The sequence below is a fragment of the Lactuca saligna genome, chromosome 4, assembly GCF_052625555.1.
Source record: "Lactuca saligna cultivar CGN05327 chromosome 4, ASM5262555v1, whole genome shotgun sequence".
NCBI lineage: Eukaryota > Viridiplantae > Streptophyta > Magnoliopsida > Asterales > Asteraceae > Lactuca > Lactuca saligna.
In genome coordinates this window covers 74,202,590-74,274,678 of record NC_136420.1, presented here as the reverse complement: position 1 = coordinate 74,274,678, position 72,089 = coordinate 74,202,590, and the positions used below count along the sequence as shown (strand labels likewise).

General features: G+C 35.1%; 2 protein-coding genes across 2 annotated transcripts; one reads left to right on the top strand and one right to left on the bottom strand.

The window, feature by feature from the left end:
• Window positions 1-9,214: 9,214 nt before the first annotated feature.
• Window positions 9,215-12,634, top strand: LOC145042141 (uncharacterized). Its single transcript, XM_078990521.1, has 8 exons — window positions 9,215-9,429; window positions 9,498-9,592; window positions 10,411-10,499; window positions 10,579-10,702; window positions 10,789-11,244; window positions 11,328-11,467; window positions 11,557-11,781; window positions 12,306-12,634. The coding sequence occupies exons 4-6, from the start codon at window positions 10,685-10,687 to the stop codon at window positions 11,442-11,444; spliced, it is 591 nt and encodes a 196-aa protein (XP_078846647.1). The 5' UTR covers window positions 9,215-9,429; window positions 9,498-9,592; window positions 10,411-10,499; window positions 10,579-10,684; the 3' UTR covers window positions 11,445-11,467; window positions 11,557-11,781; window positions 12,306-12,634.
• Window positions 12,635-45,880: 33,246 nt separating this feature from the next.
• On the bottom strand, window positions 45,881-58,191 carry LOC145038619 (beta-glucosidase 46-like). The gene is made up of 12 exons (XM_078986922.1): window positions 57,893-58,191; window positions 57,744-57,810; window positions 57,576-57,634; window positions 55,990-56,065; window positions 48,349-48,423; window positions 48,166-48,253; window positions 47,791-48,043; window positions 47,586-47,701; window positions 47,200-47,455; window positions 46,847-46,949; window positions 46,457-46,565; window positions 45,881-46,247 (listed from the first exon to the last, which is right to left on the bottom strand). Exons 1-12 carry the CDS (start codon window positions 58,052-58,054, stop codon window positions 46,034-46,036), a joined length of 1,578 nt encoding a protein of 525 aa, XP_078843048.1. The 5' UTR covers window positions 58,055-58,191; the 3' UTR covers window positions 45,881-46,033.
• Between the last annotated feature and the right edge of the window lie 13,898 nt (window positions 58,192-72,089).

Sequence of the window (72,089 nt, the reverse complement as noted above, 5' to 3'; positions counted from 1 at the left end):
GATTACATGAAAAATACTGATTTATGCAGAACTAAAATCTAGCGTTTAGCCAAACATGGCTAAATACGAGTCTAGAATAGTAAAAAGAGACATTAAACAACTAAAACTTACTAAACTAGATGAATAAGATGATCCACAACCTTCAGATCTTCAGAATCGATGTAAAAGTTTATAAATCACCCTAAAAATCATCTAAAAAGGGTTTTCTTCTTGTAGGAATGTCTAGGCCTTAAACTGATTAGATATGTCATATTTATATACAAGCCAACAACTTCTGTAGCAAGAAAAAGAAAAACAGGATCGTGGTTTTAGAAACCAAAATCGTATTTTTGGTTCGCAATCTCTAAATGCCTCGATTAATGAAGTGCATTGCTATATTTGACAAAAATTGGAAACATGATCGTGTTTCTTGAAAATCACAATTATATTTATGCTTCGAGGTCCATAAAATCTAATTTGTGGCCTAGAAAAATTGTGTAGGTTAACCACGATCAAAAGCACGATCATATAGGGAAAAACACGATCGTGTTTTTCCTCAAACGCACATTTCGGTCATGAATTATTCAGTTTCATTAAATTCAATCCAGGTTCTAGCTTCCTTAGGTATTTTAGCTCCATTAAGCTCCAATTATGCATCCAAAACTGCTTCCAAAGTTCCGCTCCACTCAAAATATCTAAAAATCACGTAGAAACATGAGAAGTATGGGAAGTCTAACAATAAACTTAAGTTGGACATTATTTACACTAATACACATAAATGCATAAAATATGATGGAAAATGTAATAAAAACTAACATAAAAGATGCATAAAATGACATATATCAATAAATATTCAAAATTTAGATCAAGTTTAAATAATAATTAAACATTATTAATTAAATATTCTAATTTAAATTCCAATTAAATATTATATTAAGCTAAAAAATTTGAATATTTAGATTTAAAAAGTTAAAATAATATTTAAGAAAAGCATTCAAGTTTTAGTTCATGTTTAAATAATTTTCATATTTAATTAGTTTAATATTAAAATACAAATTCCAATTAAATAATATTTTAAATTAGTCTCTTTATTTGAATATTCATATTTAAAAATTTAAAATATATTTTAATCAAGAGGTTAATCCATATATATTTTCGAAAAATAAAAAATTTTGGAATCCTGTAAAACAGGTGGGGGCATCGCATCTAAGAGACTGCGATCCAGACCCTACGACTAAATATGTTTCTATCAATTTCTTCAATTTCACAAAGCAGTGCCCAAAACTAAAACCTAGTTCCTCTGATACCGCTATTGGGTTTTGTTAGCATCAATACACTCTTTATGAAGTAGCAAAAACAATCATAGATTTACCTAAGTGTACATGCAACCTATGATTTGGGTTTTACTAGTTTAAGAAACATACTCTAAAATAAACTAAAGATAAGGTTAAAACACTACCTCTTGATCCTTAGATCATATGATGGACATCAATTACAAAGGATTAAGAGCCCAATGTAGAACTCTAATAAAGTCAAATCTAATACTCCAAAATGAGAACAAGGAAAACCCTAATTAGGGTTAGGACAAAAATTCGATAACCCTTGAAAGAGTTTATAATTTTCATCTATGGAGATATATATATATATATATATATATATATATATATATATATATATATATATATATATATATATATATATATATATATATATATATATATATATATATGAAAGATAGGAAAGAGAAACTTGAAGGGAATAATAAATTATCATTTGATCCCTAACAAGCTTATTTATAGGCAATTGATTAATCCTAAACCAATTCAGATTCGTAAAAGATAATCCTTACCTTATTCAAAACTTGACTTATCTTTATCCTTATTAGGATAAATTGAAATTTTGCTACCTCCTTTCTTGGAGAGTTTTAGAATATTACAATTAATCCCAAAGATTTAATTAATATGCAACTCATTTAATTATCTAAATCTATTCAATTAATTACCAAAATAATTACTAATTAATTTATTAATCTTCATTAATAAATTAAAACTTATTTCCTCCATTTTATTAATGTTCTTTGTGTCATGAGGCAGATCCAAATGGACCATGTTATTATTTAGAAATATTACAAGTTAATTAATGATCATGGGCACCATTCTGAACAATATGATGGTATACTACAATTCTATTTGGTAAATAACATCTTTCTTTATAGAAATTATGCCAAGAACTTATTTTTCTAGGTTTTTTTTTTTTTTTTTTTTTTTTTTCACTTTTGTAGGTAATGAAGTTGGAGAGGGGACAAAAATCAACATCAAATTAACAATTGATTAATCAATTATATTAGTTGAAATTCTTATCTTGAAGTATCTAGTTTGATTTTTAATTTAGTTTTTACTAAAATGAATATTTGTTGGTGTATATGCTTGATTCACAAGAATTTTATCATCACATGTAATGTTTGCATGGATCAAAAAATTTAATGTAAGTTTTCTAACTTAGGGATACGTGCTTGGTAATCCTAGAACTGATACACATAAAGAATACAATTCAAGAATCCCATTTGGTCACCATAGTGCACTCTTATCAAATGCTATTTATAAGGTAAATAAAAAAATTGAATTTTATGAATATATGAATATCATTTTCTAATACCTTCGATGTCTTGTTGTTACATTGTATGATTTTAAATATATCTCGGCATTATGTTGCATATATTTGTAGTCAACTAAAGAAAATTGCTACGGAGAGTACATATATGTAGATCCCAACAACAATTTATGCTTACATGATCTTCAAGTGGTAGATAAGGTACATGAACTTGGCTTCCACTCAGATTATAAAAAATAATTTTTTCTTCAAAATTAATAGAGTATTTTGCTTAATTACTTCTTAATTTCAATTTGTAGTGCCTTGAAAGAATTTACACCCAACATATCTTAGAGCCTGCTTGTAACCCATCATTTAACATAAAATATGATCTCTTAAAGAAGGGATTAAGATCTCCTTAGAACACCTCTTTGCATATTGGGTCGTTACCTGAAGTTCAATTACAAGGGTGCCGTGTATCTCTCTCTCTCTCTCTCTCTCTCTCTCTCTCTCTCTCTCTCTCTTGTGTCCTTTTATATATATATATATATATATATATATATATATATATATATATATATATATATATATATATATATATATATATATGTGTGTGTGTGTGTGTGTGTTTGATTTATATGCTTCCAATTGATTACACCCTAATAAATTAAAGTATTTATGTTAAAAAAGAAATCATGCTTTATATATATATATATATATATATATATATATATATATATATATATATATATATATATATATATATATATATATATATATATATATATATATATATATATATATATATATATATATATATATATATATATATATATGAGTGATCGAATTTGAGAAATCATCACATTGTTAGTTTTAATTTATTTATGTTTTTGTTTTGGAGTAGGATATTAATCCATCTAGTATAAATAAGTTATTGTTTCTTATGTTTTATATTTAATTTTTAAGCTTTGGTTCAATAAGATACTTGGAAATCAAGTAAAATTTTCAGAATTCTTTTCTTCGCCTATTCTTTACTGCCCAGTTAAGTTGGTTTTATTCTTCGTGAATCAAATGAATTGATGCCTACATAGATCTCATTCTCAAATAATTAAGTTATTTGGTTCTAACATTTGGAATGATATCTTATCTGGTGTATGTAAGCAATCCCAAAGTGTTGTGATGTTAAATACAGAAAGGGTAACTCTCGTTTCAGTGTCCAATATTTTCACGATTTAACTATGTTCTGTGGGCCATGAAGATGAGCAAATACATGCAAGCTCAAGAGATGTAGGAGAAAATCAAGCCCATGGAGCCTCAAAATCCTATTGAATTTACGAACTATAAGTTGGTGGTGACTACTATCTACTAATTAAGGCATTCCCAAAGAAGTCCTGGTATCGATATCAGAGAAGAAAATGACAAAAAAGATTTTAATGACACTTAAAATAATGTATTTGGTTGTTGATCATGGGAATGCATGAAAGATTCCAATTCTAAAATTTTTCTAAAATAACGGCGGAGGAATTTACAACAATGATAGGTAATATTGTATCAAGGCTTAGGAAAATGCTTGGAAGAATCTTATATTATTAAGTAGATCTTATATGGAGTAGGATCTAGATTTGTACAAATTGCTTCAACAATCGAACAGATGGATGATCTAGAAACCATGGTTGTTGAAGAGGTAGGTTGAAGGCTAAAGGCATACAAGGAGAGAATTCCATTGCATGGAGAGATAGATGAAAACATGATGTTTCTTACTCATAAACATGGATAGAAAAAAAAAAAGAAGAAGTGAAGAACATGCTCCTTCCTCACTAGAAATTAACATTAACAACGTGCAAAACCAACATAGTCAGAGGAAAGGATCATGGAAGATATGGGAATTATTAATATCATGGAGGTCATAGAAGAGGTAAAAACCAACAGCCATGTGAACGCATTTGTGATAAAAAATAATAATTGAGATAAATATAAGATTTAGTGTTACAATTGCAAAGAATTTCATCACCATGTTGTAGAACATAAAATCTTTGACATGAAAGAACTCATTAAGAAAATCTAACACAAGATCATCTAGAAAATGAACCAGTCTTATTGCTATATGTATGTCACTATGGCAAGGTAACATATGAATTTTTTATTGAATGAAGAAAAGCTCAACCTAAGATTGGTAACAACAAGAGATAATGAAAATCAATGCACGTTTTGGTCCCTTGATAATGACATGAGTAACCATATGATCAAGACTATTTCGTGACATTAATCGAGTGTTCCAAGATTATCTAAATTTTAGAGATGGTTCGAATCGTTAGGATTATAAATATTGTTCCTTTGCAAGAGTGGTGAGGATAGTCTACTTCGAAACCTGTACTATATACCAAAGTCATGCAGTAACATTATTAGCTTATGCCAACTCGTATAAAATGGTGGTTGGATCATTATGAATGGATTATACATGAGGATACATGATATGTGAAATTAGCTAATAATGAAGGTAAAACAATTCAATAGTCATTCCTACAAAGTTTATTTGAATCAAATTAAACCACGGTGCTTATTAAGTGAGGCTGAAGAACCAATACGACGATGTCATGTATAAATGGGCCATGAAAATTAGATTGCACTCAAGAAAATATATGATAAATGTATATTTTGTGGGTTGCTGAAGATTGAAACCACGACACACTTTTGTGAAGGCTGGTTGGAGATAAAGCAAACACTACTAGAAAACAAAGGTATTTAGTAACGGAATCGCTACAAAATAACTACTGAATAGTTACAGACGAGAATCCGTAGGTATTCCGTTAGTAATTAGCTACACAATTGCTACGGAATAACGAAGGAACTAAATCCGTAAATATTTTGTAGGTGATTCGCTACAGATTAGCTACGGACTATCGACGGAAGAGATTGACTACCAAATACCTACAGATTACCTACAATCTTTTTTTATTTTTCTATTTTTCAAGGATCAAATGTCGTTTTTTTCGTTTTATTTTTTTCACAACTTAATTATACTTTGATTGCTTTGTTTTGACCGATTTGTACATAACATAAACTTACATACAAACGTATGCCTCGTTAGAAATCATTACTCATTTAGAAGTTTTTTTTTTTAAATCAAAGTTATTTCTAAACATAAATAGAAATAAATACACACATTTACATACACACCATATGTATGTATTATGTTTAGTATATCATGTATTTGTTTAATGATGTTAATTGTGGCTTAAAGACAAATATAAATAGTTTTTTGTTTATTTTGTATATAGTAATGGTTTCTAATGATGCATATGTTTGTTTGTAAGTTTATGTTATGTATAGATTGGTGAAAACAAAGCAATCAAAGTATAATTAAGTTGTGAAAAAACGAAATGAAAAAAACAATATTTGACTTTTAAAAATTGAAAAAAAAAAAAAAAAAAAAACCGTAGGTAATCTGTAGGTAAATACCTAAAGATTACCCTATTCTGTAGGCAATCCGTAGTTATTTATCTACAGATTACCTACAATCATTTTTTATTTTTCTATTTTTCAAGTATTAAATGTCGTTTTTTTCGTTTTATTTTTTTCACAACTTAATTATACTTTTATTGCTTTGTTTTGACCGATTTATACATAACATAAAGATACATACAAACGTATGCCTAGTTAGAAACCATTACTATATACAGAACAAACAAAAAGCTATCTAAATTCATATTTAGTTTTTCTAATGATGCATACGTTTGTTTCTAAGTTTATGTTATGTATAAATTGGTTCAAACAAAGCAATCAAAGTATAAATAAGTTGTGAAAAAAACGAAACGAAAAAAACGATATTTGACATTTGAAAATTGAAAAATAAAAAAATATCATAGGTAATCTGTAGGTAAATACCTACGGATTACCTACAAATTACCTTATTCTGTAGACAATCCGTAGATATTTACCTACAGATTACCTACGGTCATTTTTTATTTTTCTATTTTTCAAGTATCAAATGTCGTTTTTTTCGTTTTATTTTTTTCACAACTTAATTATACTTTGATTATTTTGTTTTAACCGATTTATACATAATATAAACCTACATACAAACGTATGCCTAGTTAGAAACCATTAATATATACAGAACAAACAAAAAGCTATATAAATTCATATTTAGTTTTTCTAATGATGCATACGTTTGTTTGTAAGTTTATGTTATGTATAGATTGGTGAAAAGAAAGCAATCGAAGTATAATTAAGTTGTGAAAAAAATGAAACTAAAAAAACGATATTTGACCATTGAAAATTGAAAAATAAAAAAATACCGTAGGTAATCTGTAGGTAATCCGTAGGTATTTACCTACACATTATCTTATTCTGTAGGCAATCCGTAGCTATTTACCTACAGATTACCTACGGTAATTTTTTATTTTTGTATTTTTCAAGTTTTAAATGTCGTTTTTTTCGTTTTATTCTTTTCACAACTTAATTATACTTTGATTGCTTTGTTTTGACCGATTTATACATAACATAAACATACATACAAACGTATGCCTAGTTAGAAACCATTACTATATACAGAACAAACAAAAAGCTATCTAAATTCATATTTAGTTTTTCTAATGATGCATACGTTTGTTTGTAAGTTTATGTTACGTATAAATTGGTTAAAACAAAGCAATCAAAGAATAAATAAGTTGTGAAAAAAACGAAACGAAAAAAAAAATATTTGACCTTTGAAAATTGAAAAATAAAAAAATACCGTAGGTAATCTGTAGGTAATACCTACGGATTACCTACAGATTACCTTATACTGTAGGCAATCCGTAGGTATTTACCTACAGATTACCTACGGTCATTTTTTATTTTTCTATTTTTCAAGTATCAAATGTCGTTTTTTTCGTTTTATTTTTTTCACAACTTAATTATACTTTGATTGCTTTATTTTGACCGATTTATAAATAACATAAACTTACATACAAACGTATGTCTAGTTAGAAACCATTACTATATACAGAAAAAACAAAAAGCTTTCTAAATTCATATTTAGTTTTTCTAATGATGCATACGTTTGTTTGTAAGTTTATGTTATGTATAAATTGGTTAAAACAAAGCAACCGAAGTATAATTAAGTTGTGAAAAAAACTAAACGAAAAAAAAAAAAACGATATTTGAGCTTTGAAAATTGAAAAATAAAAAAATACCGTAGGTAATCTGTAGGTAAATACCTACGGATTACCTACAAATTACCTTATACTGTAGGCAATCCGTAGGTATTTACCTACAGATTACCTACGATCATTTTTTATTTTTCTATTTTTCAAGTATCAAATGCTGTTTTTTCGTTTTATTTTTTTCACAACTTAATTATACTTTGATTGCTTTGTTTTGACCGATTTATACATAACATAAACATACATACAAATGTATGCCTAGTTAGAAACCATTACTATATACAGAACAAACAAAAAGTTATCTAAATTCATATTTAGTTTTTCTAATGATGCATATGTTTGTTTGTAAGTTTTTGTTATGCATAGATTGGTTAAAAGAAAGCAATCGAAGTATAATTAAGTTGTGAAAAAAACGATATTTGAGCTTTGAAAATTGAAAAATAAAAAAATACCGTAGGTAATCTGTAGGTAAATACCTACGGATTACCTACAAATTACCTTATTCTGTAGGCAATCCGTAGGTATTTACCTATAGATTACCTACGGTCATTTTTTATTTTTCTATTTTTGAAGTATCAAATGTTGTTTTTTTCGTTTTATTTTTTTCACAAATTAATTATAATTTGATTACTCTCTTTTGACCGATTTATACATAACATAAACATACATACAAACGTATGCCTAGTTAGAAACCATTACTATATACAGAACAAACAAAAAACTATCTAAATTTAAATTTAGTATTTCTAATGATGCATACGTTTGTTTGTAAGTTTATGTTATGTATAAATTGGTTAAAACAAAGCAATCAAAGTATAATTAAGTTGTGAAAAAAACGAAATGAAAAAAACGATATTTGACCATCGAAAATTGAGAAATAAAAAAATACCGTAGGTAATCTGTAGGTAAATACCTACGGATTACCTACAGATAGCCTTTATCCGTAGTTAATCTGTAGTTATTTACTTACAGATTACGTAAAGTTTTATTTTATTTTATATATTTTAAGGGAAAATATAATTTATTTAGTTTTATTTTTTTCACAATATAATTATACTTTGAATGTTTTGTTTTCACCAACTTATATTTAACATAAACATATATATACAAATGTATGCATCGTTAGAACTCATTACTCATTTAAAACTTTATTATTCTTTTCTTATATATATAATATAAATAAAAGTTATTATTGTTTTCTCGGTTTAATTTTTTTTTCACAATATTATTATATTTTGATGTTTTTTTTTCACCAACTTATATGTTTGTAAAGTAGAGTAAAATTCATTTTAAAAGAAAATTCAACTTTTATTTTGGGAGAAGTCAAAATGATTTTTAAAGTTTAATAAATTTAAATATTGTATCGATCACATTATATTCAATTACTTATTCAAGGAATTAATATTTGTTATATTAACTTGTTACGCATAAATTAGACACCAAAAAAAAAGACACCGATTTATTTTTGTTATTATCAAGTATTTGCAATTTACCTAAATAATTAGAGATGCCTACAGAATTCCTACGCATCCTTTTACCTACGCAATTCCTACGCTTCCCAAAATACAATTCCCCGCTACTCTAATCGTTAGTCGTGGAGTCATCCATTACTTACTCAAACAAAACCCTACGCCTAACACCGGCGATTTCCGACCTTGCTGCAACACTCCCGGTGACAATTCCCGACCAATACCTACATCGTTGACAATTTCAGGTAACCAATTTCACTTTTGCGATTTCCAGACAACCGATTGGCGACCCACATTGACAAAATAGTTGCAGGTTTCCCCTCCAGCTGTCGCTGTCGCACTCCACCACCGGCACTATCCCAAACCACCACCGTCGCTACCCCACACTCCCATCGTCGAGACCTGCAGGTATGTATTTCTATTTTAGTTTGTTCACACTTTTACAAGACTTTGATTTTTCAATTTGCTTACATTTCACAAATTTTGCCCCTGGAGAATCAATTTTAGTTTCTGTGATTTCAATTGTCTTTGTCAGCTATGCTTTCCATACTTGTAAGTTGTCCATTGTAGTATATTTCACAAATTTAGACCCAGAGAACTTGAATCATTAATCTGCAGCAATACCTGTAACTTGTCCATTTGCATATTATTGTAAGGGATTTTACCTTTAATCCCTGGAATAGGCACCATTGAAGACACTCTTCTACTAATTGAACTAAATTTGAATAAAAAAACATAATTGAAATCCTTACCTATGTAAATGTATTGTTACCATTTTCTAATATCAATAATTATCCCATAATTGGAATCCTTACCTATGTAAATGTATTGTTACAATTATCTAATATCAATAATTATCCCACCAGTGCAACATAATTAATAGAATAACTATTTAATTACAAGCGTTTTGTTATTTCAATTTCTGGAATCCATCATATAATTGCAGCAAAGAGGAAAAGTTTTAATATTTTATGCCCCATAAAAGTCATCCACATGAATGTCAAATATACCCAAACATCCATTTGTCAATAGTAAATATTTGATCCCCTTCAAACAATCAACAAAAATCCATTTATATTTTAATTTCCACAAACAACCATCGACATCCGTATCACCATAAACCACTTGATGTTCAGCAAATATTAGATGAAAAAAAAGCATAACATACTATGCTATAATTTTATATGTTTTTCCAAGTCATCAGTTATGTTTTAATCCCTTTTCAGACGCCCCATTATTCGGGTACACATGGTGGATCAAATGATGCAGATTCGAATGGCTCTCATAGGCCATTTATCACACGAAAGGGGTACAAGTAAGTCTTTTTTTAATTATTATAAATTTACTATTTTTGATGTTATAATTATCCTTATATGGTTATTTCAATATTATAGGTTTAGGAGACAAAGTATTCATCGGGCGATCGTAAAGATATTTTGGCAGTCTATAAATGAACCTTGGGTTACTTATAAAAAAACTTCGAAGGAAGTTGTCACTCAAATGTTTGAGCGTTTTAGGGTAATATATCAATTATTTATTTTTATTATCTATTTCTCATTCACTGTTATTTTGCATTTTAAACATTTACTTTTTATTTTTTACAGACACAATACCGGTGGGATCCAAATGAAGAAGGGTTAATTCATGAAGGTTTTGAGAATACACTGAAAGATCGCTACAGGGGTAGAATGAGGGATGCTAGGGAAGCATCGGCAAATTCTGCAAGAAAAGCTGGCCACGTTATCACAGAGATTAATGATAACTTTGAGATTGTTGCAAATTACAATCCTGCTGAAATACATATAGATGTTTGGCGACGTTTATGCAGGGATAGAAATCTAATACATTATTGCTTATTTTGTTGTTTTTTATTTTGTATAATATATATATATATATATATATATATATATATATATATATATATATATTACATAAATGGGACACGGATGAGTGGAAAAAGTTGTCCAAAAGCGGAAAAAACAACCGTAACACTGATTCTGGGGGGGGCAGCCAGACATACGGGTGGTAGCATTAGATTTGAGGAGCACCGTCTTAAATTGGTAAGTAATCCTAATTATAGATTTTAGTGATAAATTTTTCTTTCAACACTAATTATATCAATTATATTGTGTCGTTTATATAGAAACAGTTGACGGGTGAAGAACCCTCTTTCATTGATCTTTATTATAAGACACATTTTACTGCTGAATCAAAGAAAATATATTTTGGGGAGATAAAGAGGCGCAAGTGGATTTTGTGAATGAGACATCTAGAGTGGCGATCGTAAGTTGTCTTTATCTTTTTATATATTTACTAACATTAGTTTTTACTTTTTAGTACAATAACAAAACCTTTCTTTTGGCATGCTGTAGGAATCATATAACACATCCCTATCTAAAAAATATGGTGATGATCCGACTCAACATAATGTGAATGATCCTGAATTGTGGACCCAAACACAATTGCTTAGGAAAGGCAGGAAACAAAAAGGTTCTATCTATGGGGCAGGATACTCGGATCTGCACTTTCTGATGACGGGTGCATATTCTTATGAGTCAACTTCAGCTTCTGCTGACTTTGCAAAGTCACAACAGGAGGTACTATTATTTACATAATATATTATAGATACAAAAAATCAAGTAAAGAGGTACTTAATATGGCTGAAAAATATATGCTCATATTGGTAAGGTACATTGTTGTTACGGGTGAAAATTGAAATATGTTGTCATTATTGATATTAGGTAAAGTGCATTGTTATTATGGTTGAAAATGATACTTTGTTGTTATTATTAAATTAGGTAAAACATAATGCTATAATGAATGAAAATTATAGTATGTTGCTATTATTGATATTTGGTAAAGTAAATTGTTGTTATTGATAATAATTTAAATATATTGATATTATGGATTGGAAATGTAAAGTACAATGGTATAATGGATAAAAATATAGTATGTTATTATTATGCATATAAAAAGTTATTATTATGGATGTTAAAAACAATGTACATTTTTATTAGCAGTAGTGTGTTTTTATATTGAATTAAAAGTAAAGTACATTGCTATCATGGTTTAAAGTTGAATTACATTTACTAACTGCATGTGTTTGTCTTGCTATATTTAGGTAAATGAATTGCGACAAAAAATATCAAACATGGAACAAGCCATGGAAGAAAAGCAAAGTGAAATGAATTTGCAAATGCAATAAATGCGAAATGAAATGGAATTGCAAGTGCAACGACAATTGGCGGCTTTTATGAAATAAATTAATCCGTCCGATAATCCACCAAGTAGTTCTTAGTTTTTGTTTTAGAACACTAAATTAATGTTATGTTATTGACTTGTTCTTAGTTTTTGTAATGGTATTGTAATGGTATTTTGAGTATTTGAATGTATGAATGGCATGTTATTGACTATTTTAATGGTAATGAATGTAATGGTATTTGATTATTATTTTAATTATTTATTTGGTTTTTTTAGCAGAAAATTTGGATATTTTTTAAATTATAATTATGTAGGAATTATAAATTTAATATAGCAACAAAAATTGGTAAAAAATTCATAGAAAATTTGTAGGAAATAAATATTCAGTAGGTATTCGATAAGAAATAAAATCCAATAAAATATGTAGGTATTCTGTAGGAAAAAAAATGTTGGTAGGTAATCTGTAGGTAAAGTAGTTGGTAGGTATTCTGTAGGAAAATCAGTCGGTAGGTAATCCGTAGGTAAAGTAGTTAGTAGGTATTCTGTAGGAAAATCATTTGTAGGTAATCCGTAGGTAAAGTAGTTGGTAGGTATTCTGTAGGAAAATCATTTCGTAGGTATTCCGTAGGTAAAGTAGTTGGTAGGTATTCTGTAGGAAAATCATTTCGTAGGTATTCCGTAGGAAAATAATCTGTATGTATTTTGTAGGAGTTCCGTAGCTAAATAACCCGTAGGTAATCTGTAAGTACTCCGTAGTTAACGTGTTCCGTAGGTATTCCGTAGTTAAATTTGTAACAGAATATTCCGTAGGAAATGCGTAGGAACGTTTGTAGCTAATTTGTAGGAAAAAATTACCCACGAGGGTTTTCCCTACAAACCGTTTTTTGTAGGAAATCTGTAGGTAACGCCTTGTTCCTACGGATTTACTACCAATTATGCTGTAGGTAATTACTTAGTTTTCTAGTAGTGAACTCGAACATTATATCAAACATGGGTAGTCTTTCAGGCCAACCAAAGACATGCTAGTTCAAGAGGATCTATATGATCAAATTTAACCACCCATACCAGATGGAAACATATACTTCTTATTTGTTAGTAAGTACATTTTGGATTCAGAGTGTTGCTGGTGGCGTTGATTAAATAGGTGAAGCTTTTGATAACCGTATTACAGATTATTATATTGATAAATGTTACGAAGAAATACAAGATGGTTATACTTGGGAAGGTCGAAATTTGAATATAAGAAATAAAAATAGGTTTTTTCATATGCTACTCAGTTTGCAGTTAGAAAAGAATTAATGTGTAAGGAGGGTATTAAGAAACTAATACGTTGTTTAGCTGATGTAAGTAATACCAAAGGAAATGTATATGAGGTGATTCTTGTTGGTGGATCAACTAGTATACCATAGTTCCAATAATTGTAGCAGTTATTTGATAGGAAGGATCTATATGACAAAACAAACCTAAAAGAAGTTTTAGCTTATGGGACAAAAACTATAACTATAAAGTTATGTGGTAAATCTATGAAAATTGTAAAGGAGTTAATTGTATTTGAATTCATTCCTGTGTCACTTCGCATCGAGACAAAAGGTGAAATAATGGTCATTGTCATCCCAAGGAACACTACTATACATGCGAAGAAAACCAATATTTTTGTTACACGCATAGACAAGAAACCATGTTTTAGAATGCCACTCTATCAATGTTAACAGTCTAAAGTTACCGAAACTATTTTTGGTAGCATTTATGGTCTTTGGAATACCACTTGTGATGAAAACACGGTGTTCAAGATAAAGTTTAAAACATAAAGGTTTTGGTTTTGCAATGGAAGTCTTTGATTAAAACTTGAACAACATAAAATCCATAACAAGATCACAATACATGTACATTCAAGAATTTTATTTAAATAACTATAGAAGGATAAAATAAACAACGCCTTGTTGTCCTTTGGTCCTCACAGGAGGTAGAAAGATGATGATGATGGCAAGAACTCAAAATAGAATCCCATTTTGACTAAGTCCACCAAAAAGCTCCAACATCGACTTGGAATGCTAATTCCCTATTGTTCAAAGGATTCTATTAAGCTCGAAAACCAAAGACCAACTTTTGTTCCAATAGAGGCAATGTAAAAAAAATAAGATTTCTAACTTTGTCTTCAAAAAGAAAAAAAAGAACACCAAGAACATACAAACACATACTAGTGTGTGTGTTTGGCCAAAAGTAAGAAGGAGAGGGAGAGAGTGTGTTAGTTGCTTGTTTTTATGCAAGTAATCTCTTGTGTGTAATATCTACCAAATCAAGTCATACTTACATGACTAAATATTGATGATTACTAAAGTAACCAAAAATACAGAGAAATGCATACAACCAATCAAATAAAAGCTAGTCATGTGTATTTCTCTTTCTAGCCTTTATTAGTTTGACTAGTTACAAGTCACTACTTTAACTAGCTAAACTTTATTATTTTAAATCCTCCCCATATTTTCTAATTACAAATTGATCATCTTATGATTTAAATAAACTTGATTCTTTTTATTTTCACATCATTTATTTATATTGAACATTTCCAAATAATATTTACAAGAAATAATAATATTTGTCTTATCTTGAAATGACATGAATATTATTTAATAGCCGTCTACATATTTTAGGTGTGACCCTATAGGATCATATGTTATTGAGAATATCAGTTTGTGATCATTCTTGAGCATATAGAACCAACAATCTCCCACTTGTGTAAGATTGAATCATAGAATGATATAGACAACGGTGAACGTCTAACAACATTTCACTACCCCCGACAACACTTGATGAAGTGCAATTCAACAACTTTCTATTCCAATTAGATCATAGCTTTAATTGAAGTATCTAGGTGATGTGTTAATTATCCCTTTGTTTCGGACATAATGTTAAACATTAGACATGGATCATAATCATTCTCATTTGGTGTTCCACATTAGTTAGGATCCTTAGATGTCTCACTCTCAACACATAAAAAGAACAAATCCTAATTTCACTACATATGCCTCTTATGCAGATCATATTGTACCTAATGATGGCCTTATGATTTTCTGTTTAAAGAGCATGGAAGAACCGTATTAAAACGAAACACTCCTCACACTTGAGTCCCTAATATGCATCTCAGGCCCAAGGATACAAAGATACTAACTTATTCAAGAGTCACTCATAACGACAATACATGAAGTGATGTTGATGCGGGCCATGTCTAATACTTGTCCTTGAGTAAGTGCCTCTGAACTTGGTTGCAATTCCCTTTGCAAATTTCATCTTTTGAAATTCAACCAATAAAATTCATATTAGTTTTTCTTCATATTTGTTCCCACACATATGATCGATCGTGGACCTTTTAGAATAATTAATTTTTTAGAAGGATTAAACATGCTAATATAGAACACAACAAATTTTAATGAAAATATCATATCTCCATATAGCAAATTCATTACGTAATTGTTGCTTACAATTTTCCAGCATCCAAATATAAAATTCAAATCAAATCCATTCACTAGAATAACAAAACCATATATCTCTAGTGTGATTGTCATGCTTAGCTGGTGGCAATGGCTTCGTGAATGTGTCCACTACATTTTGATCTGTATGAACTTTGAAAATAGAAACATAACCCTTTTCAACTATACTATGAATGTACTTCAATCTTCTTTGGATGTGCTTGGTTCTTTTATGTGATCTTGGCTCCTTAGCTAATGTTTGGCACCTTTATTATCACAAAATATCTCTAGTGGATCTTGAATGGTCGGGACAACCCCTACATCTTCAATGAATTTGTTCATCCAGGATGCTTCTTGTGCTTCTTCCGAAACATAAATGTATTATAACTCTATCGTAGACTGTGTTATAACACTTAGAAATCGCCCCTCCATTCATAATGAAGACAAAACCTGATTGTGATTTTGAATTATCTACATCTATTCGGAAACTAGCATCGATGTAACACTTTAGACTAAGATCTTCTTCTAAACCTCCATAGATAAGGAACATTTCTTTAATTATTCGTAAATACTTCAGAATGTTCTTAACAACAATCAAATGACCCTCTCCTATATTTTTTTGATATCTACTAGTCATGCTTTAAGCATACCATACATCCTGTCTTGTGCATAACCTGGCTACATAATGGATCCAATTACAAAAGCATATAGGTTTCCATTCTTTATCTCTAACTTAGTTTTTGTGTTAGGGGAACTCAATATAGTTCCATGTGGTATTGGAAAAAATCCTCTCTTAAAATTTTCAATCTTGAATCTTTTCAAGATTTTGCTAATGTATGCACTTTGACTTAAATAAATAAGCCGCCTTGATATATCTCTAAAGATCTTTATACTAAGTATATTAGCTGATACACCTAATTCTTTCATTAAGAAACATTTCTTAAGCCATTCTTTAAATTATTTTAAAGAAAGAATGCCATTTCTAATGAACAACATGTCCTCTACATATAGAACTAAGAATAGTATAGTGCTCCTCTTAGTTTTCTTATAAACAAATTGTTATTCTTCGCTTCAGATAAAACCATACTCTTTGATTTTCTCATTGAAAAGAATGTTGATTCTTGCCTACACACTTTGTCTGCATAATCTAGGTATGTGTGTAACATTTTGCTACAAGTCTAGCTTTATATGTGTGTAGATTCCATCCATGTTGGTTTCTTCTTAAAAACCGACTTACTCCCTATTGTCTTATTATTAGGAGGAATATCAACCAAATCCCATACTTGATTTTCATGCATGGATTGCATCTTGGTGTTCATGGATTTAATCTATCTGTCAGATTCAAAATCTAACATACCATTATGGTAACTGATGGGATCATCGAAATTCACCATAAAAATCTCATCCATGAGAAATCCATATCCCTCTATTTCTAGATTAACTCTAGCAGATCTGTGAACACCTTGACTTTCATTAAGTTCCTAATCAATGACTTGTTTAGGTTCAACAACTTCTTGTTGGGTACTGGTTCCAACTTATAGTGCATCGGCTTATGGCTCCTCCTCAAGTTCCACATGCGTCCCACTAGATTTATTCATTGGAAAATTTTCTTTTTAAGAATTCAACCTTCCTAGCAATAAATACTTTGTTTTCGCTGGGATTATAGAAGTAATATACTACACAATCTTTAGGATACCCTATAATGATACACTTACTAGATCTATTAGGGGTGGCAAATAGTGCTATCGTTTCGTGTTTCTGTCTAACATGACATGACAGGACAACGTTTTTTGTAACACGAATACGACACGACACGATATTGTTTTTTTTTTTTAACTAACATGAAAACGAACGAATTAAAAAAACGAAAAACGCGACACGACACGACAAATATAAAATATACTAAAAACTAGTTTATTTAATGAATATTTTATCAAATATAACATGATAAACACGACAAACAGGGAAAACACGATAAATAATTGCTAAATCGTGTCAATTTCGTGTCGAATTTTGAACACGAACACAACACGACACGACATCGTGTTTTTTATAGCTAACACGAACACGAATTCAAATTTTAGTTTCTTCCCAATTTCGTTTCGTTTCGTGTATTTTTGTCATGCCGTGTCATAAATTGTCACCCCTAAGATCTATTATTCAATTTATTAGAAGTTTCTTGTCTTACATAAGCTTCACAATCCACATATCTTTAAGTAAGATAAGGATGGAGCTTTTCTATGCTAAATCTCATAAGGTGTTTTGTCTACTTTCTTAGTTGGAGCCATATTCAAAATACAGGCTCTTGTTAGCAAGGCATAAGTGCAAAAGGTCAAAGGAAGAGTGATTCTTCTCATCATAGATCTAAGCATATCTAGTAATGAAGGATTTTAAGGTTTTTAGGTGGAGTGAGTTTAGAGATAATCCCACGACCCTCTACATGAGTTAGGAATTCACCACTTAGATATTCTCATCCTCTATGAGAATGAAGGATTCTAATGTTTTTATTGAGTTATTTTTCCACTTCACTTTGAAATAGCTTGAATATTTCAAATGCTTCATGTTTATGTGTCATCAACTACACATAACCATCATGACTTAAGTCTTCAATAAAGGTGATGAAGTATCTTTCAACATTTCTACACATAGTCTTGAAAGGACCGCAAGCATCAATATCTATGATTCATAATAGATCCTTATCTACTTCACTTGTACAAGAGAAATGAGCCATAGTCATCTTCAGACATATAAAAAAATACTCATATACATACATACATACATACATACATACATACATACATACATATATATATATACATATATATATATATATATATATATATATATATATATCAAATAAATCAAGCTCATTTGTCTTCAAAATACTACTATTTTGAAATTGGGAGATGTGTTTCTTGTTTATATATCCAAAATTAATGATAATGTCGTAGATAATATTCACTCAAATCGTGGTTGAACTATCTATATAAAACTATTGTTTGATGAACTATCTAGGTCTACTTCATATATCCTATTAAGTGGTCTAGCCTTAAAATAAAATATGTCATTCTTATACGCATAAATAAATGAGCAACTAAAACTATATTCCAAGTTAAGCTAGGTACATCAAAAACATTATTTAAAGTTAAATACATGCAATTAGGTAAAAGAAAATAATAATCTTCTAGAGCTTGAGCTTGAGCTCTTGCTCTATTTCCCACATGGAGTATGATAACACATGTCTTCAGTTGTCTACTCCTTCTGAAACCTTTTAAAGAATTACAAATATGCCACATCTAGTATTAAATACCCAAGTGTTATATGAAAAAGTGTAGTTCTAAGTCTATCACATAGATACATGATGTCCCTGCCTTAACCTTCTTCCTCTTCAACATCGCAAGGTAGGTATGACAATTCATTTTCCAATATCCAACGAAGACACATTAAAAGCATGTGTCTTCTTTGGCTACCCTATCCTTCTTCTTCTTAGGTTGTTGGGTTTGGGAAATATTTTTTCCCTTATAATGTTCTTCTCAAAAGTTTTGAGCATCACATGTAACTTTTAGGAAGAAGTTTCCAGCTATTAATGTTGTAGTTCATGATGAAGGTATGATATGATTTCAGAAATAAGTTAAGGATCAAGTTCATAGGTAACTCATTTAAAAGAGGAGAACCAATCACTATGGATTATTAACATACTCTTCATCATGAGTACATGCAAGCTCATATTCTTTCCTTCTCCCGTCTTACACCTATATAATGTTCTAACAATCTCAAAGTGTTCTACCCTTGGTTATTGTTTGAGCATTTCCTTTAGCTGGGTGAGGATGTCATATGTTAAGAGATGTTCTATATCCTTCTAGAGGTCTGGAATCATAGTAGATATCATAAGGATCATAATCTCGATTGAATCATCTACATTTTTCAACCAAGCATCGTAAAGAGCCTTGGGAGTAGTAAAAGGTTTGTCGGGGATATGAGTATCAAGTAGATACAATTTCTTTTCTGTCATGAGGAAAATTCTCAAATTTCTATGCTATTTGAGAAAATTTATATGGTTAAGTTTACCCTTTTCAATAAGTGATCGAAGGTAATTGTTGTGGTGGGTTGCAGTTTGGGTCATCTAAATTTTTTAATAAAGTTCATTTAATATTTTTGATGTCTTAAATCTTCAATAATTAATACCATTTCGTTTACTTAAACATTAACTAACTATAGTCTAGGATCCAATGTTTCAAATAAAATAACCGTTTAGGTGGCCTTTATCATGTTACTCATTTGAACAAGGTAGGTAACGATTACTGATTACATCCAAATGTAATTCCTAGTTGCATGGGATCCTTAAGAAACTATTTATTAATTCGCATGTTTAATCGCATCTATGTCTTGGGTCTCTAATGCTTTAGTGACCTTTATCATAAAACATTCCTAATCAAGTCATCCATCTAAAAATTCATGTAGAATCGACACATAACTAATGGTTAGGTGACATAGATCCCACTAGAAATTGCAAAACTACCTCGAACATCACAAGTAACGAGTGAGTGTATTTTAAGAGGACGTCATAGACTTGTGTTTTATAGGGGATTTATATTTTATATAATTCTAGTTTTTAAAACATATTATATCAAGTATATTGCATGCATCCCATAACACATGGTACATTTTAGAAAAATCATATTTTCTTTTATTAGTTCATTTTAGTTCAGCTTTTACTATCTTGTATTAATTGTTGAGTTTGTGTGTTTGGAAACAATATTAGTACTTTAATAACCTTTTATTATTTAAGATTTGGAGATTGTCATGTGTTTTAAAATCTCTCTCTCTCTCTCTCTCTCTCTCTTATCATATTTTACGAATTCAAAACTTGAAGATTTTTAGAATAAAACTAATTTTTATTTGAAAATCCACTTTTAGCATCTTACGTATAAAAGTATTGTTTTTTTAATAAAAAAAATCCATGATGATATGCATTTAGTTTTTTTGGTTGTCTAGCATGTAAAATCTTATTTTCATATATACAAACAAAATAACAATATACAATCATCGCACTCACAAACATGGGTGCATAAACCAAGCCGACTTTGTGATATTTCCTGTGAGCCATTAATGAAATATCAAGTCCTTTTCCTATGGGACAATAAGGACCAAAATCTTCAAGGAATATTGTTGTTGCAGCTCCCACTTATGCAAACATCCAATCTATGCAAGATGATGAGTACTCGATTAATTCTAACTCGTTCCATTAACATGCAACACTTCACAGAAAAGGTTGTGTGTTAGTGGCTGCTTCTTCAACTTTATAGATTATGATATAACACTTATCATCAAAACTTTACAGAAAGGTTGCATTTTCCATTGATATTAAGATTAATAATGTATAACCCTTTTGATCTTCAAAACGGCTCTATATTCGTTTCTTGTTACATTTTAAAGTATTTATACTAGATTACAAACCAATCTAATACTTACAAAAAGAATAAAATGAAGAAATTTCTATTTACTATTACAAACCATTTGAATAAATAATTGATGTTACAACCATATAAATCCAACAACACATAACACATGGTCCATGGCTTATTTATGCACATATAATCATACAAAAAATAGTCAACTAATAATTTGTTTTTCTAAGGCAACATCAATGTTATCAAATGCATTTAGTTAAAACAGAAACTTCGATCACAATTTATAATAAACTAGCATTGCATGTTGCCATATAAGTCATGTATGCACTTTTCATACAAACATGAAAATCGTCTATGGCTTCCAAAAAGAAAATATTTTAATTTCATCCATATAATCTTTGCATGCATGTAAAGAAGATCATGATACCAATTGATGGAAAAATGGTGTTCAGTGTCGAGTTTAAAAGATAAAAGTGTTTGGTTTTGAAACGAAGGACTTTGATTAAAACTTAAACCACATAAAATCTACAACAAGATCACAATACATGTACATGCAAGAGAGGTAATTCGAAAATAAGATTTCTACCTTTTTCTTCTAAAGAAATGGAAGAACACCAAGAATACACACATACTAGTATGAGTGTGTGTGTCTGTTCGACTTAAATTAAGAAGGAGATCAAGAAATAGTGCTAGTTGATAGCTTTTATTGTTTCCATGTTCTTTTCTGTCAAGTTGTGTTGTTTTCATTCTTCAGGAATCAATTGAATTGATTCCTGTTTAGAATTCATTCGCATAGAATTAAGCAAATTAATTCTAACACACATATAGTAGTTGGTTTGGGAATTACAATTTTAGGTCATTGGGTATTGTGACATTCATAATAAATACTTAGGATTGTCTGATAGTTATGTTGGGTTATGAGCATTCTAACACTCCTAAGTGTACATGCAACCCTAAATACCTTGGATCTATGTTTTCTCTATTATACATGCAAATATAAACATCCAAGGTATTATCCTAATCTAGCATACAAAACTATCAATATAACAAGATAGAATACATACCTCTTTGATGTAGAATGTCTTTATGAAGCTTGAGTGCCTAGTGCCCCAAGTGTGACACCTCAAATGGTTCACACAACACCAAATACACTTGGAATAACTTGAGACAATTCTACACTTCATGAAAATCGGCTAGCCCTTTCTTACTCTCACTAGTGGCCGATTTTGATCAAGAATAAGATGTTTATATAGTTATACAATTAGGGTAAACCCTAATTGTCATGACTTTCCATTTCCTTGGATCCATGGGTTCAAATACACCATGGAGCATCATATGGGTTTTGGCCCAACTAGATAATCCATGGAGCATTAACCCACTATATAAGTATGGATGATTTGTACAATCAACCCATATATTTAATTAGTCTTCTTTTGATCACTTAATTAATCCTAGATTAATTCTTGATCAATACTAATTAAATAATCTTATTATTCTTATTATTAATATACTAGAACTTATAATATATTAATAACCATAAGTGTCTTATTTCTCTCATTATAGTCTATCCAAGTGCATGATGCCATGCAACCCAAATGGACCATGCCAGGTCGGGTCAAGTCTTACCAATTATAGTTATGGACTTAGACATTAATCCAACAAGTTATCGGTTGAGTCAGATCTAAATGTGTTAGAGGCCTGGCTGATTCAAAAATTCTTATTAAGTATGCTTTGAATGAAACTATAACAACGTAATTTTTCAAACCAAAATTTTCATTTTTAATTTCATAAAGCACATGTCATTTTAAATAAACACCATTTAATAGTCAACAATGTTTTCAAAACATTATCAAATTCCAGGATCCCCATTCGTGACTCTTTTCTCTTGTGTGTACAATCAAGCCGCTGCCTTCCCGCGATCCTAATAAGAACTTGAAACACATAACACATAACACGGTAAGCACGACGCTTAGTGAGTTCCCCAAAATACCACATACAACATGCTAGCCACTCTAGGCTATAACTCAATGATGCCTTCCGACCAATCTGTCTCAGTGGACCTTCTGGCTCCACAGCTCTGGTAGACTTTCCGGTCCTACCATGATTTGCCTTCCGACCCTAACTCTGATTGCCTTCCGGCCATAACTCAGACTGCCTTCCGACCATAACTCTGATTGCCTTCCGGCCTCATATATCGTTGGACCTTCTGGTACGGTCTGAATAATCATAACATAATATCACATAGACAAGATGCATAACTCAAGTAAGCACATAAGAACTCCCGGTCACACATAAATACTACTCTAGGTAACGTATAGTGAGAAGACTCACCTCGGACGATGAACAGTCCCTATAAACGTTGTTCTCACGCACCAGCCTCTAACTTTGTGCCAAACCCACAATTATCCCAATTAGCAACTAATTCTCAACTCTCGCTCATTAGCTCTAAAGGTAGTCCACTAACCAACCCATTAGTGGCCTAAACCCATTGGGTCCACCAAGGCCCAATAATAAATGGGCTTTCCCAAGGCCCGAATCTCTCACATCTACTGGCAAGCCCAACTCAAGGGACCAAGGCATACTTATAATATTTCTCTGCTCATAGTCTCTAATACACAAGCCCAAAGATTTAGGCCGAATCCCTTAAGGCCCATAATAAATTCTAGCCCAAAAGTCCAAAAAGAGGTTACGCGGGGCGTACCTCCATTGGTACGCTCAGCGTACCCAAGCATGCACGAATCTGATCGGGGACCTCAACCCAGTATGCGAGGCGTACTGAAATTATGTTGGGTATATGCCTAGTTTTGTTTAGTCCAATTTCTTGGTCTTAACTCGTTAAGACCTTACCTCAGTTCTCAGATCTGGGCTTCCTAGTAGCTCTTACTCCATAAAGTTGGGGACTTTAAGGCTTTGCATGGCTGATGTGGTCATAATCACACAAAACACTCATTCTCCTTTCTCATTAAGCCCTTATCTCATGCATGATTTGATTCTAACATCCAAGATCTCATTTTTATGAAATTACTTTATCAAAAACACTTAAAGGATAGATTATGGGCTCTAGAGTTTATCAACTCATAAGCTTCAAGCTTTGGGACCAAAAACCCTAAAATGAACCATACTATGCATAACTTAAAAAGGAATATGAAAGATTTGAGCTTTATACCTTTCAATGATGCTTCATCCTCATAAAAGCTCATATCCAAAGCTTGGACTCCAATTCCTTTCCATTCACGGCTCCTTCTTCACTTCCAAGGACTCACAAGGTCATCCCAAGGGCTCTCATGCACTCACAAGCTCTTATGGACGAGGGTTTAGGGTTTTGGAGGGTTTGTTCTCTCAGAAAAGTGGCAAGCAATGAGGCCATCTCATTCCTTGTATAGGGTCACTTAAAATATTAGGGTTTCCACACAGTGCCTAGTACGCCCAGCGTACCCTCCGGTATGCCCAACGTACTAGGTGGCTCTTGCTTAAGGATCATGTGCATTTGTATGCTAAGCGTATACATACGTACGCCCAGTGTACTCTGCTGTCACATTTCTCAACTTAGGGGCTTGCCAAATCTTCAAACTTCCATAGCTTCTTGATACAACTTTGATTCCAAAGGTCCTCATACCTACGGAAAGGTGACGAGATGCCCTATGCTTCTAGCTACTCGATGCTTCCTCCTGCCCGGTTTGCAGCCCACGAACTTTGATTATAGACGGTCCGGAACAGGATGTTACAGAAACATGTTATTTGATTAGACATCATAGTGGCTATGCTGAATGATGAAAATGGCTATTTTGAAAAAAAAAAAGCAAGACATGTGTAAGGATTACAAATAAAGTGAAATGAAGCTCATGATAAAAAAAGAAGTTGGTAAAATCATTATGTAGAGCCCTAGCCGAATAACATAATAAAGTAGAGGTATATTGACAAACCTTGGGTAACCTTAATTTGATTATGGATTGTATTTTTACTAGTAGAATCGCGGAGTAAGGATGGGAATGGATATATTGTGGAATCTCACAATAACATGGCATCTTTTACCATAATTAAAGCTATAGAGCTGGGTTAATTTGAGAAACCCATGTCGCGACTAACAAAGTGTCGCTTCTTTGAACCTTCGTAGTCAATCAGAGGGATTTGGTTTGTCAACGAGAACGAAAAAAGATGTGATGGTTCTAAGAGGGGCTGCAATGTTGGTGGTTATGAGGAAAAAGAACGAGGGCGGAGCTGGCGAGGTTAGAGTTAAAGGTGTGCTCAAGAATCAAGATGAAGGCGTATGAATGGAATAAGCCATCGTTGCTAATGATAAAGAAGGAAAAAAAACATCACATTAAGAGGAGTATTGTACGTCTGAAGTACACCTTCAATTGGCTGGTTGATGGATCGATTGGTGTAATCCGGATGTTTTCCCATCGTATGGCGTTTCCACAACCAACCGATTTGAAACAGAATTGACGATTGAAGACACACATAGAATAAGTTTTAGTAGAGTCTAGGAAATTTTTATGATTGTTTGGATACATTTGTATGTGTTAAAATTGTTTTTGTGATAATAACTTGGAAAAAATTGTGAGACAATACTTGGGACGAGTATGAGTAGGTATGAATGGTAGTAGAGGCTGTTACTACCGGAAGCACATGACTCACCCTTGGATCATGGAAAGTCACAAGGTTACCAATGCACTAGTAATTGATTCCGTTTTGTTCATGTATGTCGTTACCATCGTTTCGGTAATGAATAAGAAGATGATTATTATTCCGACCCTATTGGTCATATCATGTCAAGTTCGACTAAGATGAGTACGTTACATGGTTCAGAGAAACAAGTTCGATGTAGCATTTGACCTAAGCCAGAATATTAAATAAAAATCTCTTTTATTTAATTTACAATTTGCAAGTCTATATTGTTTGATTAAAATCTAGGATCCTCAAAAGCATAACTCTTTCACTAGTGTATACAACCAAGTCGGTGCCTTCCCGCAATCCTGAGGAAAAACTGAAACACATAACACATAACACGGTAAGCATGAAGCTTAGTGAGTTCCCCAAAATACCACACACATATAATTATCCACTCGAGGCTATAGCTCTGTAAGACCCTCTGGTCAATGTGTCTCAGTGGGACCCCCCAATCCCATAACTCTGATGGACCCTATAGTCCTAGCTCTATGGACCCTCCGGTCCTAAATCTGTAAACTCTGAATAATACACAGAATAAATCAAAAAGAAATAATACACAACATATTACATAATCAAGATAGCATAATACTCAATGTAAACACATAGGACCCTCCGGTCACACATAAGTACCACTCTAGGTAAGGTATAGTGAGAAGACTCACCTCGTAAGTAAGCAAGTAACAATCTCGCACCCAAACATCTCGCGCTAACCCCCGCCTAACACATAGGATAAGCATCTCAAATTAATACTCACTTACACCAAGGCTATTCTCTTTCTCTTCTCAATTCATGAAGTGGATAAAAGACCATTTTACCCCTCCATGATCTCCTTTACTCATGTTGACCAACCTTAAAGTCAATAGAAGCTAAACTCGAGCCAACAATCTATATTTGACCTGACTCACCGAGTGCATCCTTGTGACTCGTCAAGTCCACTCACTTCCTCAGAAGTCTTGCAAAGGTCCAGCTTAACTCATAGAGTTGACCCCCAACTCGACGAGTTAACACACAATTCGGCTTGATTGGGAAAACCCTAACCGACTCGTCGAGTCGGCTCATTGATTCGGCGAGTTCATTCAGACACATTGCTCAAACAGACGATTTAGTACAGATCTATCACTCCAACCACTAGATTTATCATCTCAAGGCTCAAAAGTCACGTAAAGCTTCGATCTTTACGTTCATGCATGATGTTATTGCTCCAAAATGCTATTACATGTGCTTCAAGAAGGATTTAGCTCATCAACCCTCATTTTCACGACTAAAGTTGGGACACCTACACTCCAAGGACCTCATAAGGTCCAGATCCGAGGTTTCCACCCTCAAACCATGATTCATATAACTCATAGGTAGAAACGATTGGGAGAGAAGTCCTAAAACTCCCAAAATGGGATCTAGCACAAGGAATGAACAAGATGAGAATTTTGTATCTCCACACAGAAGCTAAAGCACTCAAAACCTCAGATCTCAGCCTTCCTTTGATCCAAATCATGTAGCACTTCATCCTCCTTCATGGAAGTGCACCAAGATTGCCCAAAATGATCACACACTCACTCCACAATGGTAAGAATGGTTTTAGGGTTTCTCTCAGGCTCTCAAGGGTGAGTGGAGGCGGAAATGAGGGCCTAGAGCCCCTTAAATAGGTCACAAGCCCGGAGACTTAAGGTTTCTCTACCCAGCACCTACTCGGCGAGTCATCTCTTCGACTCGTCGAGTCCATTCATTAAAGTTCTGCGAACATCTCGACTCGACTCGGCGAGTTAGACTCTCAACTCGACGAGTCTCTCTACAAAAAACTTCAATTTATAATACAAAATAATACATCTGGAAAACCGGATGTTACAATTCTCCCCCACTTGAATTTGATTTCGCCCTCAAAATCGCCCCTCAATTCTCAAAGATCAAACCCAACAACTTAAAAAGCACCACTGGGAAGATCTCATACCACTCAAATATCTTTCCCCATGGACACCCGAATCCAAACAGGTACTTCTAAATCCAAAATAGGTGAACATCCTCCGCCACCATGATACTCTTTCTGACTCTCCAGAAGCTGGTTACTCTAGCGGCCTACCTCCCTGCTAGCTGGTTTCTCAAGATATCACCATGTATTTGATCCTCGAATAACAGACCCCGATAGATCACTACCCTTATACTTATTTCTTCGTGGCTGATAAGCAAGTCAACACCCCAAAAATAGGCTTCTGGCAGCTTAAACCAGATCTATTACACAAATCAAACTCCAAAATGAAAGGGTCACATTACACTAGAGACCCATCCACTGAGCTTCAGTCAGAACCTATCTGTACATGAACTCTCGACACCCTATCCTTGAACACAAGAAGAAGATCATGCTTACTCAATAATATCCTCTGATATCTATAATCACGAACCTCCATAGGTTATCCATAACATGTCCCAAAGTGTTTCACTGACTTCCTTCTCTCACAACTACCTCAACTCATTGTGACACACGGTTCATGAAGTTCGCTTTTCCTCAAACGATTACTACAATCCAACTGAAAACATCTCACCCTCGACCTCTGTCATTTACAACTCATTAACTCATAGCATCTCAATGTCCTTTCCATACGAATGAACCGACACACACAGATCTAAGACATCAGGTGACGGACAATACCTTTCTACGAGGAACCCACCTTGGAGCTTGGAATCTTATCTCGCATTTATAAAACACCCCTGGAGCCAGCTCAAACTCGAGAGTCTAGCTTGATATGAAATTGGAACCATTCATCCCAATGAATCACCCAACTCATAACCCATGATCCACGATTATACGCATGAATTAATCCTCGATTCGTCCGATTTGCAACAACCCCTCTTTACCTCAAAACACAACGGTTTTCGACTAATACTGAGTTCCCAGTCTCGCCCTTGATTCGGCCCCCAGGTTCTTACAGACTCTTCTGGTAAGGATACTCATGCCTAATAGTCGATCTACATCATATCCTGACTAATAAGGTTGCGGATCCCCACAGTTACAACACTTTCTCTCATATACTAACAAGTGCTACAGCTCCCTGTCATCCTATGGCACTTCCTCATTGCCTCGCAAATGCTACCACCCCCATAGTCTTGTGAAACTCTGTCTCTCTTTTCTCTCTCTCTCTCTCTTTCTAGCTCTCTCTCCCTCTCTCTCTGGCTCGCTGATGCTACAACCCCCCGTAGTCTTACAATACTCTTTCTCTAACTCGCGTATGCTACGGCTCCCCGTAGTCCTGCGATGCTCTTCCTCTCTGACTAGTGAATACCACGACTCCCTGTAGTATCACGTTATCCTTTCTCTGACTCACGTATGCTACGGCCCTCCGTAGTCACACGATACCCTTTCTCTCACTGACTCATGGATGCTATGGCTCCCCGTATTCTAACAACACTCTCTTAATCACTGACTCACCTGATAATGCCAAGTGATTACCCCCCCACTTGGATCCATCCGCTCTCTTATCACCTCATAATCTCATCATCAAGTCATCACCACACTGAGTTCACTAACTCATGCTCCACAACCCAACATAGATAAGTGCACACACCCAGACAGTTTATGCACCACCACTTCCTGATGTAAATTCTCATAGTCAAGTCAGTTTTCTCTGCACGGTTATACCCCTAGATAGTCCGATTCTGATGACAATTACCCAAGGGGTTCCTACTGGAACTAAGTCACTCGGTATTCCGCTCGCCATCCCATAACTCAAGTCTCAACGTGACCAAAATTAGGACATCATACATGGGTACCTTGGTACACCATCACAGCGTCTCACGATGTCTTGCCTCCACCACTGATCTTTGACTCACGAAACTCGAAACCTCGAAACACCCCAATATCACAAATTGAAACATGGAGAAATCGTCAACGACTGAAAGCACGTTGAAAAAAAATCTGAAGCTCCATCCTCTGCTAATCATCACCCATACGAAAGTACTCATACTAACTCTAAAATTAGTTGAAAAGTCAATTGCTACCCCTCTTGGGGTATAGATCACAATCCATACCGATACCCACAAATCTCATCAATTACACCCTGAACTTAGTGACCCAACCCTCTGGAATTCAACATTTGCAACCCAAAAAGAAATTCCTAGCCACAATAAATTCTCTGACGAACGACCACATGCCGTGGATTCACTCATCTTTTCTAAAGCACATACACATACATAATCCAACCTTGCACCTCGTTTGATCCGCCAATAACCCATATTTCATGTGTCCGCTCCGCAGATCTCCATAACCAACTCTCTACAAGTACCTGAACAAATATCTGATCCTCTTAATAAAATACTCGGTCCTCCCCCACTCAGGGTTCGACCCATCACTAATTGGCATACTCACAGTCTACTCCATAGTCTGTTTAGTCGGGTACATCGCACTTACTCTTGGAATGTACCACATAATCATACTAATGATCTTCCCAATGGAATCCAAACAACTCCAAATATCCCGTAACTCAGACAAAAATCTCAAAACCCTCTTGATGTGACTTCCTCTAGTCATCTCGAAGCCTCAGACCGACACACCGTCGGATACTCCAATTGTTCAGAAATAATCCTGACTCTTGGTTCGGAAATAATGCACTAACACACACCTCATCTCCGACCCCTTGATCATCCTCCCAATACGGGAATCATCATCAAATCACGGGACGTCACTCTCACATCTAATTTATAGCATAATGACGATGGTTATTTCCCTAGTATACTCCTATTGATCACTTGGACCTGCTGCTAAAAACGTGCCTGACTCGACTAAGACATCTGTTTATGCTTATCTCAGTCTCCACTTATAGTTCTCTCGTGGCATAAGGAATACCACGCAGCAAACATGCTGCCCAAACACTCTGGGAAAAGGTTGCAACTCTATGTTATCCCACAGGGCCTACCTCAAACTCTTAGATCGAAAGCTCAATATCTTCTTTTGTTCCTTCTCGGAAACGGGAACAACGCAACTCTTGTAACAGAAAGTGATATCTCAACCATCGGTCAACTGCGCCACTCAGACTGCAATTATTCATAAAGTCTCATCTCTACTCATCCCCGTGTCTTGCGACTCCAACTGGCATCTCACCAATAAATCTCTTGGAAACTAACTATATTCCTTCTCCAGGTATGCTCCATTAAAACTTGCTCGACATGGCCTTCTACCCCCACCCTCTATCACATCTGGTCTCATCCTGATTAATCACAAAGGAATAATTGGCGAACCAGAAACACTAACCGCACCGAATCATGGTAATCGAACCATGTTATGACCTCTGAATCCGTTATGAATCATGGTACCCGAACCATGTTATCTCTCTTCTCAATTTGTTACTTAGAACCTCTGGAATTCTCCCTGTTTCGAGTATAGGTCCTCTGCTTTCTGTAGTACGGGCCCATACTACTTGCGTAACATCCGGATTTCCATGTATCATAATTTAAGTAATTACTTTTGGGTTAAGAAGAGGGACTCGAAGAGTTGGCGCCTAAACTCGTTGAGTAGGATCACGACTGATGATTCAGATTAATGAATGGACTCGACGAGTCGGTGAGTCGACTTGACGAGTCCACGCTGTCGACAGAAACCCTAAATCCTAGGGCCTGAGCCCTATTTACAGCCACTTATGGACTTCATTTGTGGCTAACTTTCCAGAAAAGAGAACCCTAGCTAGCTTGAGTGTGTAAAGTGTGTGTGTGTGTGAGAGAAAGAGAGAGGGAGAGAGAGAGAGAGAGAGAGCCATCTTGAGCTTTCTGGTGTGATTTTGCAAGAGAGGAGAAGAGCTCCAACAAAAAGGACTAGAGGAGGTTGTTGTGCTAATTTGTTCAAGCAAGGAGCTTCATTCTGAGGTACCAAATTAAGCACCTCTTCTTCTTTATTTTATAGATTCCATTTTTAGGGTTAGGGCTTGAATCACTTCATTTCTGGGGTTTTGAATGCCTCAAACCCCTCTTGCAAGTTTGTGTTATAGATATGGACCCTTCTAGGTCCAGAGAGTCCAAACTTCCAGCTTTATGCAGTCCCATTGGAGTTTTGAATCTAGGTTGTCATTTTAAGAGCTATTTCATCAAATAGAGCTTGATGTGTGGTGTATGGACATAAAGATTGAACCTTTATGTGACTTTTGGGTGTTAGAAGGTCATATCTACAGGTTAGAGAAGTAGATCTGACCTCAGAAGGTCAAATGAGTGTTGCCATGGAGAAAACTCACCGAGTCCATGAGAGGACTCGACGAGTCGAATCGGGTTGCCCCGCAACTCGTGATCAGTGGTAACCTGTCGAGTGAAAGGTTAACTCAACGAGTCGAGTAAGGGCTTAGGAGGATTTAGAGGACACGCATGGACTTTCCGAGTCACTCAAGTGCACTCGACGAGTCTGGTCAAAGTTGGATCGTTGATTGGAGTTGACTTCCGTTAACCTTAGGGTTTTGGTCAACTGATTCAAGAGAGGCCATGGAGGGGTAGAATGGCCTTCTACCCATTCTTTAGAGATGAGAACATAAGAGAGTATTGATTAGAGATGTTATCACTTTGATAGGCGGAGGCTAGATTGAGGATTCGAGCACGAGAGTTTTCTAGACATCTTACGAGGTGAGTCTTCTCACTATACATGACCAAGAGTGGTATCTATGTGCAGACCGAAGGGTCTTATGTGTTTGTGTATGTTTGAGATTTATGTGCAATGTGTTATATGTATGCTATGTGTTATATAGACCAGACCAGAGGGTCCAACGACTCATGAGGCCAGAGGGTCCTCGATCAGACCGGACCGGAGGGTCCAACGATTTAGACCAGACCGGAGGGTCCAACGAGCAACGGGACTGGAGGGTCCCGATGACACACATTGACTAGAGGGTCATACCGAGTTATAGCCTCGAGTGACATATGTGTTGTATGTTGTATTTTTAGAGAACTCACTAAGCATTTATGCTTACCGTGTTATGTGTTATATGTTTCAGGTACCAGCGAGGATCGCGTGAAGGCGTTGGCATGATCTGTACACACTGATAGAGCATTATGTATTATGTGTTTTGAGATTCTGGGATATGTTTTTTTAGATATGATTTGATACATTTGAGTTTTGGGATTTCTTTATGAGATATGTAGTGTTTTAAAAATGAAAAATTGTTTTGAAAAAGCACGTCGTTACATACCCATGTTTTCCACACAGATCATCCCAGATTTCCTAAGTAGCTGCTCAACCTTCCCAGTCACCAATCCTGATATACCTGGTCGCTCTCCAGCGAATACTCTTGCATACTTATCTGACTAAGGGTTCTCCCTAGGCTCTTCTTAGGTTCTCACACTTCTCTGCCATCAGCTGCTAAAGAACTCCTCATGATGCCAGCCATCTACCTCCTGAATATTGTAATATTCACTTAGTAACTGTCTCACATCATCAAGAGTTCCACAAAGCACGAATCAAGCAGCATTCAGGCATCGAATAATCTCCACCATCACGTAAAACCGCTTTATGTTGCAACTCTATTTGCTCTACTCATACTCAATAGGTGTCACCAAACTCAAGCAACTCTACCCCATGCGGGCATCTAACTACTCTCTTAGTGGGCTCCTCCGATGCTTATCTAGGTAACTCTCCTAGGTTACTCCTCTACTCAAAGCTATCTCCAAAAGATTCCTGCTGGATACTCTTACTCCACACATACTCAAAACTTACTCCGCACATACTCAAAACACATCACAGACATCAACAATTCCTAGGCTAAGGCATCACAAATCAGGCAACTCTAGCCCTAACATATGAAATACCTAGCCTATCATTTAGCATGCATCACTAATATCTCACTAATAACTCATAACACAAATAAGTAAAGGTATCTTGGGAAATCACCATTAGGGCTCCAGCTGATTGTACACATTGCTACTTCTCGTTTTTCTCTTGGAAACTCTTACTTGTTTTAGAAAAATCTTTTCTTTTGAACACTTTTCTCAAGTCCTCAGTTTGAGTCCAGACATACCTGAAGGTGCATTTGAATCCCTCAAACCAAGGCTCCGATACAACCTTGTAACACCGTAAATTTTCAAAACAAAATTTTCATTAGAAATTTCCTCATCCTCATAAGACATTTCATAAAAATATCTTTTATTTAATTTACAATTTGCAACTCTATATTGTTTGATTAAAATCTAGGATCCTCAAAAACATAACTCTTTCACTGGTGTGTACAATCCAGCCGATGCCTTCCTGCGATCCTGAGAAAAACCTGAAACACATAACACGGTAAGCATGAAGCTTAGTGAGTTCCCCAAAATACCACACACATATAATTAGCCACTTGAAACTACAACTCTGTAAGACCCTCTGGTAAATGTGTCTCAGTGGGACCCTCCAGTCCCACAACTCTGATGGACCCTCTGGTCCTAGCTTTGTGGACCCTCCGGTCCTGACTCTGTAAACTCTAAATAATACACAAAATAAATCACAAAGAAATAATACACAACATATCACATAAGCAGGATAACATAATACTCAATGTAAACACATAAGACCCTCCGGTCAAATGTAAGTACCACTCTAGGTAAAGTATAGTAAGAAGAGTCACCTCGTAAGTAAGCAAGTAACAGTCTCGCACCCGAACATCTCGCACTAACCCACGCCTAACACATACGATAAACATCTCAAATTAATACTCACTCACACCAAGGCTATTCACTTTCTCTGCTCAATTCATGAAGTGGATAAAAGACCATTTTACCCCTCCATGATCTTCTTTACTCATGTTGACCAACCCTAAAGTCAACATAAGCTAAACACGAGCCAATAGTCCATATTTGACCTGAATCGTTGACTTCATCCTTGTGACTCATCGAGTCCACTCACTTTCTCAGAAGTCTAGCGAAGGTCCAGCTCAACTCGTCGAGTTGACCCCCAACTCGCCGAGTTAACACGCAATTCGGCTTGATTGGGAAAACCCTAACCGACTCATCGAGTCGGCGAGTTCATTTGGACACATTGCTCAAACAGACGATTTAGGATATATCTATCACTCCAACCACTAGATCTATCATCTCAAGGCTCAAAAGTCACGTAAAGCTATGATCTTTACGTTCATGCATGATGTTATTGCTCCAAAATGCTATTACATGTCCTTCATGAAGGATATAGCTCATCAACCCTCATTTGGACGACTAAAGCTGGGACACCTAGACTCCAAGGACCTCACAAGGTCTAGATTAGGAGAAAAGCCCTAAAATTCCCAAAATGGGATCTAGCACAAGGAATGAACAAGATGAGAATTTTGTACCTCCACACAGCAGCTAAAGCACTCAAACCCTCAGATCTATATCCTTCCTTTGATCCAAATCATGTAGCTCTTCATCCTCCTTCATGGAAGTGCACCAAGATTGCCAAAAATGATCACACTCTCACTCCACAAAGAAAATAACGATTTAGGGTTTCTATCAGGCTCTCAAGGGTGAGTGGAGGCGGAAATGAGGGCCTAGAGCCCCTTAAATAGGTCATAAACCAGGAGAATTAGGGTTTCTCTACCCATCACCTACTCGGCAAGTTAGCTCTCTAACTCGTCGAGTCCATTCATTAAAGTTCCGCAACATATCGACTGGACTCGGTGAGTTGGACTCACAACTCGTCGAGTCTCTCTACCAAAAGCTTCAATTTATTATAAACAATAATACATCTGAAAAACCGGATGTTACACTCATATGCAAGAGTTATGATTTTTCTAAGTCGGGAGGGTGTTGTGCGAGTTTGGGTGACATGGCGCGATCACAACTATTGCTTTCTCCCTAAGAAAAGCCATCAGATGATGACACATGGCACTGACTCGGCGAGTCAGTGGCCTAAATCGGCAAGTCCAGCTACCTGGCAGCCTATAAATAGAGGTGTCGGGTTCCCTCATTCTTCATACAATCCCAACTTCACTTTCTCTCTCTATACTCTCTAGCCTTCCTTAAGCCCCCTAAAGTCTAGTTAAATCCCTTAGCACCCGAAGGAATCCCTGAGGCTCCTGGAATCCCGATAAAAGAGCCTTTCGGCTCGGGAACGCTGCTCCAGCGAAGCCCGATTTTGCGAAAACCCACTATAAGTGAGCTACGCCTACCCTATCGTTAGTATATCTTATGTTTTAATATAGTAATGTTATTAGGACCTTACAATAAGTATTTGGGTTATTATTATGAGTTATATAAGTGTCGTTATAATATCTTTTAACCACTCACGGTATAGGAAATCTGGTTTAAAGGGCTGCATAGGGTTGTTGGATTTCATAAGTGCTATATGGCAAAATCGTCCTCCCCTCCGGTGTTTTATGTTTGGCCCCTGTCTATATATAATGGTTGAGAAATATTCTTTCGTGCTTATATAATAATAATAATAATAACAAGACTATTAATTAGTCTCGGTGAATATTAGACTAAACTCTAGTGGTAATGATACTAGGTTTTGTCAAAGGAAAATTGTGTTAAGAGTAACGAAGTGTTGTCCGAGTGTTGAGTCACCACCTTTTCAGGTGAGTGCATAGTTACTTTCATCTTACATATAGATATGAAGTATTTAATATAAAGTACATGGTATGTGTGCATATTGGGGTAAAACATGGGTAGATGTAATAGAAGATGTGTGATAAAACGATGAGAGGCCTCGATGTTGTTGTTGTTGTTGTTGTTGTTGTTGATTATGTCATCTAGCGGAGTATGGATGACGACCATGGACTCTTCTAGACATTCCAGTGGAACGCTAGCAGGTTCGTAACCTGTAGGTGTTTGTGAATGATGTGTTCATCGGTGTACTCCATCCCCATCACGGTTGTCTTAAGGACATTTATTGATGAGGAATCCCCTTAGCATTAGTGTCCATCCTGATGTTGATCCTTAGTCTAGTTCCCTTATGATAGGTGTTTTAGGGATGTAATGTGAGGATAACAGGAACGGGTAATCGGGTTATTGTTGGTTGATGAAATTAATAAACTTATTTATTGTGGGTTGAAAACCCTATGTGCTCACCGGGCTCCCAAGCCTGACCCACTCACTTTCTTGTATTACAGTTAGTGGTGCACGAGCATAGATATGATGTTTGGGATTAGAGATTACGGATATAGGCCTATAGATATGAATAAATGTAGTAAGACTTATATTGTACTGTTTATGATTTTGATCTGTATCGAACATGACATCCCGAGGTTTTTAATGTACATTTCTTTCGAAATGCTTTGATAAATCTTTATCATATTTTATTATGGGAACAAATTCTGCAACACTTTTATTTAAAATGTTACTCTGATTTTTAAACAAAGCATCAATAAAATCAGTCTTTTCTGGCCGTGAAAATGGGGATGTCACACTACGGCTCCCCCGTAGTCTTACAACACTTTCATCCTGACTAACCATTAGTGAATGCTATGGCTCCCCCGTAGTCATACAACACTTTCATACCAACTGGCTATTAGTGAATTCTACGGCTCCCTCGTAGTCTTACAACACTTCCATACCAACTGACTATTAGTGAATGCTACAGCTTCCCCGTAGTCTTACAACACCCTCATTCTAACACAATCGTAGCCCAATACCTTACCCCTAATCTATTGATTCGAAACGCATACAAAGTCGAGCATACACTCCACCGAACACCCAAACTAAACTCCACGGGAGTTTTACCGGACTCCAAACTCGCACAACCCTCAAACTAAATAGCCACTTGGGCCGCTATTTTCCCTCGATGATGAGGAGAATCCCAACCCGGTCTCATACCTGTCCCTTTCCTTAATACCTGTGTGATTCTCCCCCACTTAGATTGGACTAAGTCTTCACAATGCATGAGGTTTGAAGGATTCCGATCCTTCTTACTCTTTAATGACCAACTGTTGACAACCTGTTTCTTGTTTGTGTGAGTGTTATATTACGTCCCAAGTCCCCAAGGGCCATGAAACTCTTAAAGATCAGACAACACTTCCCGAATCCCAGTGACACTAATAATCTTAGACGCCTTGAAATGATGCCCCACCTATATATTGAAGTCTAAATAACCGATACCCAGACCAAAGCTTCAATAGTAACCCACTTCCCCTAGCATTTCCAAAGGCCGACCCAAGCATAATGGATGAGTCACCAATGATGTCCGTAGACCTTCTGCATCATGTCCTTGAACCGATATCGACCCTAGACCCAGATAACGCTGAATGCTCCAAACCAGCAATGAGGGAAACAACTTTTCACTAACCACCCCGTAACTCACGGTATGCAAATGGCATATGATAAATGTTTGAATGTATAGTCCAAACACAAATAGGGAAACGCACCCATAGATACACTTACTAAAACCTTCGAAACAAAAACTACCTCGTGCAGTTTCCCGCAAGTACAACACTAAATCCTTCCCTCCTGGCCTCTCCCAACTGACTCGAACCCTTAGGTCCCTTTCTGGGACCCTCCAATGTATGTACCTGATCTGATCCTATCTTCCCAATGTGCTCCAAATCAATCCTTGCTCTCGAGCTCTAGAAATCATATCATTCTGTGTCTTGCACAATTGCACATTCACTAGCTTAATCGTCGACGAATGAACTATAATAGTTGGAGCAACCTCTGCTTTAAACTGAGCTACTAACCATCCCCAAGACATAGTCTCCAATCCCGAAAGTGAAATAGAATGCATAATCAATCCATGCCATCCGATACAAGAAATCCACGACGATCTCAAAATCCTTGGTCCTCCCCCATGTGTGCTCATACTCCTCTGGCAAAGCAGCTATCCCTACTATCAGAGTATAACCAAGAATTCCCCTTCTCATCAGCTTCTTAAATCCTCTAAGTCCCTCACTGATTCGAGTATGGATCCTGTGCTTTTAGTAGTTAGGGCTCATACTACCTTCCACACCTATCCATACTTTGCTCAGCAATCCTACCGAATTCTCTAAGTCACCTATCCTATTGATGCACCAAATATTCACCAAATAGCAACACAATATCCACCGAAGCACCTCCTAGGCTCGTCCTAGGCTCCCAACCTCGCTTAACCGCCCCGCTAACTCACTGGGGCATATCCTAGGCTTTCCCGGGTTCCCAACCTCGTCCTGTCATCAGCTGATGAAGAACTCCCCATGATGCCAGTCATCCACCTCCTGGATATCGTCATATCCACTTAGTAGCTGCCTCTCATCACTCAAGAGTTCTATAAAGCACAAAGCAAGCAACATTCGTGCAATAGCACTCTGATCCAAATAACTATCATAGAACATTCCGCCTATATATCGCAACTCACGCTGTCCATATCCATCCATCCGTACTGTCAGCTGCCTTATGCATGCATATTATACACAGAATAGGATCTAATAGACTGTCGAATAATAGACTCTACCCTAGGACAACAACCAAACAAGGAATAGGAAATAAGGCCAAATCAATTATTCAAAGGCAGATCCTAACCGTATAAAATTTTAAAAGCATACATGTAGTAGTTACTAATACAAATAATCATTCTCATTCAAGCACGACATCAAATATTCCCAAGGCTACAAGCACCACATATCAGGCCAATCTATTTTTGACTACTCAGCACTAGCATGCAAGTCTACCAGCTCATACAGCATATACATGCATCTCCCCTAGCCCTAAATAGCATGTGATTCACATATTCATAAACCAAGTCATAGCAGATAACATATGTGGGTATTATGGGGAAACTTACTTGAGATTGGTTGATTGCGTGCACCACACCCTTTCTTGTCTTAGAAAACCTTTTCCTTGAAAACAATTTTCTTTTGAAATTTTTTGAAAACTTCACAGATCCTCAGTTTGAGTTCAGATACACCCGAAGGTATACCCGATTCTCTCAAACCAAGGCTCTGATACCAACATGTAACGACCCAAAAATCAAGGGTAAAAATTTTATTTTTAATATATCTACAACATTGATACCATTTGTTTCGAACATTTCAAATCATCATTAATTAAAACATTTATTAGAGTTTATCCAAAAATCATTTATTGCGGAAATCATAGGTGTGTGCACTGTGATAAATCCGACCCCTCCTTTTTCCAAATCAATACCTGAAACCAAAACTATAAATCGTAAGCAAAAATCTTAGTCAGTTCCCCAGAGCATACCCCACACACAATCCACATATCATATTATTTATAAAATCTATCTCTACCAGATAACACATATCATATTAGCTATACAAGCTATCTCTACCACATACCACATATCATGTTAGCTGTAAAGCTACATGTACCACATAGGTCATGCATATAACATATAGGGATGCCCTGGAAACCCTCCAGGGACTTACACTGGGTGCCATGGGAACCCCAACATGGTCTTAGCCCAATACCTCAGGAACCCCCCCCCCCCCCCCCAAGGTCTTTGACCTAGGATGCCAAGGAAAACCTCCAAGATCTTACACCTAAGTGCCTCGAGAAGCCCTGAGGTCTTGACCTAGGATGCCAAGGGAACCCAATAAGGTCTTATACCTAAGTGCCTCGAAAACCCCCCGAGGTCTTCCATACAAGTATCATAGATACAACTAACATATCGAATAACACATAATCCACTAGCATAACACATATCACAAAACCAACCGGCATATCACATAATACATAATGGGCCAGACTTAGTGCCTTCAAACCATTGGTATGGTGAGGAGAATCACCTTGCACTATTGAAGTCCCGCGAATAAACTCTAGCTACTGGTTGACAGGTTCCCGAACTATCAACCATTAAAATGACACCCAATTAATAATTGGGTTCCGATACACAACCATAATCTACACTTGGGGTAAATGGACCATTTTACCCTTAAACTAGCTAGGTTCAAAACAAAGGCCCAAACTCACACCCTGAAGGCCCAAAAGCCCAATAGTCAACCAAGGCCGAACATATGGCCCAATTATCCAAATTGGGCCTAAACCTCTACATGGACTTATTTTATGGCCCAACCAATTATTCTAGTCCAAACAATTGGCATTCTGGTGGCTCAATGGCTAATAATCCCCAAGGCCCAGTTATGGCCCAGTTATGGCCTAATTTTTCAAATTGGGCCCAAGCCTCTCTAATGGGTATTAACTTGAAGCCTAATAATTTCCCTTGGTCCATAATGTATTCCCAATTTGCCCACAAAGGCCCACAACAACTTAGTCCAATAAGTGGCCTAACAAACATCCAAACCCAATTAGGGTTTTTCACATAAAATGATGCGGGTTAAGTGTTCCTACTTAACTCATTAAGGACTTAATCCATTAAGTCCAAACATACAATTAAATCGGGCTTTGGTTATCACTTCACTCCAATGGTCCAAAATGCGGGTCCCGATAAGTCCAAACCAATAATCCCAAAATTAGGGTTTTCCAAACCCTAATTAGGGTTTCCAACCCAATCATAGCCCAATAGGCCCAATAGTTAGGTCTTTTGATCAATTAGGGTTTCACTAGACCCATAGGGTATCATTAGTCGGGTAGTGGTGGTCAATGTCAGCTCACGGCGGCGGCCACCACCTCACAGTGGTGGTTAAGGTTCTTTTCATTATTCTTCTTGCTAATTACAGTTACAATGCTTTAATCCAAAAGTAAACACACACACACACTAGCAAACATAAACACACACACAACTAATCTAGTGGTGGCCGACGGTGATACATGGCGGCAACCACCACCTCACGGTGGTGGTGGTGGCTGTTCTTGTTTTCCGATGAAACAAATCACACACAACACACATCTTATTTTTATGAAGGAATTCCAGCCACCCACCTAGTGGCATAAGGCGATGGCAACAGTTGTTTCACGATAGCAACCACCACCTCACTGTGGTGGCGATGGTTTCCTTTGTTTTACAAACACGCAACAACATACACAAGCAAACAGGACACCCACGAACCGACGATACATGTCTTCAATGTAAACAACAGTAGCAGCACCATTGGCCGGAGACAGCGGCGGAAGGTCATGGATGACGACGGAACAAAAAGAGAAACAAAGAGGGTGGTGTAGCAGTAGCGAGGTTCTAGATCCTCTGGCTATATCATCATCGGTGGTGCTTGCGGTCGTAGGGTTTCGATGGCGGTGTAGCAGCGACCAAGTCGCGATCACCTCACCATGGCAGCAGTTGGAGGGTCTCAACGCTTTTGGTGTCCCTACGACTCTAATAACGATAGAAGCTCCTCTAACAAGGCTCATTCGACTGGTCACGGTGGTTCCTCCCCATCTGCGTACGACGTCCAGCAACATGAGTGGTGGTGGCGGCGTCTGAGAGCAAGTAAAGGGGTTGGCAGATGAAAGAGTCCCGACGATGGTGGCTGTAGAGGTCTAGTTAGGGTTAGGGTTTCGTAGCTTATATACCCGATACCATCCAAACTCATTCCCATAATAACAACTATGGTCCCTCCTTGTATTATTCCTTTTGAAACAAGGCCATAATTTTCCCTTTTAACACTGCCTCTTGAAACCCTTTACAAATCAAGTCCAAAATGTTACCAATCAGCCCCTGCCTCCATAAATCCTTACATAATAAGTCCCAATAATACCAAACACCCACTGACTTCTAAAACCCTTTGTTAAACAAATCCCGAAACTACACTTTAACCCCCCGAATAATCCAAATTATAACATTCGGCTCCTCAAAACCAACAATCCACTAAATAATATGGATTTAGTGAAACTATTTGTTCATCAATTTTTATCTATTAATTTATTAAATAAATAGAATGTTACAAAAATTAATAGTTTTCTTTAAACATAATAGTAAAAATCCAACTAGCCAATACATAATAAACTTTGGGGGATGCGGTGCGATCACCTTGGGTCCTTCCCTCTAGATCTGGAACGACGTAAAAAATGTTTAAACCACAAACTGTAAGCATAAAGATTAGTGAGTTCCCTAAAATATCATATACAACATATATAACAACATGTAGTTGCATGAGTTCCGCAATAACCTCAAACACGTATGAACCACGAGTCGATATTGACTTCGAGTCCATGTTAACTCCGAGTCCAGATCAGCTCCATCAAGTATGTATCAACCCTGAGTCCATATTAACTCTGAGCCCAGATCCCCTCCATGCATAGAACATTCCAATATATCATCAAAAGTCACAAAGACATCATGCATCTACACAATACAATCCAGTAGGATGACATTGGTGCCTTTGACCCACGAGTATAGTGAGAAGACTTACCTGACTCACGAATCAGCTAAACCATAGTTCAAGGCATCACAACAAATGCTACGACACCCCTATCGAAACATACAAGATCCAACCATAGTCTACACACTAAATCCATCCATCAAGAACCAAAGTCAACCTAAGTGTAAATTCAACAATGAAAGATAAAGTCAAAAATTGCCAACGATGGTGCTCCACATCATGATCTTCCTTAGCTATATCGTGGGTACATAAATGCCAAGACGGGAGAAGATTTCCCAGTTGCCATAATGTGGCAGCATAAGGCCACGTCATAGGGACTAGTTTGAACAGTTCAATGGAGCTTAATCTGATTTCTTTCGATTTTAAGAGCTCCAAAGCTCAGATCTGGTCCTTTCCAAGGTCATAATTAGTGAATAAAGTCTTCAACCTAAAACTTCAAAAAGCACTTTAGGGATCTTAATGAACCTTATAAATGTAAAGTTTATTGACATGCATACACCATGCATGTCATTTACCAAATCTAGGTAAAAAATGTGATATGGCTTAGATTTCATGCAAGATTCATAAATCACCCCCTCTTCCTAGATCTATGAGATAAAATATGTTTGGGACATAGGGAAACCATAAAGTTTCAACCTTTATCTCTTCCAACCATACAAACCATATGAAAGGGAGCAAAATATGACATAAAACCAATATCTAGATGAAAAGGCACCAAAAGATTGAAACTTGATCACTTACAAGAGCCCAAAGAATGCTCAAGAGATCGATGATGATGTTTGTTTGCTGAATCAACACACTAGAGACTTTCTTCTTCTTCTTCAAGCTACCAAAAGCACAAAATAAGCCAAGAATCACCAAGAGGGTTTAGGGTTAGGCCTTTTGGGGTTTGAGGGTGATGGATGCTAATAAGGAGCGCTAGATTCAATATAATGAGGTTTAAATACAAAGAAACCCCTAGAAATCATGGGCTTGGGCAAGAACAGCTACCAATGAGGTTTAAATAAAAAGAAACCCCTAGAAATCATGGACTTAGGCTAGAACTGCTGCCATGTCGTGACCAACCTAATGTCATGCGGTGGCGATCAATAAACATGCATTCCATTTATTTGATGTTACATCATGGGCATCCTTGCATCACATTGTAGCATAAAGTTTTTCCCAAAACTCCATCTTTGGTCCATGATAAGTGAAAGCTAAACGAATCTGGAACATGGGGTTTAAACACGTATTAAAAGAAAACATGTATATACGAGAGTGGATGTCACAAGCAAAAGCAAACTGAGATAGAAAGAGACCATTCCTGGATCGATAAGCAGCTACGCCAAAAAAAAGTGAGAGGGCCAAGATCTGTCATAGGGAACTCATTTGATAGGCATGAAATGACCTGAGATATAAGGGAGGACAAGGATAGGGTGAGAATAATATCATCAACATATAAGAGTATGTAGATATGATCATATCCATGATGATATGTAAAGAGATAGTAGTCAGAGTGACTACAATTAAAGCTAAGAGTGGTGATGAAGATAGCAAACCATTGATACCAAACATGAGGTGCCTATTTAAGGCCATAGAGAGGCTTGCAAAAGCAAAAAAAGATGATTTGGAGGGTACGATCAAGATATCCAGAAGGTTGTTTCATATAAACTTCCTCAGAAAGATCACCATAAAGCAAAACATTTTTAACATCATGCTGATTTATGGGCTAGTTTTTAGAAGTTGTAATGCAAAGAACAGTACGAATAGTAGCAGGTTTGACAACATGTATATGTGGCATCAAAATCAATGTCGGGCTATTGAGAAAAACCTTGAGCAACAACGTACACGACCTTTGTAACGATCATGTTTTCCATTAATGTCAAACTTGTGACGATATAACCAAAAACATCTAATGATGTTGGCATGAAGAGAGCAAGGAACAAAATCCCATGTGTGATTAGATTTAAGAGACATCATCTCACTATCCATGGCAGGTTTCCAGTTAGGATCACTAAGAACCTGTGTAGTGGAGCATGGAATGAGAGGGATATCAGAAAAGACAAAAATGTTAAAAATGTGATGCGATTTTAGAGAACCATAACAATGTGTGTGTGTGTCTATATATATATATATATATATATATATATATATATATATATATATATATATATATATATATATATATATATATATATATATATATATATATATATATATATATATATATATATATATATATATATATATATATATATATATAAGGGTTATGTTATTTAAATTAGGAGTGATCTATTATTTTTATTAAAAAAAATTGTAGTTTTTTAGTTTAAATTAATGAAATTTTTTAATTATTATTAATCTGATATATAATTTTTATTTTATTTATTATGCTAAATATTTTAAAAATAAGAATTGTTAATTGTCTTAAAAAATAAAGAAAATGTTAAATGATAAAAAAAAAATGAGCATGTTATAGTTTGAAAGATGAAATGATAGATGGACAAATGATAGATGGAGAAGATGAGTAAGTGTCCTTAATGAAATATGAATGATTGAAGATGAGTGTGACACATGGTCTTAGTTGGCTTTAGGTTCACATATATGCACTGCATTGTTTGGTATGACTAGCCACAAGAGATAAATACCTTTGAAAGGTGTGTGATACCATTGAAGTATGTTTTTCTTATGTATAAATTAAAAATATATAAGTATATTGCTATTATTCATTATACTATTATCATAAAGAAGTGAGAATAGTTTTTTTTATTATTGGTAAATAATTGTAAATACGTTGTTATTAGGCGTAAAATTAAGGTACAATTAATATATAGGTACAATATTTGCAATAGGTGATCTCCAATGCAACTAGAATCATGGATTTATCATGCTCTATGTTGGTTTCGTTGTAGGGTACACATTATATACATATGAAACAACGCGTTAACTACTTAATTTGGTTGCATATTACCGGTAGCAAGCTAGTTAACCATACCATACAATGCCAACTCATTGCTTCATCAACATGTGATACGATGTTGCATCTTCAAACCTTGTAAAGTTTGAAATAAACTGTTTGTACCATTTTGCTGATGTTTTTGGTGTCCTCTTAAGAGTAAGATAGTCAACATGGTAAAGCCCAAATCTTATTGTGTATCCAGATAACCACTCAAAGTTGTCCAACAACGACCAAGCAAAGTAACCTCTAACATCAGCTCCTTTCCTGATTAAATTTATAACCAAGAAGATACAATAAAAACATGACTAAAAGTGAAATTTCCAAATCACAATACTAAATTTTGGCACAATAATATATCTATGGAATGGTATTTTAGACATTTTTGATGAAGATTCGAGCACTTTATATATGTGAGTGAAGAACTGATTGTTGCAATTAAAAAAAAAAAAAAGGAATATGGATGCGATACATACCTTATTGCAGAAAGTAAGGCATCCAAGTAGCTCTTCATGTATTCTATTCGTTTGTCATCGTTGAGGCAACTATCTACGTTTGAATCAGGCTGGTTCATCACGCCCAATCCTAAAATATTCACACATTCCACACATACCACAAGCATAATTATGACACACATAGAAATTTCACACATTTCACTCATTTTTTTCAATAAAAATTTTGAATTAATGATATGTAACTATATGTTGCACTTAATTTATGAATTAAATAAAAAGAAAACATGTCTATATTTTAAATTTTCCAACACTTCGGATTTTTTTTCCTGGGACAGCCGTTAATTGGTCTCATGTCCTCACACATGTTGAACATTGGTGCATATTAATATATCATATAAGTTAATAGCTCACCATTCTCCGTGATAAAAATTGGTATATTATTGTATCTGTTCTTGAGATAAATCACCATCTTCTCCATTCCTTCGGGATAAATATAAAGCCAATCCAATGCAGTCTGCATAACGCAAAAAACAAGTAAATTGAATCTCCTATCAGCACTAGAATGGACCTTTCTCCTTCTGTCCCAATAAAAATTCAATCATATGATTTTTACGTAGGTTTCAAAGTTAAAATCACTTATTATCCATGCTAATCTCTTTCCATACAAATTGATGATATTTCTTTGTATGCATTTAAAAAATCAGGAAATTATTGCAACTTTCATTGGACACAAAGAAGGTGAAGTGAAATTAGGAATTCCGTACAGATTCTCCTATTAGAGCGTTGTTCTTAAGAGCAGTTCTGAGATAATAACCCTCTGTCTTGGAAATTCCAGGTCCTTGTTCGCATGTTGAGTGTAAACAGTCTTTGACATAGAAACTTGTATAATGGTTGACACCGATGAAGTCTAATCCATTCTTTAGCTTCTTGAAGTAATCTTTTGAGAAGTGGGGTAATAAAGATCCTAGAATATCTTTCATTTCCTGAGGATACTTTCCGAATATAATCGGGTCCAAGAACCTAAACAACAAATTAAATTGGATTCAGGGCATCCATGTTGTAATCTTTTTTTGTTTCTAGGGTATTTCAAGCATGCAACTATATAAAAATAGTACACTACAAATGTTGTCCCATGAAATTGTGACCTCACCAATTCATGTAGAAAGATTGAGCTCTCTGAGCAGCAAGTCGATCTTCTGAGGAATTGCTAATGGGTTCATACCATACAGCATTCATAACAATCCCAATGCTGGCGTTTTGTTTCCCCTAAAACCCAATGAAAAGTCATTAAAAACAAGTTGAATGACACATTATGTCGATCTCTTTTTTAGTTATACTCGATGGGGTTAGAGTACCTGATATTTAGTCCGATAAATATCGACTGCTGCAGCATGGGATAGGATCATATTATGAGCTACTATAAATGGTTCCCTTTCAGAATCCCCAGAGCTACAATTCCCAAAAGAACCAGAACACCTAGCTGGTGGGTAAATCCCTGATCTATAACCACGAATGGCAACCACATTTGGTTCATTGAAGGTGACCCAATGCTTGACCCGATCCCCATAGTATTTGAAACATATATTTGCATAATATGCAAAATCTTTCCTGAAAAAGAAACACTGTTTCACTATCTATGTATAAAGATAAAATTTTATATTATAGAGAAGTTAGGTTATGAAAAGAATTTTAGATATACGTATACCCAACAATGAATTGTTGTTACTTACTGGACTTGGGAACTTAACCAACCACCATATTTATCTTCAAGTTCCTGAGGTATGTCGTAATGAGTCAATGACACAAATGGTTCGATTCCTAAAAGAAACATACCGAATAACATTTTTATCTTAATAATTTTGAATTTGGTTGGACAAAATCTAAAAGTGCACTCTTTTTAACGATGGGTCAACCTTTTCCTAGCAAGGAATTGATGAGATTGTCGTAGTGCCTTATTCCAGCCATGTTAACATCTCCAAAAATTCCCTCTAGAAGAAAACAAACGAATAATCAATAAATCACTCGAAAACTACTGGATACAATATCATATATCCATTTAACCAACAAAATAACCAATCGAATTTCACTTAAATGATGTGGTCAAAAGCAAATTTACTTGCACAATATTATGAAAAAGTTTTATTTATTTATTTATTATGTATTACTTTTCTATGTGGCCTTATATAACCCTATTTGAGGGCAATAAGGAGTATATATAAAGTGAAGTGTATTATTTATAAAGAAACTAGTTTATAACTATGAAAACCACGGTTATAAAATTAATTAAACTTTAATATTAAAAATTCAAAATTATTAATAAATTATTACAAATAAATTATTTTAAACAAATTATTAATTAAGTGATATTATTTATAGTTATATAAAATTATAATAATGGATATAAATTAATACATGAAATTATATCACTTTATAATATATATTTATTTATATTCTAATGATGTTAATTTAATATAATTAAAATTTAAAATTTAAAATTTGAAATTAAAAATCAATTATTAATTAATGTAACTAGAAAGAGAAATTTTAAATTTTAAATGGAGAATTAATAGGTTGATATATGGAATGATAGGTAGTATATAATATTAATTAGAACTTCTAATATTATGACACTTGTCAATAAAAGAATAAACTTATTTATTTACTAGTTTATAACCCATGGTAATCACGGTTATAAAATTAATTAAATTTTGATAGTAAAAACTTAAAATCATTAATTAATTATTTTAAATAAATTATTAATTAAGAGATAGTTTTTTAGTTATATAAAATTAGAATCATTGCATAAATATATTAAATTATATCACCTTATAATATGTATTAATTTTATTTTATTTTTATTCTAATGTTATTAATGTAATATAATTAGAATGAGAAAATTTAAAATTTGAAATTAAAAATGAAGAATCAATAGGTTGACAAATGACATGATATTAATTAAGAGGTCTAATAAGGTCATTTCCAATGCATTGAACTCTTAAGAGTTCAATGGATTATCACATCAACATTCTACTAACTATATCATTTAACCTATTAAACTCTACACTCTATTAAACTCTTAAGGGTTCAATGGATTGTCACATCATCATTTTAATTTTTTTTTATATAAATAGTATTAATAAATAAAACCAGAATATTACGTTAATTAGAAATTTAAAGTTACGATTACTAAATATTAATTAAAGATTATAATTTAGAAATTAAAAGTTACAAATAAGATTGTTATCTTTTTAAAATATATTTAGGATTTATATATTTTTTATTGTTTAGAATAAAAAAAATATGACTTAACTTAATAAATTAAATTATTGAATATAAATAAAATGAAGTATAAAACAAAAAATAATAATATATAGTTTTTTTTTACAAAAAAAAAAAATTAACTTTCAATATAATAATATATATTTTGTACTAAATTGAGAATGAAAAACAAAAAGAAAAACAAAATAAAAAAAGGCAATTCCATTCCACCGTAAAATGGGAATTAAACCCCCCATTCATTCAACTTCACCCACAATGCTAAATACTACATATTCAATGTCACCTCACCATTTTTTATCCATTGAGCTCTTCATGAAACCCTCATTGGGGATGGCCTAAGGTAACACATGATAAAAGTACTATTATTTTACTAGTATAGGGAGATTAGAATAGGGAGATTAAGTCGGTGGTCAATGGATTCTAGAGACTATCTTTAACAATTTGCATGTCATCATGTATTAGTAAAAAAGGAAAAGAGAAAAAAAAATTTGTTCTCCATTTAATTATTATCTCCAAAATATTTCAATCTTTTAATTATTTCAAAAATTGGTATCATTTTATTGTTAGGTTAAATAACATCTATTCATCTTCGCTTGTACAAAACATATTTACCAGTGTGATAGGTTTTTTTGGTATGGTGGTAGCCAAAAACCACATCTTTAAAAAAACCCGAAAATTATTTTCGCATTAATAAAATATGGAACCATACCATTAAAAGAATTTATTGGTGTGGTTTCCATATAACCACATTCAAAACATTTATAAGTGTGTTTAGCTTTATCCTGCATAATTAAACCAAATGAATTCCCTTCTAATATTTTGTTTCGAGGGGCAATTTATTCCCTTCCAATTTTCATTCCCTGTGTGATGCCTTTTCCTTCCATTGTTAAGTTATTTAACCTAATTACATTTGGCAACATCACCCCGAATATCGTCGAATCCTACTACCCTCACCACCATCATTGAGTCATGTCACCCCCATCCCCATCATCGTTAATTCTAACTGTCACCACCTCCATCATCTTTAATTCTTACCGACCCCATCCCCATCATTGCTACTTCACGACTTTAGGTACTCGACTTCATGTCAACAACATGATGACTTGGATTTCTTTTTGAGGCATCAACTTCCACTCTTATCCTCTTTGATGTCTATGACGATCAACCCAACATCAAGACTCTCATGTATGTGTCGATACTCTTATTCCTAAAGTTAGGGTTTCAATATATTACTTTTAATTGATTAATGTTACTTTAGATAGTCCTTATCAAACCGTAGGTGCAAAAAATGTTAAGGCCGTAGTTAATGTACAACTTAATGCCCATGTAATTGTTGAAATAAAATTTCCATCAGTAAGTGTTATTTCTTGCCTAATTTTCTCAAATGTTGTTGAAAATATCATGATATCATTTTCTTTTGTGTTTGTTGTTATAATTTTTAGAAGTTATGTTGATAGTAGCTAACAGTCTTACAAAGAATAATGGTGTTGATCATAAGCATGTTGGTTGGTTTTAGCCTGTTAACTGCAAATAATGTAAGTTAAACTTTTGGAAAAACATTTTAGTGTTTTAGTTAAACTTTATATATGTATAAGTTGGATGACACATGGTAAACCATTGTGTAACACCCTATTTTGCAATGGTGTTTTTCCATTACTTGAATGGTGGTTTTATAGTCTAAATGAGTGTGGATGGTTGGGGCCAAGTAGGAAGCCATTAATCATATTTGTTGAAAAACTAAAATTTTGTTTGATTTATCAGAAGATGTAGCATGTCTCTGGTCTAATGGGCTTATCATGTTATTAGCATTTTGGGGGTATTTAAAGTCCATTAACCCTTATGGTTTGTTCATTCTCAGCCTCCAGCGCCCTTAGAACGTTTCTTGAGAAATACTAGCCTCATTTTTATTGTTTTTGTGATTTTGGATCATTTGTGAGCTTATATCTTCATTTTTTTTGGTGAAGTTTAAACATAAATTTTTTTACCTTGTTTCTTATAAGGAAGATCCAAATATAGATCCAGAACAACTACATCATTTATGGACCTTTGTGACTATAAAGTTCATACATTTCTCTTTAGTTCTTGTGATCATGTGAAATGTTGTTTTTTGCACTTTTTAGTCATGTTTGATTGTGTTCTTGGAGTTGAGAGAACTCTGGAACCTTTTAAGTACTTTAGAAAGCTCTTTGGACCTTTTTGTGATCTTGTGACTTCCCTTTAAGCCATGCAAGTTATATGGTCATTTATCTCTTTTTTAGCATTAAAGTGTAGATATTGCATGTTTGGAATGTCTTAATCGATAAATTTGAAAACTTTATCCATTTACACATTTAGTGGTCAAATATGATAGTTTAAAGTTTGGACTTAATGGATTAAGTCGAATTTAGTTGATGAATCTGGACAGACACGATGTGTCTGTTGGGGGTCATGGTACACCTTAGGGTTTTTCAGATGCACGTCTGTTTTAATCTAAAGCATGACAACTTTGTCTTGTAGTAAACGTGACACGCCCAAAAGAGGACGTGTCGCGCCTGGTACCAGGAGTTGAATTTTTTACTTTTGTTTGTTGACTTTGACCTTGGCAGTTGACTTCTTGACAAGTTTTTCTTTTGTCAAATTGAAGAGTTTTGAGCTATAGAATGAGGTTTAGTCTTTTTTTGTTATACATTTAGTGCAGTTGAATCATTAGGCTTTGAGTAGTGTATTTAAGCTCTTTAAACAGGACCATATTTTCCCAACTTTCAATAACAATACCATATTTTCCCATATCTACAATATATATATATATATATATATATATATATATATATATATATATATATATATATATATATATATATATATATATATATATACAAACTCAATAATTGAAAACCCTAGAATCATAAACTAACAAGCTCAATTATTTGGATATACAAATGAAAACGAAAACAAAATTATTGGGTTTTTGAGATCTGCAAACAAAAACTTAGAAAACATGATTTCCAGATCTACAAACCTCTGGTAAAATAAAAAGAAAACCAAATTGATTATGGGTTTCTGAAAACAACATGAATGGAGAATAGGATAGATGCACGATATCAAGAACGTCATCTCTTCCCTTTATCTTCTCCTGTTGTAGATACCTGAGCCTTCATCTTCTTTCGACTACCGCCTTCATTGACTGAGCCCTAGATTAACTGCCTCCTCATCCGACTATCACATTCATAAACCCTAGATCGGTAACAAGTTCTTGGCCGTTTTAGACAATAGGGATGGGATTGATGAGGTGTGGTGGGGGAATCGACATCCCAATTGGCACAAGGAGGCAAACGAAACTCAAAAGGGATGAAAGCAGGTGTAGGGGATGATGGATTATTAGTAGGGATAAGAGTGGGGATGGTATATACAACCATTTCACCACCTTTTAGTGATGATTTCTGGTGCTGCTGATTGTTGGCGGTGATGGTGGAAGAGGAGATTCTGAAGAAAAAGAGTATGGAATGAGAAGATTCCCTATGTGTAATTTGTAGGAAAAATATATTTCTTTTAATTGATTAATATTTTAATAGATTAATAGTTTTTTAAATAAAATAAATAAGGAAAAATATGTAAAGGGAAGAAAATACGTTTGGCTTTTAAAGAACTGTGAGACTTAATGGAAGTTTTGGTTGTACAATTAACTCGAGGGATTAATTCTGCATCGATGTCTCAATTTTGAATCATCTCTGCATGAAAAAATGGTTTGAAACTGCACGTATTAGTAAACCATAGTGACCAAATTTATAGTTTACTATGTATGAATTTGATCATATATAATATGCTTTCATTTCCACAGTATATATTCACTACAAGAAAAAGGGCTATTAGCGGCGACAAAATTCTTCGGTAAAAGTTTGATTTATCGCATGTAAAAGCAATAGCGGCAACACGCCGCCGCTAAAAAGTCGTTGATATTGCCGTGTCATTATTGTTCAAAATGCCGCTACTAAAAATATGTGTCGCCAGTAATAACCACGTCGGCAATAATACTTTGTTGCCGGTAACACGTTTGTCGCCGACAATAGTATATGTAGCCGGTAATATTATTTTTAATTTTTTTTAAATCAATGCTTTTCAGATGTCAAAATTTTTATCAATATAATATTCAAAATTCATAAAACAAGACGGATTGGCACCGCCGCAATGCAGGATAGTCTTTATTTTGCATGTTATCGTGTATAAATCATAAAAGAATAAAGATAAAAAAAATTCTCTTATTATCTGATATTTTACGGTTCAGCTCCCCCACTAATGAATTTGACATACAAAGGGGGGTTAGACAAGGGGATCCATTATCTCCATTCCTTTTCATCATAGGAATGGAAGGACTGAACGTGACATTAAAGGCAGCTTGCAATCTTTGAACGTACTCGGGGTTGAAGATTCCAAATGGTGGTCCGTCTATATCACACTTATTCTATGCGGATGATGCATTACTTATGGGGGAATGGTCTAAGTCCAACCTTAAGAGTCTTGCCAGAATTCTCAAATACTTTCATGTGTCTTTTGGGTTAAAAGTAAGTTTTCACACGTCTAAAGTATTTGGGTTAGTGGCTTCGGTTAATGATATAAACAATTGGGCTCGTATTCTTGGTTGTGAACCAGGCTCCCTCCCATTTAAATAACTTGGAGTTCCAGTTGGGGCTAATATGAATCTGTGTAAGCACTGGAAACCAATCATAGATAAATTCAATTCTAAGTTGTCTCTATGGAAATCCAAAACCTTATCCTTTGGAGGTCGTGTAACATTAATTAAAGTCATCATAGGAAATCTCCCCACCTATTACATGTCACTATTTAAAGTCCCTGTGGGTGTAATTGAAACTCTTGAAAAAATATGACGAGGATTTTTTTGGGGAGGTGGTAAATATGGCAACTCAAAAATAAGATGGGTGGCATGGGATAATGTAGTTGCCTCTAAGAAGAAAGGCGGGTTGGGAGTTGGATCACTGCAGTCCCTTAATATCGCCGTATTGACAAAATGGTGGTGGAGGTTACGTCATAATCCATAGTCATTATTGGTTGGTATTATTATGGGTATTCACCGATTGGTAGATAAGCCATCCAATTACTTATCTTGTAAAAGCAGTGTAGGTGTATGGAACAATATTGCTGGAGTCAACAAAGATATTAAGAAATTTGGATTGCAGGTCAATGATGTGATAAAAAAGGTGGTCAGATCAGGAAATAACACACTTTTCTAGTTAGATGATTGGATTGGTGGGATGTCACTTAAAACAAGATTTCCTTAATTATATCAACTGGAGTGTACTAAAAAAATGTAAAGTGACGGATCACATAAATTCAAACGGATTTGAATGGAATTGGAGTGTAGACATTAATGTCATCGGACTAACCCCTATCATATCTCAACTCATCTCTGTGATTGCTCCATTCTCCCCTTGTAGTTTGGATGACTCTTGGACCTGCAACTTGGCTCCATATGGCCAATTTTCAACTAAATTCATTCGATCCAAACTCGATATATATCCCTCCTATTCGTTAAGTCCCAGAGTTCTATGGCTAAAAATGGTCCCGATAAAGGTCACTGTTTCATATGTAGAGCTAGTATGGGTCGCATTCCCTCGACGATGGCACTGAAATCGAGGGGAGTCTCAATCAATTATGATATATGTGGATATTGCAATAAAATTGTGGAGGATTCAGATCATATTTTAGTTGGGTGCCAAGGAGCTCGCATCACTCGTAAATGGATTCTATAATGGTGTGGAATTAATGATCGACATTTTATTTTAACAAGTGATATTCTAGATTTTGCCGCCTCTTGGGGATATTGTCCCCAAAAGAGCAAACTTTTCTTGACTATCTATTATGGTATGCTATGGTGGATATGGAGGAGTCGTAATAATAGGATATTCCTAAATGCCAAGATTCCCCCTACTATAATTGCTGATAATGTAATAGTTATGGTATTTTCTTGGTGGAAACACAAGGGGGCAAAGAAAGATATTAAATGGGTTGATTGGGTAGCTTCTCCTTTTTTATGTTTGTAACTACTTAAACTCTATTGTATGCTCTCTTTTATGCTCCGCTATATCTTGCTAGGTTGTGTTTTCTTTTTTATTTATTTCATTTTCCGTTTCAAAAAAAAATTATTTCCATCAAATGAAAACGAGCTAGCTCTCCAATGTCACCATGTCGGGAGCAATAAATTTAAGTGATATGTATACGAGTTGTTTGGATGTTTACTCCGTAGGCACAAGTCTTGCGAATATTACTTAATAACATCTTACTTGGTAAAATTCTAGCCCATGATATGGAGAAACGAAAGGTATTAACTCCGATGTACTCCATAAGCTCAATGTCTTCCTGTATTATCATAAAGACACAACTTTAGAAACTATATATTTTTTTGAACAAAAATCGAATTCAGTAAAATAAAAGAAATTATAATGTAATATGTGACTCTCACTAGTGACTTGCTAGTGAGTATCTTATAATAAAATTGCGGGTTCCACAAAAAAGTAAAATAAAACAAACATTTAAAATAAATAAAATAAAAAAAACACTTGCTTATACCGAATTTAAATTTGGCTTTCATTATTGTGAATGCCAACGAACTCCAACAATGACTGATACAAGTTGAGTCCCTAGTTGGGAATGCCAAGGCGTCCCATAAGTTACTCTAGTTTTGGAGCTATTCAATGAAGGCCTTGCATTTTTGTCAAAATGTAGCATCAAAACGCAGGAGAAAATGAGAGGTTTTGAACTTTTGCCCCTCATCATTTCATGGGTCACAACATATCATCTGGTGGTGCGTCCCAATACAACCCGTACATAAACGATGCTAAAATTTAATCATTTTTATCTCTTTAAAATTAATAAAATCAAAATTTTGACATTTGATTTGATATTATTTTTTGTTGTTTTTTTTTTTGTTTTTCAATTTTTTAATTTTTTTATTTATATTATTATTATTGTTATTATTGTTATAAATTTCGTACAAAATTTTAACATTCGGACGATAATATAAGTTTGCACTGCTATATAAAATCGGTTTTTAAATAATTTTTTATATTTTAATATCAATATTATTATTGTTATAAATTTCGAACAACATTTTATAAATCGGACATTATAAATTCGAATGGTTATATAAAATCGGAAGCATTATATAGTGTTGAACTAAATGTTTTCAATCCGCATAACGCACCATGTAATTGTAATATCATAAAAATTAAGATTCATAATTAATAGGGACAAACTTTGCTTTTGTTCCGATTTTATATAGTCGTTCATATTTATAATGTTCGATTTATAAAATATCGTTCACAATTTTTAATAATAATAAAAATAAAAATATTAATATTAAAATATAAAAAAAAAATTTAAAAACCGATTTTATATAGTCGTTTGAATTTATAATGTCGTCCGAATGTTAAAATTTTGTACGGAATTTATAACAATAATAATAATAATATTAAAATATAATAATAATAAATTTAAAAAAATTAAAAACAAAATAATAAAAAAAACAAAAAAAAAAAGCAAAAAAAAAAACAAAAAAACAAAAAATTAACAAAAAACAAAAAATCAAATCAAGGTGGAATTGGAAAATAAAGGGGATAATTATAGAAAACCTCAAAATATAATAAAAGCAAGGCAATCGAACACCAATAGAATCTTCCTAGTAGATATTGTAAGTGGTCTAAAAAAATTTCAAGACTAAGAACAACTGAACAAGCATATTAATACATAATTTCAATTTGAGTTTCTAACAAGACCTACGAAAATATTTAGATCAATTCTTTGCATTACTCTTTGGTTCTATTGCAATTTGACTATTAATTAAGGTCAAACCATGACGCACTATACTTACAAGATACATGTGGTAATGATCAACCGCGATATCTCCATTAGAACCATCAGCGATATTACCTGCAAAAGAACCAAATCTCATAATTATAATATTAATATGGAAAGGACAGTATTAAAGTTAAAGAAAAGTTATATAACCTATACAACTAAAAGACATATACGTAATTACCAGGTTTATGTGAGAAAGTATCCCAGTTACTGAGACCTTTCCCATGAGTAAGATAAGCTCCTTCGAACTGTCAATATGGTGGCTCATCCATCAAATAAATATGTAAAAAAGAAAAGAAATCTGCGAAAAATCCATGGTATAGACAGAACCTGATAAGAAGAGGATGCAGTTCCAAATAAGAAGTTTGTTGGAAATGAAGACGATAAACTGGAATTGGCTCCTAAAATATTAGTGAATTCATGTGATGCCGTAAAGATTGATGAATATGCCGCTAACACAACAAGGAACAACATGGCTATTGCGTATACCATGAAAATTCTTGAAAGTTAGTAGGGAAGTAACCAAAGAGAAGGTGTAACTGAGATGTTTTGGATTTCTAAACTTGTTAAGGTTTTTATACGAAAATTAAGGAAAGCAACATGTATATTTCAAAAACCATGTAGCATAAAATAGGAAACCACATTGTAAAAATATCCTGTAAAAGTGCCAATTATATAGACATAGGATTTGTTCTATGATTAGCTGGTCCATTCTTTGATTCTTTCGCGCGTCTTCTATTTCCTGATGGTGACGGGACTTAAAACATATAAGAGTAAATTACACGAATGGTCCCTATGGTTTTGGGTAATTTGCACGGTTGGTCTCTAATTTATTTATTTTAACTCGGAAGATCCCTACTGTTTATTTTTTGTTACGCGTTTGGTCCCTTCTATTTGTTTTTGTTACGCGCTTGGTCCCAGTCTTACCTAAAAAAACTATTATTTGAATATGGAAAAATGATGAGATAGGTAGGATAAAGTGAAAGGAGTGGGGTTGAGAGTGTGTTTATTTAAATAAATTAAAAAAATCAGGAGCAAAATAGTTTTTTTTTAGGTAAGACAGAGACCAAACGTGCAACAAAAACAAATAATAGGAACCTTCCGAGTTAAAAAAATAAATTAAGGGTCAAACATGCAAATTACCCTAAACCATAGGGACCATTCGTGTAATTTACTCAAAATATAATTAAAAAAAGAAGGGAAAATGAGCATCGGTGTTAGCAATTTAATTGCAAATGTGAAATAGTTGTTCACTTTGTTTTAATAGAGAATTTAGTTAATTAAATAATTTATTTATATCTAATTCTTTATTAATACATAAATATCTATTTATCTATCATTTATAATAAATAAAAGTTTTTTTTTGTCACTTATCACACCCTTACTGAATTTATCAAATGTTATTTTGCGGTTATTTTAAATTAATTTTTTTTTCAATATGTCATTTTTTGAGTTTTTTTTTTTTTCTATTTTATTAAATTTGACATAATACTTTAATATAATAATTACAATAAATAGATATCAATATCATTAATAAACTTACATTTTATTTTCAAAATATTCAAAATTAAAGCTTATTAGCTTCTTTTATTTATTTAAATTAGTATTTGTTTAAATTTAAAAGTTAAACAATATTTCTATTATAATAATTTAATATTTTTCTTATTTTTTTATAGATTCAAAGTTTTCAAATATTTTGACATTTATATTTAAATTTTTTTTTTTTTAAATTAACTCATATAATATATAGGTCTCATAACTAGTACTTTAATAAATGAACATCATTTCTATTATATGCCAATTTCTTATAAGTTTTAAATGAAATGAATATGATAACATAATGTATTAAAAAGTCACATAATACTTATATATATATATATATATATATATATATATATATATATATATATATATATATATATATATAATGTATTAAATGAACTGAATATGTTAACAAATTGCAATTAATATGAGAGTAAATTGCACGAATGGTCCCTATGGTTTAGGGTAATTTGCGTATTTGGTCCCTAATTTATATTTTTAACTTGGAAGGTCCATATTGTTTGTTTTTGTTACGCACTTGGTCCCTATCATACATAAAAAAGATTATTTTACCCTTGACTTTTTAATCTATTTAAATAAACAGACCCCCAACCCCACCCCTCTCACCTTATCTTACCCGCCCTATTATTTTTTCATATTTAAATAATAATCGTTTTGGGTAAGACAGGGACCAAACGTGTAACAAAAACAAATAGTAGGGACCAAACACGTAACAAAAACAAACAGTAGGGACCTTCCGAGTTAAAAAAATAAGTTAAGGATCAAACATGCAAATTACTCAAAACCATAGGGACCATTCGTGTAATTTACTCTATGTTTTATTCTTTCCATATTTAAAATATGAAGCTCACACATACAATTTATATATAAAAAATTATAATTTATTATTACATTAATCATTAACCTAATTTCTATATTCATAAATCAAATTATTAAGACTTTTGACCTAGTGGTAAGGAATGACTTTCTCAAATGAAAGGTTATACGTTCAAATCTCATTACAAGTCTCATTACGAGACATACATGATATTTAAGATTAGATTAGAACTATGATAGTTTGTCGTTTAAAAAATAATAATAATAATAATAATAAATTGAATTAAATAAACCAAATTATTTTCTGCATCTAGCTACAACGTTATGTATTCAAAATATGACACGTTTAAATTGCGGATTGTGTAGCATGATTTAGCAACGAGATGGGCCCCAGACGGTTTTAGCATGAACCGTCCATAATATCTTGCTTACCCTTGAATAAAAACATAAATTCAATTCAATCATATAATTGCTTAAAAACATATTAACTTTTTTTTTTTATTTTTTTTTATATGATAGATGATAGACTAGTTTCCATCAATTAGATTGTCATGTTTCCTTTAAATTATAAAAAATTACTTTCATTAACATATTATTAAATAATTAATATTTATAAATATCTATCCTAATAAATAAAGATAATTTTATCAAATATCAACTTCTTATTGAATTTTACACATGTTATTTTTTTAGAATTTTAAAATTATTTTTTCTATTAGTCATTTTTGTATTTTTTTTTCATTTTTATTCAACTTTCACCTATTAAATATCACCTCATACTAATTAATTTGAATTAATGTATATAGTAAACCTTCCATTTGTGAATTCTTATTTCTATTTAATGAATTTCATTTGTGAATTTATATTAATTAGTTTTATTAGTATAGATTATTTAAGACAAATTACATAAATGGTTCTTGTGGTTTATTCTATTTATTGTATTTATTTCGAAAGTTTACTTTAAAACGTGCTTAGTTTTATACATTCATATTAAACATAATTTTTTAAAACATGATAACAATTTTTTATTAGTATAGATTGAAATACTTATTCATCATTTCATTTATATTTATTTCAAAATTTTACTTTAGAAAATACTTAATATCTATACCTTATATTTAACTTTTTCAATCAAGCCGTATAATACACGGGTCTCACACCTAGTACTTAAATAATTATGCTAAAATTTATAAAGTAGTTTGTGTATGTAAATATTAATTTTGAATGAATATTATTGAAAGAAAATTTAATTATAAAAATTGATATGATATATTTGAAATGCGAATGGTCTTTGCATTGGTTTGATAGTCTTAGAAAATATATAAGACATAGGTAATCTGCCACGTATTACCAATTAGGGATGATCATATGGACCGGGGAACTGGTAGGAACCGGTCCCAAAACTGAAACAGGAACCCAATGGAACCGGTCGGACTGGACCGATACTATAATTTCGTCAATTTTTGGAATCTGGACCCGATAAGAACCGGTCGTTGGAACCGTCCCAAAACCGGGAACCATATCAGATAACTTACTCAAATTTTGAAAGTTTCACAACTCACTCAATTTAACTTTTTTTACCTGAATCTTTTTCCTACATGTAGATTATGATTTTTAGTTAAGTTTAGACTATTAAAATGTTTGATTTGGTAAAAAATCGAATCAGTTTCAAGCCCTGCAATGATGGGTGTCAAATCAGAATTTTTTTATGTTTCAACAATTAAATATAATCTGACTTTGTTGTTCAAATGTGCATAACTCAGAAAATTTAACTTGTTTTGAATTGAATCTTTTTCCTACATGTAGATTAGGATTTGTAGTTAAGTTTAGACTATAAAAACACTTGATTTGGTAAAAAATTGAATGAGTTACAAGCCCCGCAAAGAAGGGTTTCAAATCAGATTTTTATTTTATTTTATTTTTTTTTTATTTTTTATGTTTCAGCAATTAAACGTAATATGACTTTGTTGTTCTTCATTTACATGTTCTGAAAAATCAAAAACATCAAAAAAATTTATTTTCAAAGAATTGATGGTAAATTCATTTTGTGAATTTTAGTCTACGACAAGGAGCAGATGGTTGAAATTATCACTTCTTTCTAATATATCTTATCACGACTTCCATGTAGCCCCTTGATTATTGGAACAAAACTAGTTTCAGTATAGGGCTATAAAAACTCTTGCTTATATCGCAAAATCATTGCTAACATGATTTTCTTAAAGCTCCCAATCTATTATTATGTATCGTAACCCTTAAGAATTTCAGGTTTTACCACTACGGCTTAGGTTACATAACATCTGTGTTTATGATCTTGAAATCATTATCAACATGATTTTGAGTGAAACCCAAAACACTGAATATCTTTTCTAAATTGACGGTGAACAATTTGTTGCTCAAGATGTTTACCCAATAAATTGACAGTGAAAATTTTCATTTTCTAGTTATGTTACCAACTAAATTGACGGATAAAACCATTTGGTTTGTACCTTTGCATTTTTGAAATCTCATTTTTTTTTAACTTTGTATTATCTTAATGAAATGTTCTTGACCGAAGTCATTTCTTCCAAAAAGATCCAGGTTTTTTTTTTTAGATTTCCAAATGAAGATTTTCCAAAATACCCAATTACTTTAAAAGAATATCCAAAATTTCTTGTTTTATGGCTACACTGGTAAAACAAGTACTTCTTTCAGATCTTCAGACTTATGTTGAGTTTCAGAAATTTGTGTGAAGCTGAAACCACTCTTTAAGCCTTATAAAAGAATCCTTTCATCGTTTCTCAACAATCCGATGATCCTAATTTAATGGGACACCACACAAGCACTTCTGAGTCTCTCTTGACTCAGAAGGAAGAGATTGTTTCTTGGGATCCACCTGCTTTTCATATCAAACTTGTTTGATATTACAAATCCCACATTTAAATTTGTTTAATTCTTTTTCTTTGGCATACCCCTGCACTAAAATCCTTGTGATTTTACAAAGTCTGGTTACTGTTCCGATTACACATTTGATTTCTAAAGAACGGATCTTAGTCGTAATTCCAATGGATATTATTCTCGCTTATGTAAAGCCGGAGGGTAGATCGACGATTCCGAACATAATAATTCTAAAATATGTGATTCCAAAAAGTCTTTTTAATGGCATTGGAACATTCAAATATTGGCGAGACTTTTGAATTCCCCAATATCTCGTGTTTATTATAACGGTATCTGACGCACATTTTTTTATTGGCTAATTTTTCGACTCTATGGGAACGTGAAACGAAGATTTCTCTCTCCGCTTATCATCTTTGATATATAAGGATTTCTCACCGCAATCTCTGCTCACAAATTTTCAAGCAACATCAAAACTATCTACTGTTCATCTTCTTCTCCACTCTTTCATGGCTGCCTCAGAGAATGTTTCATTTGCAAATCAATCTGCCTCCGTGATCATGTTGAATGTTAAACTGAACGAGAATCTTATCTTTGAGCTTGATGCTTCTCGATACAATGCTCTGATTAGACCTTTGATCGAGCGTTTAAAGTTTTCACCATTGATGAAAGCTCTAACAATATATGAAGATGTTCCTCTCATTCATCTCTCCAAACATTTCTCCAATATAATCTACAATAAGTCTGAAGATGTCACCAATTATGAAGTATCAAACAACAAGACCTCGATCTCAAAACCCAATTTCCGTAAACTTCTAGGGCTTGTTACTTCTGAAATTAGTGTTGATTCTGAGTCGATTCCTACTACTTATTTGATCGAGACGTTCTTCCAAATGGGCTACACTGGTGATATCTCCTTGCAATCAAAGTTCAGGAAATCATTCTTACATGCAATGGGGAATGGGTTATTCACCCTACTGTTCAAAAACTTGTTCGAAAGGGTTTCGGGTTCTGACAGTGCAAGCATGATTTTCTACACCTTGATCTATGAGCCATATCATGGTATCAACTTGGATTTTGGGTTTGTTATTTGGGCACAATTTGTTCAAAGCACCATTTCATCTACACGACACACAGAAATTTCATGTGCTCGTTTCTGGTCAGTCATTATGAACAAAACTCCAAAACCACTACAAAGTTCCTCAGATGCATGTGTAACAGCCCGAATCCCCAGGTATCTCCATTTCATATATTTTTTTATCATTCTGTGAGGGGACTCGACGAGTTGGTAGTCGACTCGCCGAGTCGGGTCGCGTTTTTGAGCGGGGGTTCGCATCCGGACTCGGCGAGTCCAAGGGATGGATTCGGCGAGTCCGCGCTGTTTGATGAAACCCTGATTTCCCGGTCCTAAGCCCTATTTAAAGGACCTTATGGCCCTCATATGCGGCTACCTTGAACCCTAAGAGCCTCCATACGTCTATAAGCCCTTGTGAGTGTGTTTGAAGGCCTTTTGTTCATCATTTTGTGTGATATTGCAAGGAAAGGAGGGAGAGGAGCAAGCTTGAGGTGTTGGGGAGCTTAGATCTGTTGCTATTTCATCAAGGGGGTCTTCTTGAGGTAATTTTCTGAGCCAATCTTCGTTTTTTGTGTTGATGGGCCAAATCTAGGGTTTCTTCTTGCATTTCTTGGCTTGAATAAGAAGTATGAGAGGTCCCATGGAGACATGGAACCTAGATCTGGACTTAAGCAGGTCCAGGAGACCCCTCATGACAAGATTTATGTCCATTCTTTTGAGTTAGAAGCTAAACTTGCCAAATAAGTGGTTGTTTCTTCAAAATAAGCCTTGTATGCATTGCATGGCAACCAAGACTGAGACTTTACGTGACAAATAAGCTTGGGAAGGCCAGATCTATGTATGTATGGAACGGATCTGACCGCAAAAGCCAGTTTTAGCTGGTGCATGGCATGGACTCGCCGAGTCTGAAGAACAGACTCGACGAGTCGCTTGAAGATTGTCCTTGAGACCATCCTGTGTGTAGTCCGGACCGAGTTGTGGGCGACTCAGTGAGTCGCAGAGATTTGGAAAGGTTTTGACAGGTGGACCGAGTCAGGTTGGGACTCGCCGAGTCGACCTTCGACTCGGCGAGTTGAGTCGCGGTGGCCCTGTGATTCAGGCCCAGGTGGAGCTCGTCGAGTCGGGGGGAGTACTCGACGAGTCAAAGGGAAAATTCTTGAGAGTTGGTAAAAACGCGTAGACTCGCCGAGTCGCTACTGTGGACTCGTCGAGTCTGGTCCAAATTGTCTAAAGACTGCTGACCAAGTCAACCTGTGTTGACTTGATATGGATGGTCCACCTTAGTGGTACAAGTAATAATTATAGATTTGTAATATTATAGGAGGATTGAAGCTCGAGGGTTTGAGCCCGAGTGATTCTAGGATTCACGATTAGCGACTTAGCGAGGCATACGAGGTGAGTCTTCTCACTATACTGTACCCGGAAGGGTTTTGACTATGTGACCGGAAGGTCGAATCTGATATGAAATATATGCCTTATGTGTGTTAAGTTATTTGCTATATGTGTCATGTATGATATGTTTGATATGGGCCGGAAGGCGTGGTCATATGGACTGTAAGGGTGGACGTGGGTAGGACCGGAAGGTTTACCCAGTCGGGACGGAAGTCCCCCGAGACACATGGACCGGAAGGTCAAGGCCTGGAAAGGCGTATGTGCGTATGTTGTATTTTGGGAACTCACTAAGCTTTATGCTTACAGTTGTTGTATTATGTGTTTCAGGTACGAGTGAGGACCGTGGGAAGGCGCCAGCGTGACCGTACACACACTCGGGGAAAACTATTTTATCTTTTGTTATGTAATCGGTTGTGACTACATTGTTACTTTGGAATTTAAACTTATTACTCATGTTTTGATGGTTGTAAAAACGAAAATTTTTTGTTGGAAATTTTATGACGTTACAAGTTGGTATCAGAGCCTAGGTTTTAGGGATTCGGGTACACCTTCGGGCGTAACTGAACTCAAACCGAGGATTTGAGAAAAATTTAAATTTTTGACAAATGAGACGACCAAAGAAGAAAAAGTGTGTACGGTCAGCCAGCGCCCGAACGGTAAAAATCCCCAAAATACTCCTATTATATGTGTTACGATACATGATATGATATGATACGCATGCTAGTAGACTAGGTATACATATTAGGACTAGAGTGGCCTGATCTTGTGATGCCTTAGTCTAGAGAAACTTGCTTATATGAGGTGCTCGAGAGCGAGTGAGTAACTAGAGTATGATAAGAATAGAGTGCTCAGGATTCGGGATTCGGGGAGGAGGACTTGGGGTGAATACCGACGCGGTGTAATTGGTAGTATTGGGCCCGTACTACCAAGGACGCCGGGTCAGTAGGCAGCCCAAGTAAGAACCCCTGAGTATCGGAGACTGAGTAGGACTGCGTTATCGAGTGCGATTTTTCCCGATAGAGTCTCTGATATTTTTATGTTGTATTTCAGAGACATCATGGTTGGACCTCGACACAGATCTGGCACGAGTAGAGCGACTGACGAGGAGCTTCATCAGATGATTCATGAGGAGGTAGCTGCAGCGATCCGGGCCTAGATTCCGAAAATGTTTGGGTCTATTAAGACCACGCTGATAGAGACATTTGATGAGCGGTACGCCGCGTTGTCTGAGGCTGCCGCCGCTGCAGCTACCGCGGCTGTGGCTGCTGCCAGACCACAGGGGGGTGACTCGTTGCTGTTCCGGGAGTTCAGCAACACGAAACCACCAGAGTTTGATGGGGCGCAGGATCCGATTGCTGCGATGAGGTGGATTGCTGATATTGAGGGATGCTTTTATACTTGTTCATGTCCGGAGCATCTGAGGGTGCGGTTCGCCTTGAACCAGCTCCGCCTGGGAGCAAAGGATTGGTGGAAGTTCGTGACGGCGAACTTCACTCTTGCCGAGGTTTCAGCCATGACTTGGGAGAGATTTACGGCTATGTTCAAAGACGAGTACGTTCCCCCGGTAGAGAGGGAACGATTGGTTCAGGAGTTCTTGACCCTCAAGCAGGGTAACGATTCGGTTACAGTGATCACGCGGAAGTTTCACGAGCGGGCGATGTTCTGCCCCGAGCAGGTGTCCATGGAGCAGGCTCGGATGAGCCGGTATTTGGGAGTGCTGAGGAGAGACATCTGGGAGTTCGTATCGAACTCGTCATATCAGACTTTTGCTGAGCTTCAGGAGAATGCCAGGAAGCGGGAGATCGAGTTGGAGACCCAGGCCAGGGAGGAGGTCGAGTCTCAACGGGCGGATCGGCGGCCGGCTCAGTCGCAGCCGGCAGCCAAGCGGACCAGGTCCGATGATTTTAGATCCGGAGGACAGAAGAGCCGCACTTGTGGGAAGTGCGGCAAGGGTCACGAAGGGGCATGTCGATCGGGTGCTTGCTACAAGTGTGGCAAGGAGGGGCACATTGCGAGGGATTGCCCCAAGGGATTTATGGTTTTCTTCCATTGCAACCAGACTGGCCATCGGAAGGCCGAGTGCCCCCAGCTTCGCCAGGGATCTTTGCCTGCTGCCAGGGTACCTGAGGTTCAGCCAGTGAAGACCGAGGCCCCGAAGGCTCGTGGGAGAGCTTTCCAGTTGACTGCGGAGGAGGTCCGCGCGGCACCTGATGTAGTGGCCGGTATGTATTCTTTCATGAATTTACATTTATGCTGAGATATTATGCTTATATCACTATCTGCGTAGGTACTTTTCTTGTGAATCATGTGCCTGCTTTGGTATTATTCGACTCAGGTGCGAGTCGGTCCTTTGTTTCGTTGGCTTTTAGCCAGCACATTGATATCGATCGGGAGACGATGAGTCGTCCCCTACGAGTTGCTATAGCAAATGAGAGAGCGGTATACGCCACCGAGGTGATTCGAGGATGCGTGCTCGAGATTTTTGGGGTCGAGTTTCCTATAGACCTGGTCCCTATAGCTATGGGGGATGTTTGCATTATCGTGGGCATGGATTGCTTGAGTAAGTTTGGAGCAGTCATTGACTGCGAGAGACAGCTGGTGATGATTCGAGACCCTAGTGGGGGAGTGCTCACGGATTATGGTGAAGGGACCCGGTGTGGGTCGGCGTTTTGTTCAGCGGCCAGGGCAAGGCAGAGTCTACAGCAGGGCTGTGATGGATTCATAGCCTATGTGATGGATACTCGTGTGACCGCGGAGATGCCCAATTCGATTGATGACGTTCCGGTTGTATGCGAGTTTGCGGATGTGTTCCCCGAGGAGTTACCAGGTGTGCCTCCGGAGAGGCAAGTGGAGTTTCGTATCGATTTGGTTCCGGGAGCGGCGCCCATCGCCAAGGCGCCTTACCGTCTCGCTCCATCGGAAATGCAGGAATTATCCTCGCAGCTTCAGGAGCTGTTAGGGAAGGGATTTATTCGACCGAGTAGTTCGCCTTGGGGAGCACCGATTTTGTTCGTCAAGAAGAAGGATGGTTCACATCGGATGTGTATCGATTATCGGGAATTAAACAAGTTGACGATTAAGAACCGATACCCGTTACCTAGGATCGACGATCTATTCGATCAGTTGCAGGGGGCATCTTGGTTTTCCAAGATTGACTTGAGGTCGTGATATCATCATGTCGCACCCCAAAACCGATAACGGCGGAATACGTTTCGGGGTGGATGACGTAGTGTACAGTATCATCACAATTGTATAATAGTAAAAGCAAGAAAATACAACCATTTCATTTACATAGTAAGTGTATTTACAAGTGTGTTTTGTAATGTTTGACAAACACCAAAAAGTAAACCAAAATAAGAGATGGGTCTTGTATTATAGTGTAGTAGTCTTTTGTATAACTTGTATTGTATTCTCTTATTAGTGTATTGCTTCATAATAGAGAGAATTATAGTAGTGTAGAGTAGTAGTTGGAACAAGGGATAGAGTCCTTAACTATACCTATTATAGTTAAATTAGTGTGTGTGGTTCTAATCAGGTTAGTGATTTAGGCATCTAATGAAATAAGAAGTACTCGTAATCCGTACTAATATATGAGATATATAACTAAGAAATCAATGACAGTCGGACGGATAACCACTACCCTAAGCCCACAATCAAACAAGAAACAAGAAATAAGGCGAGCTATCGGTCCTAAGTCCTTCAAGTCTTACTTATATAAATATATTAGTATGGTTACATTCTTATAAGGAGTTTTATTTAACAAAAGTGTTGTACGAAAGAAACATTTAAAACTTGTTTGTTTATCCAAGATAGTTTTGAAAACAATTGATTTATTTATAAAGCATAGTGATAAATCACATGTGATTTGAACTACAGGTTGTGAATCACATGTGATTATTTCTGTAATCTGAAAAATAGTCTTGTATAACTTTTCATAAACATGTATATTCAACTTGTATCTCCCCCCTAAAACATATAAAACATTTGAAAGGTTCATTTAAGGGGTATGAACTCACCTGAAATCGCGGAAATCGGGTGAATCGGGTAAATCGGGTAAAAGTGTCGATTGAGCGTTTGGTACCAAATAACCACTTGAGCACCTCCTAGGACCCTAATGTCATATGAAATATGTATTTTACAAGAAGTTAATCATCTTATGCTTTTCATTATAGTATTTGGACATTCTAGCATCGTTTTTGGGGTTTTAAGGCCTAGAAAGGGTTCCCGGGAGTGGTACAAGCTCATGCATGATTTACAGGAGGGTCCATGAGCTCACTCCCTTGGAGTTTATGGCCCAAAGGCCATCCTTTTGGAGTTTACGGCCGTAAGCCCCCTAGGCTTGGCCGTAAACTCTTGTGACACTCCAAAATGTATGATTAGGGCCTTATTTCACTTCCTTAATTTAATGGTATGTGTCTTGGACTAATAGGGAGGGATTAAACATCATAATTTGTGACATTTTTGGGAGTTTACGGCCAGGACTTGTTCTTGGGCCGTAAATTCAAATAAATGCTTCAAGATGTATGTTTTAATGGTACAACATGGTCTCATACACCTTAGATAAATCCTAGAAGGCCCTATAGTGAGTTTTGGGACAATTTGGCATGCACTTTTGGGGAGTTTACGGCCCAACAACACCCTTGGCCGTAAACTCTTCATTTTGTATCCAAATGTGAAGTTAAATGGTACAACACACTTCCAAAGGCCTTAGCTAAATTCCTTACAAGCACTAGAGTAGTTTAGGGACTTGTTTGACACCAATTTTTGGGTGTTTACGGCCCAAGATTAAGCTAGGCCGTAAACTCCTCAATTTGTCCTCAAATGGAGTTGTTTGATGCATTTAAGTGTTCCTTGGAGGCAAGTCCAATTTACCAAACATCTTAGAAGAGTTTTTGGGGCTTTAAACATAGATTTATGGGGGTGTTTGAGGTGTTTACGGCCTAAGCACAAGCTTGGGCCGTAAACTCCTTTTTACATGTCAAATCCTTGTGTTTTAGTGTCCAAACTCTTCTAGATACATGCCTTAATTAGTACACTAGCTTAAAATAAGGAAAAACTTGATCTTTGTCATGATTTTGGGGGTTTACGGCCTAAGGAGCTTCTTAGGCCGTAAACTCCTTTATGGTCCTTGATTTCTATGATTTTGGCCCCTAAATTCAATGAAGCATGACTAGATTAAGATAGAGGATGAGTACTTACGTTTGGAAGTCGGAAATTAGCGGATTCGGGGCCGATTTCGAGTCTAGAGAGAGAAAGTAGAGAGAGAAAGTAGGTGTGTGGTAAAAGAGTATTCAAATGTTGTGCACACCCATTTCATATGTCTCAGGTATCGCACCCGATACACGGCTACCCGATGTTTAAAGTTAACTGGGTTAAAACTTTTTACCCGGGTGAAGTGGTTGAAAAAGTAATACAACTCTATTAGGTTAAACGGGGTTAACACGTACGACTTATATTGCTTATGATGATATTAAGACATGCATATAATTAGATATTCGGATATTGACGATTCCAAATATTACATAAAATAACTTATGTTGACGCATTCCGTTAGTGAAAATAGGGTTTGTAGCGGCAATATATTTGGGGTTGTCACATTATCCCCCCGTTAGGGGAATTTCGTCCCGAAATTTAGAATTCATACAGATAAGAATTACAATACTACTACACGAAGAGATGGGGGTATTTGAGTTTCATTTGGTCTTCGCGTTCCCAGGTGTATTCCGGTCCTCGTTTGGCGTTCCACCGAACTTTCACAATTGGGATACGGCTTTGCTTCGTTCGTTTTACTTCTCGATCCATAATCTCCATGGGCTCTTCCACGAAGTTGAGGCTCTCATTGACCTCAATCTCGTCAAGTGGAATTACGAGTGTTTCGTCTGACAGGCATTTCTTCAAGTTAGAGACGTGAAAGGTAGGGTGTATGTTGCTTAGTTCGTGAGGTAGGTTGAGTTTATAAGCTACGGGGCCGATTCTGGCGAGAATCTCAAAAGGCCCTATGTACCTTGGGTTCAGCTTTCCACGCTTTCCAAAGCGTATCGTGCCCTTCTAGGGTGAAACCTTCAACAGGACTCGGTCTCCTACCTGGAATTCCAAGGGTTTTCTTCGTTTGTCGGCGTAGCTTTTCTGTCGATCCCTAGCGGCTTTTAGTCGTTCGCGTATCTATACAATCTTCTCGGTCGTTTCTCGAATGATCTCCGGACCAGTGAGAGAGCTATCAGGAACTCTTCCTTTAGCTAGTTGAGTGTCACCCACCTCAGCCCAGCACAGAGGGGATCTACACTTATGGCCGTAGAGGGCTTCGAATGGGACTGCCTTAATGCTCGTATGATAACTATTATTATAAGAAAATTACACAAGAGGTAAGTGTGTGTCCCATGACTTACCGAAGTCAATCACACAAGCTCGCAGCATATCTTCTAAGGTTTGAAACGTCCTCTCACTCTGTCCGTCGGTCTGCGGATGGTAGGCTGTACTCATGTCCATCCTCGTCCCTAGTGCCTCTTGCAACGATTGCCAGAACCTAGAGGTGAATCTACTATCTCTGTCTGAGATAATAGATATTGGGATGCCATGTAGTCGTACTATTTCTTTAAGGTATATTCTAGTGAGTTTCTCCATCTTGTCCGTTTCCTTAATGGGTAGGAAGTGTGCGGACTTAGTCAACCTATCAACAATGACCCAAATAGTATCTAATCCACCCACTGTCTTGGGAAGTTTGGGTATAAAGTCCATTGTGATCCGCTCCCACTTCCATTCTGGTATCTCAGGTTGTTGGAGAAGTCCTGATGGCTTTTGATATTCGACCTT

Bases quoted from the DNA above. Each gene is read 5' to 3' on its own strand.
- LOC145038619 (XM_078986922.1), bottom strand. From the start codon at position 58,054: ATGGTATACGCAATAGCCATGTTGTTCCTTGTTGTGTTAGCGGCATAT. The intron at 57,811-57,892 runs GTTCTGTCTATA...CCATATTGACAG, and splicing joins CTGCATCCTCTTCTTATCAG to TTCGAAGGAGCTTATCTTAC. The intron at 48,254-48,348 runs GTTGACCCATCG...TGTTTCTTTTAG, and splicing joins CAATTCCTTGCTAGGAAAAG to GAATCGAACCATTTGTGTCA.
- LOC145042141 (XM_078990521.1), top strand. The intron at 11,245-11,327 runs GTAAGTAATCCT...TCGTTTATATAG, and splicing joins AGGAGCACCGTCTTAAATTG to AAACAGTTGACGGGTGAAGA.